This window comes from Dermacentor silvarum, chromosome 10, assembly GCF_013339745.2.
Source record: "Dermacentor silvarum isolate Dsil-2018 chromosome 10, BIME_Dsil_1.4, whole genome shotgun sequence".
NCBI classification, from domain to species: Eukaryota; Metazoa; Arthropoda; class Arachnida; order Ixodida; family Ixodidae; genus Dermacentor; species Dermacentor silvarum.
In genome coordinates this window covers 15760510-15826175 of record NC_051163.1, presented here as the reverse complement: position 1 = coordinate 15826175, position 65666 = coordinate 15760510, and the positions used below count along the sequence as shown (strand labels likewise).

General features: G+C 46.7%; 3 protein-coding genes and 1 long non-coding RNA gene across 5 annotated transcripts; 2 read left to right on the top strand and 2 right to left on the bottom strand.

Annotated features, from left to right (window-relative positions):
- Window positions 1–5082: 5082 nt before the first annotated feature.
- Window positions 5083–22070, bottom strand: LOC119431229 (chorion peroxidase). 2 transcript variants are annotated; one of them, XM_037698707.2, is made up of 12 exons: window positions 21734–22070; window positions 20948–21083; window positions 20093–20319; window positions 18059–18262; window positions 17074–17226; window positions 16261–16362; window positions 13734–13844; window positions 12667–12802; window positions 11501–11710; window positions 9708–9845; window positions 8583–8810; window positions 5083–5603 (listed from the first exon to the last, which is right to left on the bottom strand). In XM_037698707.2, the coding sequence occupies exons 1-12, from the start codon at window positions 21969–21971 to the stop codon at window positions 5405–5407; spliced, it is 2082 nt and encodes a 693-aa protein (XP_037554635.2). In that variant the 5' UTR covers window positions 21972–22070; the 3' UTR covers window positions 5083–5404. The 2 variants fall into 2 exon arrangements, with proteins under 2 accessions (XP_037554635.2, XP_049513136.1); XM_049657179.1 differs by lacking the exon at window positions 17074–17226.
- An 8369-nt stretch (window positions 22071–30439) lies between these two features.
- On the top strand, window positions 30440–35395 carry LOC125940558 (uncharacterized). The gene is made up of 3 exons (XR_007463751.1): window positions 30440–30562; window positions 32741–32869; window positions 34496–35395. It is a non-coding gene; the product is annotated as an uncharacterized LOC125940558 (long non-coding RNA).
- Window positions 35396–35994: 599 nt separating this feature from the next.
- Window positions 35995–39124, top strand: LOC125940857 (solute carrier family 22 member 7-like). Its single transcript, XM_049657470.1, has 2 exons — window positions 35995–36297; window positions 37715–39124. The coding sequence occupies exons 1-2, from the start codon at window positions 35995–35997 to the stop codon at window positions 39122–39124; spliced, it is 1713 nt and encodes a 570-aa protein (XP_049513427.1).
- A 3740-nt stretch (window positions 39125–42864) lies between these two features.
- On the bottom strand, window positions 42865–64063 carry LOC119466654 (chorion peroxidase). Its single transcript, XM_049657315.1, has 13 exons — window positions 63906–64063; window positions 62106–62332; window positions 61180–61374; window positions 58617–58739; window positions 57904–58005; window positions 56432–56542; window positions 53747–53882; window positions 51623–51832; window positions 51098–51232; window positions 46743–46967; window positions 45658–45827; window positions 43790–43895; window positions 42865–43094 (listed from the first exon to the last, which is right to left on the bottom strand). Exons 1-13 carry the CDS (start codon window positions 64055–64057, stop codon window positions 43013–43015), a joined length of 1974 nt encoding a protein of 657 aa, XP_049513272.1. The 5' UTR covers window positions 64058–64063; the 3' UTR covers window positions 42865–43012.
- Window positions 64064–65666: the final 1603 nt, after the last annotated feature.

Sequence of the window (65666 nt, the reverse complement as noted above, 5' to 3'; positions counted from 1 at the left end):
GCTGGCGCAGCGGGATTTGTCACTTTCCGCGTTTCTATAGAGCGGGTTTAGCGTTCGCAGAGCAGCTTGAGCCAGCAGAGTTATCAGCTCCGAGCACTCTCATCCTTCCTATATCTGCCACCTATCTGTCCCCCTTCTCCCTCTTACCCACGCTGCTGACCGAGGGCTCCGTTACGCGGGTCGCCGGCGTTGACAGTGAGTGGAAATTGTCTACCAATCACAGCGTGGCGCGCGCCGCGTTTCTACCAATCACAAAGCGGCCGCTCGGTTCCTTGCAGCACCATCAGATGGCGCTCGCCTCCACGCATACGCGACAGCGGCGGCGCCGGCCGTGCAGGGAAAGAAAAAAAATGAACCAGAAAGGTCGCCTTCGTGCGTAGCGTTCACCGCAAGCGTTTCTCGGTAAACATTACGGTTCCATAAGCTGCAGTTGCTGGGAAGCGTTAGAAGCACTCGGGGACCCTTTAATGCTATCGCGGTCTACTCTTAAAGGCGAAGCTTAACTCCAATTCTGATGGTGCGCGGCTCAAGCAAGCAGCGCTCACGCAACATTTCTTTTGGACACGCGCGCGCCTCGGGGAAACAGCAAACAATTAATAAAGTAATAAAAAAAGGTGCTAGGGTCTTGACATTTTTCTCTTTTTATTGAAGGGACCCGAGACGTGGCTAGACAGAAACTTATCGCGAAGTGTTTGTTATGAGGTAAATAATCTTTCGCATTAAAAGTAACTTGTCGACGCCCGAGGCGCCACATGATAGCTAGACATGAGTACTGTTTTTGACAGGGTCATTTATCACAAGCGGATTTGAGATATCTGCGTTTGCCGAGTCGACTTTAAGAATTCTGAAGCTGGTTGTTGCACTTTCAGAGGCGCTGGGGAAGGGCGGAAATGTAATGAATGTCTGCATTAGAGCCTTTCACATTCCAAAATAACTATAAATTGACATACACATTCTCTCACTTAGGAGTGCTTTCGTATGGCCAACTTTTCAGATCGCCTGGGCAGCCAGCGCTCGTATTTAGATGCCCTACACTCGTTATGCATAAACAGCATCAACAGCAGCAACAGCAGCAACAGCAAAAAAAAAAAAGAACCTTACCATTATCGTTAAGCGCAACACGACGTTGTATTAACGGTGACGACTGTTTAATGGTTTCTTTCTTTCTTTTCTTAACAAATCCAGTGACCTCCCAGGACGTGTATTAAAATATGTTGAGTAATGACTATTTTAATTCAAATGAACCGAATCCTGCGTAGGTTACTCATATGTTCTAATTTACGCGCTTGTTTCTGGCAACTTTTGAACGAACTGAAAAGAAGTGCGGAGAGAAATATAGAGAAGTGGTGGTATCGGGGAGGTCACGTGTTGCGTAGAATAGCTAACTCTTTGAGTAACAATAATGGTTACCAAGAAACAACAACAACAACAACAACAACAACAACAACACAACAACAACAACAACAACAAACAACAACAACAACAACAACAACACAACAACAACAACAACAACAACAACAACAACAACAACAACAACAACAACAACAACAACAACAACAACACAAGCAACCACAACAACAACGACAATACAAGCAACCACAACGAGACGGTAAGTTTGCCAGAGTCATGATTTGAGACCTCTGCATGCGATGTAGCGTTCAAGGAGAATTCAAAGACACCGGTGGCAATCCGCTTTTCGTCTCAGCGAAGCAGGCTATGGAAGCAAGGGTGAAGATATACGTGTCGTACGTATATTGTGTGCTAGTTTATTGTGGGCAAACTTAGGGCGGGGGCGGGGGGGATGCTCGGAAACTAATGGATAAACACTATTGCACAGTTGACAAGGGCAGTTCACTAGAACCGTCCACAAACAACGGCATCTCTTCACCGAAAACATTTCTCGCGTGGCCCCGATGATCGGAAGCAATGAGGTGTAAAATATTAAAAACAAAAGATCTTGATCAGGATGGTTGCAATGTGGGCTTGTTGGTAACGGACAAAAGAAGACACACAGGGGCACACACGGTGCCGTGTGTCCCTATGTGTCTTCTTTTGTCTCGTCTTTTAATCACGCTACCGTAAACCCTCCAAGATGTGTCACCAACAAGATCACATTGCAACCCTCCTGATCAAGATCTTGTTCTTTTAATATTTTACAACCTTATTGCTTCTGATCATCGGAGCCACGCGAGAAAGGTGTTCGGTGAGGAGATGCCGTTGTCTGTGGACGGTTCCGGTGAACTCATTGATCAGGAGACACGCCATCACTTTTCTGATTGGACGAGGTGCCAGAGTGTTGTCTCGTGCGCACGCGCGACAGAGACGCGCTGCGATGTCGCACAATGAGCGAGACTTTGCGGAAACTCTTTTTAAAAGCGGCGCGCGGAGGGGCTTGTAAAGAGTTTCTTTTCTTTTTTTCTTTCCGGCTGTAAACAATGGCTGTAAACAATGGCTATGCGACTCATTTTATTTCCTTCCACTGCAGAAAGTCGATATCGGTGAGCTTCGAGCAGGCGGTGACCTCGTTTCTGTGTTTCAGAAAAAAAAAGAAACAAGGACATATGAAAAATTGCGTTTTCTTTGGTAACATTCCCTTATGCTATTAATTCGTTGGTGCACCTGCATTTAGTAAACGTTTTCTCGCTTTTTACTTGAGGTTACATGCATTTATTATTTTTTTCTCAGCTTGCTCTAAATGTCCGTAAAGTACGTGCATTAGGAACAATTTTCAGCTTCAGCATGCATTTCTTTTTTTTTTTTTCAAAACAATTTTGAAGACTTGTGGAAAGTGGTGCAATATCAGGCAATCCAGTGAGCAAATTGAATTTTAACCAAATTTTTGATAGCCACTTTCTTTACATATCGGCTGCATCACTTTGCCAGAATAAATATTATATTTTGAAGAACGTTAAGCAGAGGTGGTTGATATGAATGTACAGCCTCCGGCATATTTAACAATATCGCGCGATCGTCAATCTCACGCTATTTCCGCGCCTTACAACGGCGATAATCAGCGGGACCGGCAGAAGTACGCGCAGCCGCACAATGCACTCTCCAGTGCAAGCGCCCTCTGCTATGCTGTTCCCTTCAGGACGACGCCCTCCCATTTGATAGTGTGCTCGCGCGATATGGTCAAAAATGTGGGAGGCTGTACTTGCTGAACAGCCATAATGATTTCGTATTAGTTTCGGTGTATTTAGGCGTGTTAAGAGCAACACTCAGTACAGAAGTACTCTGTTGCGAACTAGTTGATTCATACTGAACAAACAACGTACGTGCAGTCGTCAATATGAAAGGGAACAGCAATTTTTGTTTTCAACTACCATAACTCGTTATGCATGGGTTAAAATATGGGAACTTGATGCTTAACAATAAGCTTTCCTGGTGAACTTTTAGTATCACTGGACACTTTTATGGAGAGAATGAGTGTTTAGCCTCTACGAGCGTCTGAAAAAAAAAATTTGGTGTTCCCTTTGGTATTGATGACGACTATACAGCTTGTATCTTGCGCAGTGCGTTACTAGTTCGCTACGACAACAAATGCAGCGTGCACCAACTTCTGATTGGTTTAGATTATGTGCACAGTAAATAATATCTGTTTTGAATATTCGCGGTCACACCACACACGTAGTGCATCATCTACAGTATACCAATAAGTTAACTCTACATTTTTAAAGTCCATGTTGCAGCGCAGTGATCTGCTGCCTTACCCAGGTCCCTGAAGTACAAGTGCGCTCGGCTGAATTTCCTGAATGGTGTCGCTGTTGGCGCATATTACTTGGGCTAATGTCGTTTTCCGTAATGTCCTGAGCTGACCTGCGGATAAGCACACAAACACATGCATTAGACGATGAGTATTTAAAAAAGAAGAAGAAAGTTCAGCTGAGTAATTTATTTGTTGACCCCAAAGATATATATATATATATATATATATATATATATATAGCTTTGAAGTATTTAATTTAGGCCATGATGGGCGGGACACACTTGGACTATGAAGGACACCTTTTGCAACCATCGATGGAGTACTGCGCTTTAACTTCAAGAACATCATGGGTTACTTTGAATGCAATGATTTAATTAATTAGTTTTAAGCTGTTCAAACTCTTGTGTCCTTATTTTTTTGCATGTGGGGTGCGGATGTGCGGTCCGTGCACCCACACGCAGAAGAATAATGATATTGAAGAAAAGGCACGCGCACTATATAAGGTAACATGGTTATACCGAAGACAAATAAGTTAGTTGGTGCATTTTCTAAGGCCAAGGCAAACTTAACTGCAATAAAATTTTAAGAACTAGAAAAAAAATCAAAACAGAGCATTAACTTCAACTGGGATTTACTGTTTTCACAGTGCAATATTTATACAATGAAGACGTCACCAAGGCGCAAACTTCGTGTCGCAGAGACACAATCTTTAAACAGACGTGCTATCCATCAAGGAAGTCATATTGAATGTCGAGCTTGTGTGGAGACATCTAATCTCTCAACGGCTAGGTCCTCTCTGTTGCTTCGCATTCGTCGCCTTTTATTGCTCTTAGATTTGTCTTAGCTCAGCCCAGAGGAGACTATCATATAATACACTGGGTGCTCGCCACGAAAATTTTGCCAAAATGTTAAAATATGCAAGCAAGCGTAGCTGGGTAGAAACAAGGTAATGTTGTTTGCCGTCGCTTGGAACAACTCAGACTATTATTTTTTGTATTTTGCCTAATTACATAATCAGTTACTGTTAATTAATCGACTGCTGAAATATGACGTTCAAAGCAATAGTGTGAATGATAAAATTGTAGACCACCGTGAAAAATTCCCGATCCAGTTTTCTGTTACTCAACACGTGCTACATTGAGTGAGTGAGTGAGTGAAATAACTTTTATTACAGGTCCGGCGAGGACGCGAACTCGTCGCGCACCCGGCTAGTCCCACGTCGGGACCGGCAGGTCTAGCCCACCAGCCCGGTCGCGGGCACACCGGACCACGTGCTACATGAATGTCTTTCTTTTTTTCTAAGCCGGACAGAAAGCCCGCGACATTTAAAAAAATATTTTGGCACAAGTTGCGTGGGACACATGGTATATAGGTAAGAATGCAGGTAAGGCGATTAGCAGTTAGGATCTAACTAGTTAAACTAGTTAAATAGTTAGATGTACAGTCGAACCCGGATACATCGAACTCACATATAATGAATTATTGTGCATAACGAACAGCAGTAAAATCCCCCTGAAAATTTTTGTACAACATTTTAATTTTATATATCGAATTACGTATATTCTAACTTCCTTGTGATCCCCTTCAGGTTCGATATATCCGGGTTCGACTGTATAACTATAGATGTATAACGGACCAGCATTAGCTGAAATTTGTATCGGTCCTTTTGCGTGAGCGCAGCTGCGTGTATGCGGCGAATCACGTGCTTGCATGAGGTGATGACTCGCCTGGGGTGAAGGTACCGGCTTGTCCGCCATGTTCGTAGTAGAACCTGTCGCCGAACTTGAGCCGCCTGAACATGGGGCCGACCAGGCAGGCGAACGTGGGTCCGACAATGGACGAAGGAAGCGTGCGTTCCGCGAGGCCGGCCGAGAACAGGTCCACATCCCTGACGTCACTGTCCAGGCGTGAGACGACCGTTATATACACTTCATTATACAGCTTCGTAATGCAGACGCCTGCTAGGTGTTACATGGGATGGGAGGTATTTTGGGCCATTTGACAAACCTACCAGTGAAGACAAACATGCGTGCTCGGTCAAGAGGCAAACAATCTTCATCAGCACACGTCAAAAGAAGATATGCTAGTTATAGTGACGACGCAGGGAGGGGTTTTTGTGTGTCTGTAGGGGGGGAGGGGGGGGGGGGGCAGAGAGGAGATGGAACTTGAGCTGGTCGAACAACTGGACTGGACAAACTTTATTTGGGTCCTGCAGGACGCGCTTAGGGCGTAGTGGGCGTCTCCCACGTACGGACCGACAGGGAATACCTGGCGGCCGCTTCGTGGGCCTGCTGGACGGCCCATTGTTGGTCGGCGAGAAGCGAGCTTCTGAGGGACTTCTCCCACTTGTCGGAGGTAGAGTCGGGATGAGCGTTTCTACACTCCCAGAGCATGTGTGTGAGTGTCGCCGTGTATCCGCACAACACACGGTGTTATTCAAGGCTTCTGGATCACGTCCTCTCCTAACATAACCTAAGCTAACGCCGAAAGAAAAGCGCACTATCGCTGTGATCCTTGAATCGTGCTATAGTTCCAAAACTGCATTTCGGCACCGTATAGAATACTTGAGCACGCGTAAAAAAAAGAAAGAAAGAAGGAAAGAAAGAAAGCAAGAGAGAAAGAAAGAAAGAAAGAAAGAAAGAAAGAGAAGAAAATCGTGCTCTAATAAAATGCGAAAGGCCGTACCGCACTCATGATTGACAAATAGATACTCCTGCCCTTTATAGAGTCTAGGCAGGGAGGGAAAATAAATAAAGGCAGATATGTTAATGCATAACTTCGTGATCTGTGGCGTACATGGTTAAATACGTAAATCGTTCTGTTCATGGCGGCTGTCTCGAATAACTGAATAATCACGGCAGGTACTTCTGTCACTATTTCCTCTGCATTCATCTCTTGGCAGGGCATAAACAAATATCAACGAGTTTTGCAACAGAGCAGTGTAACAGTATAGATTGATTCAATGCTGCCATTTACTGTTGTTTAAAGTAAGCCTTTAAATGAAGGGGTGCTGCATTTGTCCTGGCGTGCTCACAACGTCAACGCGTAAGTGGCCCCCAGACATCTGTGTCCGCATTCTGAGAGGTACGCGTTCCACTCGGATTTTAGAGCTTCAGCTGCTGAGAGGTCATTCACCTTCGTTCGCTTCTCGTCTCTGGGTGCCGGCGAGTTTCAACGATCGCCTTAGGCAGACAAGAAGGCGTATTGAGTTGAGACGTTGCTGGAACATTGCATGAATACTGATTACTATAAGGAGCGTTTGAAAAAGTCATAAAGCCCTCTAATAAATTACCCAAGTTATAATTAACTTCGGTAGAATGAGCTGGCGCCGCGGCAGCTGCCAAGGAGTATTCCAAAAAGTTTCTAACGGTCGGCAGACAATCATTGACAAGTGCGGCAAGTTGGGCGTGCTTGTAAAGTTGCATATCGAATAGCACACAAAAGACGGCGACTAAGAAAAGAAAATACGAGTACATAATCTATGTGTGCTTCTGAATAAGCTTGGTTTGAAGTCAACGACTGTCACGCCCATTTATTTTCTTATTCCCCGTCTTTATCGCGCTGTTTATTATGCAGACAATCATTATATGATCATCATCATCATCACCATCATCATCAGCCTATATGTATGTCCACTGCAGGACGAAGGCATCTCCCTGTGATCTCCAATTACCCCTGTCTTGCGCTAGCTGATTCCAACTTGCGCCTGCAAATTTCCTGACTTCATCACCCCACCTAGCTTTCTGCCGTCCTCGACTGCGCTTCCCTTCTCTTGGTATCCATTCTGTAACCCTAATGGTCCACCGGTTATCCATCCTACGCATTACATGGTCTGCCCAGCTCCAATTTTTCCGCTTAATGTCAACTAAAATATCGGCTATCTCCGTTTGCTCTCTGATCCACATCCCTATATTCCTGTCTCTTAACGTTAAGCCTAACATTTTTCGTTCCATCGCTCTTTGCGGTCCTTAACTTGTTCTCGAGCTTCTTTGTTAACCTCCAAGTTTCTGCCCCATATGTTAGCACCGGTAGAATGCAATGATTGTACACTTTTCTTTTCAACAGCAGTGGTAAGCTCCCAGTCAGGATTTGGCAATGCTTGCCGTGTGCACTCCAGCCCAATTTCATTCTTCTGTAAATTTATTTTTCATGATAAGGGTCCCCTGTAAGTTTTTGACCTAGATAAACGTACTCCTTTACAGACTCTCGAGGCTGACTGGCGATCCTGAATTCTTGTTCTCTTGCCAGGCAATTTAACATTATCTTTGTCTTCTGCATATTAATCTTCAGCCCCACTCTTACACTTTGTCGGTTAAGGTCCTCAATCGTTTGCTGTAATTCGCCCCCATTGTTGCTAAACAGGACAATGTCATCTGTAAACCGAGGGTTGCTGAGATATTGGCCGTTGATCCTCACTCCTAAGCCTTCCCAGTCTAAGAGCTTGAATACTTCTTCTGAGCATGCAGTAAATAACATTGTAGAGATTGTGTCTCCTTGCCTGACCCCTTTCTTGATAGGTATCTTTCTACTTTTCTTGTGGAGAACCAAGTTTGCTGTGTAATCCTTGTAGGGATTTACCAAGATATTCTTGTATGCCTCCTGTACTCCTTGATTTCGCAATGCCTCTATGACTGCTGGTATCTCTACTGAATCAAATGCTTTTTTCATAATCTCTGAAAGCCATATCATAGCGAGGCGCAAATGCTGACGTATTACAGTCGCTGAAGTGCAGCATGAAGATCTGATAATTTTAATGTATCTTGTCATTGTTTTTTATTGTACTTGTTTAAATCAACCAAAGCACCAGGCAATCCAACTACGTTTAAACAATATTTCACTATAATAAATAATACGAGCAGTATAAACGCAGTCTTACTCGTAGAGGCTGGCGAAAAGTTCCACCACGTCCCTGGGCATGAACTTCTCAAGGTGTTCGAATGCCTCCAATCGGACGTCTGATGCGCAGTGCTGGACGTAGTCGGCGTAGGCTCGCAGTCCATGGTCGCGACCTCGCTGTATGTCAAAGGCGAAGAGGTCGACGCCAAACGGTCTGAGGCCGCCCGGCATCCGGAATGCGTGCCTGGTGACGTCGTGAGTGCCGTATCTGCGCGAGTAGGCTGATGATGATGATGATTTAATCACATCTCCTTTGAAACGGGGCGGTGACAAACAGTCACCTAGCCTGCTCAATTTATTCAGGTATGCTATAAATGTTTTTTTTTATCTAGCATTTTTGTATACATCTCATTATTCTTTTTTTAGGGCTGTCAGGTTTGACCTGATGGCCCCCGAGTGGGCCTAACCAGGTGACGTTTAGTTTACTCGCGTCTATTGTGGACCGAATAAAGTTGTTTCACTCACCTACTCAGTCACCCTCAAAATCTACCTTGTACCACTGCAAGACTGCGAGAGATCAGGTCGTATCAATCTCTTCCCTGCCTTTTTCCCCCTACCAATACTCTAAACGTCTCTTGCTTATCTCGCAACTCGCGATGCTAGCACCATCATACGGCAAAATAACGAGCATAATCTTCAGTAGGGTGAAATCTGGGACCCATTGATGCAGCATATCTAACATGTAGGATGATCAGCGCTTAGACGAAGCGCGAAGAAAAGAAGCAAACAGCGTTATGTTTGTATTTCCTCATAAATGGAGGAAGTAGAATAAAAGCAAATGCTAAATTAAGGTCGCTCTTTGCAATGCTCCTGAATTTGTGCGCTTTAAAAAGTGATCATGTGCACTGAGCTACTATATAGTTACACTGCTCAATTCCCTCTAAAGCCGGTCACCGCTTCACATCTTAGAGCAGAACAACTTTCTTTTATGTGGTTAATTAGGGGACATACGTTCGCAGTTCGCATAAAATTCTATTAAAATCTGCATTGAAAAAATCCGTCCACCTACTGGGTGCGCTGAATAAACAAATATACATTTTGTAAATGCGTTGATTTCACACAGGAACAAGAAATGTCGCGACAGCTGGTCGTGAAGCAGCCTTGCCTGTCAATCTTCTGTGGCGCCTTGCGCAACCTGTCGGTGGTGACAGCGTCGATGACGTCACTCTCGTAGAAAGCAAACGGGTTAAACCAGTTGTGGCGCAACGGTAAGCGTAACGTCTGCTTTCCGGACAAAGATATTCTGAAACGACAAAAAAAAAAAAAAAGAACCTGACCTCAGTGTTCCCCTCCGCCTAAACGCCTTCACTAGGCAGGATTCGTATTTTATAATGTTCTATTTAATAGATTACATTTACTTCCACCCTTCGAGCTCTTTTTCAAAACGCTATCCACCCGTTGTTAGTCCTCAATCATCTGATCACCCTGCAGCAAAATCATACCACGTAAGCACAACAGAGATATTTATTATGAGAGAAAATCTCAGAGGTTGGCCTGAATCAAGCTCACGTAAACATAAAATGGCGACTGTACTGTAGCGGAAATCATGTGTCAAGTTCAACCGTTAATCTTTACGCATTATTACAAGTCATCGTGACGATGTAACGTTTTAATGAAGTACACTGTGTACGATTTATTGCAGCTGCACAAAGGAGAGAGATGCAATAATTTTGTTTTCCACATTTCCTTCTATGGCATACCAGCAATTTCATCCTTTCTTTTATTGCTTTTCGGTTAACCTCGTTATTACTCACAGTCATGTCTTTCTTTTCTAACTCCAGTAGTGCTTCTTGTTTTTGTTAAGCACTATATTTTCGTTTATGAAGTGAAATTTCTGCAAGAAAAGTCGCTCAGTTTTGCTCAATGTCAGTTGAGGTGCTGCACCTTGCGCACGCTTGTTTTGGGTGATGCACGCTTTACAGGAACAAAAATTGATTTAAAAAGTAGGCAGCGGAAGAGTTACTCGCGTTTTGATCAAAACAAGATCGCGCACGCGCGCCACATAAACTCTTCACTTCGCTGCACTTCTAACGCAAGTACTTCCATTGCGAAATGAGGACCAAACATTGTCCATCTCTGCGTCCAACAACTTTCGCTTTGTTATTATTAGCGTTATGTAGTACGTGTTATGAACGTAACAGGAACGAACGGGAACGAACAACAAATTATTTTGCAATAAATTTTTAGAGGGATCTTTAGCCAGGGGCCACACCGATTACTTTACCCAAATGCATTTTGAGCACATAAGTGCACCAGGCAGCCGCTAAACCAATGTTAATGAAATTTGATGCATTTAATAGAGATAGCCAAATTCTGCCGACTGTTTGAATGAGAACTTCAATTTTGAACCTACAACGTTCTGAAAAAGTTGATAAAATCAGCAATTTAGAAGAAACTGAAGCTGTAGGAATACGACTCCGTGACTCTGCACTAATGTAGCCTTGAAGAGCAATGCAATATACGTAAACTTTGTACGGCTTTGACTTCCTATTAGTAGTCCTTTCGGAATTAGGCTTACTGCGTGAGGTTACGAAGTTGTAAACCTTACAATTCATTTTTAATGTCCTAATTTTTCGCAATTTTCGCAACAACATACAAGGCCTAAATAAAACATCGGCTCCGAACCGGCACTAAAATTTAACTCTTTTCATTTGTTCAAAACGCGACAAGCCTCACCAAGTACGTTCAGTGGTCACCGAGTAAAATGATTTCTCAGGTCTCGTGTATTTAGATTGGAGCTCTCGGGGTAAATATTTCTCTTAAGATATCTAAGCACAGTGCGTAACGAGAACTAACTAGGCAATACTTTTCAATTATTTCTTAAACGTGTGACAATCGCATTTCAACTAAGCAGAACCAAAACCATCAATCGGCATCGTGTCTGATGTGTTCACTCACGTCTCGTTGTCAGCGTCGATGAGCGAGTGGCCCAGTCGAAACGCCGCAGTGGTGAACTCGTTGGCAACAGTAGCGTCCACTCTGGCGTCGTAGGTGGTGTAACCCGCACGTAAGGGACTCAGTTGGTTCCGTTTCACACCTTCGGGACCCAAGACTTCCTTGAGAAGCTCGTTATAAACGATGTGCTGCAAACGTGCTTCCACGATTCGCCTGCGACATACACGTTTAGCATCAAGGTTTTCAACATCAAGAAACTCAGTTACGATACGCTGTTTTCTTTTTCTTCATTTCCTTATTCCTGTTGTCCATTTTATCCCGGTGTAATAATGTACACATGCAGTCCTGAGCAATATGGAAGGAATACCGGATTCGTATTCAGTTAACGATGACTCATGAGGTGTGCATTCAAACCTCACGTGTCTACATGTAACAAGTAGCTTTCGCCTTGAATATTTGGTCTCGCTGAACGCATCTATGCGGTAAACGTGTCTTTAGCCTTGACGACATCTTGAAAGCAAGATGAGATGTTACTTTTCGTACTGTTTGAAGTCGTACATCCGAAGCAATGCCTAAAGACATGTAGCTATGCGACAAACATATATCTAATGTGCCACATGCAATGGAAATAGTAGTGCTATATTTGGTTAGCTTATGTATTCACGTATACAGCTGGACTGTACAATGTATGAAATATATTTTTGTGTATTGGTTTACATCGTTGTATGCATTGTAAAGGGCGTAATATGCCGTTTATAAGACGTACAAGTCACTAAGCACCAATATACGACGCGTCAAAGGGGACGACATATATACAGACGCACTTTCAGAGCTATGTTTACTGGCACCGCACAAGCATATAACAACGGCCAATAAGCGCAAGCGCATGTTTATAGCATCTTTTTACTTATGAGAGCCACTATACGTACAAAAACAAGCATAAAAAATTACCCGGAAGGATAGAACAAATTGATCTAGGCGATATTATACGCCATGACACTAATCTCATAAAAGTTCAATAGGATGAGGGCCAACTATCCGTTTACCACTGACACATTTTGTCTGTTCTCGAGCAATCGATGAGTTGTGGACCACGAAGCAGCAGCGTGACATTGTAAGCCCCCTTCTTACTAGCAGATTTTTTTTTTTTACTTCGCATGCCATCTCACCTCGTGACTTGAAAGAGTCGCTCGTCATCCCAGTGAGGATTAACTCGTGCTATTTTTCTGGCCACGCGGTTGTGTTCCCTAAACCATATCGTATGCATGAGGAGAAGCCCGATGTTCTGGTTGACCCTACGGTCTCCTGTAGACAGACACATATAAGTAAGGAAAGGATTAGATGCCTAGTGAGGATAGGCCTCCGATCCACAAGTCCAACCCACCATGTGCGGTAGATGAAGTTCGCAAATTCTGCCCATATGAAGGAGTTCCTCCAGTTTATCATCTCTATACAGGTCAAAGGCAGCGGATTTAGTCAGACACACCGTATAGACTCGTGTAAGGGTCGCACCCCCGACTTGGCAGCCCGAAATTTAGGGGGGAAATTTACAACGGAGAAGCACTCTCGTTCGGTGCTCCGATACCGCGCGCTCGCATCGGCGAATTTTCGCGCGCTGCGTATACTTCGGCGTCCCGCTACTAGATGGCAAGAGCCGCGCGTTGGCCTCTGTTGCCATATTACATCCGGGGATCCGGGGTGCGCACAATTTTGACCGAAAGGTTTGGTCCCGTGTAAGGGCCGCACCTCATCAAAATTCTAAAAAAAAAACGTGCGGCCCTTACACGGGTCTATACAGTATTCTTTTTCTATTCCTTGACGTCGTGATTCTCCTCTACCTTTTCCCTTACACTGTTATACTAAAACGACTTCAACAACAACATCCTACCCATTTTTGATCTTCAAATACATACGTGAAACGCAGCACTGTTAGCATTACACAACCGCTGACGCAATAGGAATGCCATTTTTGCTATAGGAAAAGACAAATTCTAGTGGGCGTTAAAAGCAGAGCTTACTTTAGATCCTGAAATGTACTACAAATATTGCTGAAACTGACAAATAAGAACAATATAAGCACCAAGTTGACAAGTTCACATGTAGATGAATATGGAAGTCGGAGTTGGTCTCGACCTGTACACGTAAGGCTTTCTCTTAAGCAAGAATCATGAGCGTGACGTTTCAGCCAGTATCCCTATGCACCTGAACAGCAAACGTAGGCAGAGATTTCACTCACCGCCTTTGAAGCAGTGACGATTGTCTCTTTGTTTACTACACTGGTCAGTGTTCGGCCATGAACTTGCGGGCAGCAGTTTTGAACCGTTGATGAGCTGTTCCTTAAGGAGCCCTGAAAGCACGGAAAAGCTTTAAAGGCAATCTTCTCATTCATTCATTCATTCATTCATTCATTCATTCATTCATTCATTCATTCATTCATTCATTCTGTCGGAACACATTACCAAATTCACACAAAATGGTTGGATACATAGCAAGATGCTATTTAGCGCGAGGACATATCATGGCACCAGCTGCAGTCAACGCCTGGATTACGTGAAAAATTGGATAACGTGCCCGAGCGCCTGCTTTGAAAGCCGTCTAACGTGTTCGTTTCTTTTAACACGATAGCGCTAAGGGCCCCGTGTCGCAAAAAATCAGGTGTCGTAGTCGGCGTCAGGGGCGTTGCCCGACCAAGAATATCATCTCGAACCACCCCGATCGCGCAGGTCCTCCGCAGGGCACAGAGGCGTTAGTGAACTAATTTGATTTGTCAAAGTAAAATACGTCAGAAAAATCGTAAAGCTTGACTTAACCACAACCTGCATACATAATAGCGTCGGATTGTAATTTGAATGTAATTCTGTTACGAGGAGACTCAACACAAACCCCCTTTCAAGCATTTCTACCATAAAACAGCTGCGCGCCAGGGTAGGTTACTTGCTAAAACACCATCTGGATGGTGCTCGCGTCCTGGAGCTTATCCTGCTGGAGCTTATCCTGCCTAATGCGTTTTGGACACGCGCGCGCCTCGGGGCAACAGCGAACAATTAATAAAGTAATAAAGAAAGGTCCTAGGGCCTTCACATTTTGATATAAGACGGCTTATATATATTGCCCCTAGAAAAATGTCTTCCCAGCAATGCATTTGTGTTTAAAAGTGCAGCCGACTTTAAGGGGATCGGTGTAAGCTTGGTCTTTGTAAGCCGGCATTCCAACATTGTGTGTTGCAGTGAAGCCTACTCAAAGAAAAACGAGCTGCGAACGGGGCCCGATAACGCTATCACGTTCCACTCTTAAAGGCGAAGCTTAAGCGTCCTCCAGTTTTTTCTTTTCATTTCTTTTTTCTTCTTTAGCGGTATTTTCATCAGCTGCAGGAGTTTTACGCAAGAGCGCTTGTTTTTATTTTAAGGCTTTATATGATTCATCAAAATATTCTGTGTTTTTTCCTTGCCAGTTTATCCCAGATTTTGCTCTAAGTGCTATCGCTGAAATAGAAAAGCACGGTAGCTTCTACACAAGATGAACGGCTAGTAAATTCCGGTGGAAAGTGGTAAAGCATACATATAGCATACGTTCGAAATCACAAGTTCCATGCACTAACGTGAAGCAGTAGACTGCATGAAGCGAGATACTCAACGAACTCAACAAACGCCCACGTATTCATGCACTTGACAATGAGACATAACGCGAGGACGTTCGGTCTTTTGTTGGTTTAAGCCTTAAAAGAATCTTGCCGTAGATGTTCAGGATTTATTGGTACCTTTTTTTTTTTTTTTTACTTTCTCGCGGACAACTGGCGCATACGCCTGTATTGATCCATTCGGTTCAGCCAGATCATCGCTGAATGTCTACGTAACACAACATTCGTCTCTATTAACTGTATATTTTTATGGTGCAAGTGTTACTGTTACGTCATTTACCAAGTATATCATTGCTGGCTAGATGTTTGTAGCGGCTTTGTGTCTGTCGCCCGTACGTTGCACGACCTTTAGAATCAGCGCAATGTATTAGTTTCCTGTATAATTAGCGTACCATGCCGTAATCATGTCTCATTCTCATACAACCCAGCACAAGATAACACAAATGCAATATTTTTCTTGGATCTTAACGAAAGTCCCCCTCCCCCCTCCCCCCTCCCATCCAACATCGACAGCCAACATCAACACAATGCCGTATTGACTTCTTCACTACGGATCCCGGTTGCGACGGCAATTTCCTACGTCATTATGACCATCAGATTAAGCCAGAAAGCTACCGAAGATCAGTTCATATTGATTAAAACTGAATAATATACAGGTAGCAATTTCAGGTTCGAGCCTGAATTGATTACCGCTTGAGCTGCTAGGCAGCGTCACAGTCATTCCCTAAGCTGGATATATACTGCGTTATAGACTTTCCATGAAATGTTTTACAGAACGTCATGCCGAATTCAAACTATGTGTCTTTGCTGTTGACCACTGCCTTAGGCTGCAAACCACGGCAATTGCACTCAGCTGCGAAGCATGTGATTGCAGTTGTAACATCACACTCACGTCGCTGCAGTGCTTAAGCTGCAAAGGATGACTTTGGAACAGTTTTGGTTTGCCTGCAATGATTCGTGGAAATCAAGTTTGGCCAGCGCCTTTCGACGGAGTCATGCACACACTTCAGTAACCGCCCAAAAAAGTCGAAAAATATCCCCTTCCAAAAAGGCTATATTTCCGTCCTCACTTCCCGAGGGACCACAAATAAGAAAGACATACAATTGCGAACATCGATGATCTTACCGCTCTTTAGAAGACGGAGATCTCGTGTCTGATTTTCGCTAACTCCGTAAACTGGCGAGCCGTCAATGTACGACGTCACATAATTGATCTGGTCGCGGTGTCCTGCACAGCAAAGAGAACGCCAATGAGATTCAAAGGCGCGTCCATTGTTACACACCTGCGCCGTCCCATCGTACCAGCTCCGTCCACTATCGGAAGAACGCGCCGCCTGTACTCGCGCTTGCAGCGTGATGGGACTTTTCAGGGACACCAAAAGCAAATATTAAGAGGGAGAGAGGGGAATTAACAAGAGGTAGTTGTGGTGGGCTACTCGGCACGGGGATAAGGTACGAGGATAGAAGTAGAACGACACGAGAGGAGCGAAAACGCGTACACAATCGCTTACACAACTGAGCGGTAACAACAGTCGCAGGCAGCGTTCTCAAACTCTATTATACAAGCCCGTGAACCTCAGGAACTTAATAAACACAAATAAAATATTAATAGAGCTCTAAAAATGTCCAAACATGTCGTTTTATGAGAACCGAGCTTTCGAAAGCGAGGGAATTAGGAAGTTCAATCAACAGTGCCCTAAAAAATTATTTGAATTAAAAATTTTCTCTCAAATGCAACAAAATCGGTTCAGCAGCCGCTCAATGAGAGCATCTCAGCTTTTGACAAGCGCCGAAGTACCACGCCAGCAAGACTCAAGACTGATGGCCTCTCCAGTTGCGTTCGTGTGATTTTACATATTACATCTCTGCATTTCACTCCCGAAGCTTCGTACAGAGTAAGCGCCATCCAACTGTAGGTCTTGACTAATAGGTAACTCACCCAGTCTGCATGTGAGGCAAGGAGCCGAGCGCCTGAAGTTCATGCAGCGCACTGCGTGGCGACCGTAGAAAGGGTCGTCGGCGGGAACGTCGATCGAAAAGCACTCGGGGTCCGAACGAGACTTCGCGTTGCAGCAATTGTACGTGTCCCGTCCTGCGCATATGACACAACGCTATCGTTGCTCCGACAATGAATTCTCTTGTTCGGCATTGTCGCCAAACAGGATACGCTGTCCTGAAATAAATTTGCCTGCCGAGATCAGAGATCGCTGTCGTGAATGTTTTTCTGTACTGCGAGTGGCTTTCTTTTTTAACTTTTCGTGCGTGCTTGCACGGTTTCAAGCTCTGTTGTCGCTCGCCGACTCCGCGCTTAGTCCGGACGCCGCTTGTAAAACTGCTGTACACTGGCCTGTGGGGATACAGTACGACCCGGCGTTTTGTAACTGGCATGATTTTAATGTACATAACCGGCGGTCCATAAGAATAACATAATAGAAGGGAAACACATCAGCAGAGAGTGGCCTACAGTAAAACGTCGTTATAACGAAGTGGAAGGGGGAGCCAGAATTAATCCGTCATATCCATTGTTGCATATACTGCAACATGAATCTCTATGAGAATGTCTAGGAGCATTTCACTTCGCTATATCCATTATGTTGTTATGATATTTGCCTTATATGCTTAGATAAAGTGATGAGATAATAAAACGCACGTGTGATGGGTTTTGGATGACGCAGGGCAGGGCTGATTGGATATGTCAGAGATGCCTTCGTCCTCTGATATTAATGATGAAAACCAAGAACCAGAAGATAGTGATGATGATGATCATTCAATAACCACGGCGGCGATTCAGCATTTTTTTATAATTAATTTTTTTTATAATCGAGCAGATACACAGGATAGCTAGAGATTCAACGACCAATAACGCCTTATTCAGCGTTCACTTTAGGTTGCCGCCAAGGTCAACGGAGTGTTGTTCACTGTACCCAGATTCTGGGAGAACTCGGGACCTTCCGGGTCGATCACCAGGACTGCGCTGATATCGTGCGCGACGAACTGCGCGACGTGCACGATCATCTCGGACCAGCGGCCGTCGTAGACTGCTCGCTCGGGATGCGCAGTGTAAGACACCAGGCGAGCGCTGGGCAGTGCACGCCCGCTCTTCACTGAGACCCTCGGAGCGCTCACACCTGAAAGTGCGCCAGCGCAGGAACAGAATGACAGAAAAAAAAGAGGTTAACACTCTTGAAGCCAATGTGGGACAGAATGCGTTTGTAAGGTGATTCTGCCACCCGTTTCTTGATCAGTTTCTTTCTCTCTCTTTCTTTCTTTCTTTCTTTCTTTCTTTCTTTCTTTCTTTCTTTCTTTCTTTCTTTCTTTCTTTCTTTCTTTCTTTCTTTCTTTCTTTCTTCTTCTTTTGCCGCTTTTGCGTGCGTTACTCCTGGCTTACTAAGCTTCCATTCCCACTACACGCGACCTCTCTGGCACTTTACAGTAATGTAATCTACCAAAGCAACTCAATTTACATTGTAGGGAACCAGCGAACGGACGACACAGGCCGAGAGAAGAAAGACCAGACACTTCGCTGGGCTGCCCGAAGTTGATCTGTTTGTGATTTGTGAACTTCTCAACAGGATTCACGTGACATCACGTGTAAGTATTTATTGTTCCTTTTTTTTCTAATAAAACCAATTAGTTGCGAGTCCAGCGACGTGTCGTGTCTCTCTTCCCTTGGTCTGTGTTGTCCGCGCGCTGGTTCCCTACGATGCAATCATACCTATTTGCGCAGCTTACCATTTGCTACAACCCTATTTAGTATTTCTCTTTGGAGTTCCTTCTGGAGGCCGAAAAGAGCCTGGGTATGACGTCATATGCGAAGGAGAGGTAGCTGGTAGGCACTGGATTAACACGGTTTGGGTGCTAAGAGTTTTCTCCTCCAATCTAAGAGCGGGATACTCCGGAAGCGCCACGCTTCCAGGGCTAAGCGGCTAGAAGTGATGAAAGAAACAAGCTACATGGATCATAACGCGAATATCAAAACTACGCACCAACCACTACACAGTGATGCACGTTACGGACAGTATTCGCGGCACAAGCTCACGTAAACTATGCAAACCGAAGAATTCACTACGTGCAGTAGAATATAACAGTGTTTTGGGAATGTTGGTAAATGTACTCGAAAGCATTTCAGCGCCTGGCAGACAGGGACAAAACTAAAACGAATTAAGTTCTGGAGTTCCTCGTGGCTGTACCCCGATCTGATTACGAATCACGCCATAGTGGGTGACTCCGGATTAATTTTGACCACCTGGCGTTCTTTACCGTGCACCTAAATCTAAGTACACGAGTGTTTCTTGCATTTATAGCCCCATCGAAATGCGGTTGCCGCGGCCGGAATTGAACCCGCGACCTCGCACAGGGACAAAAGGACCAGAAACAACGGCACGCGCCGTGGTGTTGATGCCATCCTCTCTACCATGTCTGAAAATCTTTCCTAGTTATTAAAGCGAAAGCCTTATATGTGTCATTAGTCAGTCGACCTTGAGCGAAAACCCGCATACGACACGAAAGGTACAAAAAGGCTACGCACCCTCGACCTTCGGTGGGAGTCGAACCCACGACCGTTGGTAAGAGTCGAACCCTACACCTTTGGCGGGAGTCAACCCCCACCTTTGGTGGTAATTAATGCGAAGTTAATTAAGGCACAGGTAATTAAGATATAGTTAATTAAGGCGCTCGAGCCCCAGACCTCTGGAATTAAGAGGGATGACTAAGCGAAGTACACTAAGCGAATTAAGGAGGATGAATAGGCGAATTAAGGATGACTAAGCGAAGTAGACTATGCGAATTAAGGGGGATGTGTACGTCATGTGTCCGTCTTTAATGCATCGGCACTTGCGCTTTCGCGTTCAAGTCGTCTTAGGGATAACATAAGAGACCCTGTGAATTTTTACATACAGTTTTACTGATACTGGTGGCATAGCCAACCAGTAGTCAGAGGAGCCCGAACGAAGACGTACCGTCCGCGTAGGCCGGTGCCAGCAGCCGCCTCATGCAGGCTCCCGCCGCTCCCCACTCGGGATGCTCGAGGTTGTTGCACCTGCCGTCGGCCTCACGGTACGGCTTGGAGGCGTCGCATCGCTGATCTTCGCGACGCCGGCAAAGCGGAGACGCCGTGCATTCCATCTCCGACGCCGTCTCGGCATTCGCGTCAAGCCCATCTGTGCCGTTGGCCGTGTTCCGAACGCTGAAACGCCGTCGGAATGCGCTTGAACTTTGAACTCCGCATGTAACTAGCGCGGAAACTGAACGCAAAATGTTTTGTTAGTATAAAGCAAGTATTATATGCCTAGAGTAGCACGCCAGGCCCTTAGGCACGGAAACGTCTCCAGCTTTTCGTTGAAGTCAGCACCTCTAGCTATCACAAGCTATCAGTAGTTTTTGCTTGGCTATATACTTATTCACGGAAAACAAGTATGAAGCCAGGACAGGAATTAGGAACGTCTTTCCTGTCTTTTTACTCTTTTCTTCGTCTACCTACCTTCTTCCCTGTCCTGGTCTTCACTTAATTTCGCGTCCCATTACGCCGTAATAAGCACCTCTATCACCTCTCTCAACAAGCATAATCCGCCCGACAAGCCGGCTCAAGCCCATTAGGTCCGCTGTGCACAAATCGTGGCTAGTGCCACGTCAGATGTTTCTTTTCTCCTGCAGGTTAATTAATGCGTCCCCATGCGCAAGCAGTAATTGCAAACATCACTGACTTCTTTTCACCTTCAAACTTTCACAAACTACAAATTTTACCTTTCACAATTTCTGCAGTAAATAACACCCTCGCGTTCTACGGCAGATAAAGGTCACGTTGCCTGTTTCACCTCGTCATGATCGTTCGGCTGGCTTTTTCAAAGCACAGTGCGAGCTGGGCCTTCAACTTGTCCTCCCTGGGCGGGTCGCCGAGTGCCACGTGTTTCATGGCGAAAGGGCAGCCACCGTTCTGAATGCGAGGCACGCCTACAAAGAACGTAATGAGATGTCAGGTTTAGGGTTACGTGAACTTTCATCGTGTTTGCAGAGAAAAATAAAGCGCACAAAAATTCGCGTCATCTAGTCTCAATACTGGATGTCAAACTAAACGCACTCCAGAATGTACGAAAGCTAAGCCAGTACGCATGACTGAAAAAAAAAGAAACAAAAAGAAAATAACTGCTGGGGCACACATACGACGAAGACAAATTTGGAGGACGCTTAAGCTTCCCCTTTGAGTGGAACTCGATAGCATTCGAAGATTCCTGGCTGCTTATCGGGCTTTTTTCTCGTGTATTCAAAGTACAATTTTACGCTTCAATTCAACAATAAATTAATTTTTGTTCACTAACGCCTTGCGTCACGCGAATGGCCTGCCCGGTCGGTGTGGTTCGGGATGATGTGGTTCGGCATGATTATTTCCGCCAACGACGCCGGCGCTTACACCGACACCGACACCGGATTTTCTGCGACACGGGGCCCTTAACGCTATCGCGTTAAAAGTGAAGGGAACATCCTAACTGCTCACCGCCGAATAGGGAATTTCTTTTCTGCCTATATGTTCAGTTATTACATTCCACACAACTATGGCCCTCTATATTATGAATAAAGATAACAAGGATGTTATTCTCGCGTACCCGGTCTTTGGTTTTGCATCTTCGCCGTAGCAGCAGTCCCGAAATTCTCCCAGCTCGTCGGCTGGCCATCGACAGACGAAGACGTTGAGTCTGTGTTATCGCCGCCCTCCTGTTGGTGAACCGATGCCACGACCAAGACGACGCAGCAAAGAAGCATCGACATAGATCTGTCAACAAATGTCACCTGTCGCTCATTTGCGCAAACATAGCCAGAAAAAACAGCCAGGAAAGTGAACATTAAGGAGGTCCATAGCTTGAACACATTTCATTTCACAGAGTACACACGTGTATGGCTAGAAGTACTTGTTTGAACGTTGGTAAAGCATATATAGCTACATGCAATATGCAGACGCGAACGTGCATACGAAATCTATTCATCCTTATTTTGCCATCTTGTCGGGCCATCTTCTTACAGAACACGTATTTAAGCTTACCACTCGAGACAATTTTGCGCTTGTTTCTAATAAAGATAATGTAAAGACCAAAGTTTTTCGAAAATTATACAAGAAAACGAACTCCTATTACTTACTGAAGTTCCTGTATGCTTTTCAAAAGTTGGCTTAAACAAAGTGCAAATTCTTGTCTTGTGAATTAATCAGTAAATTTCTATTCGGCTAAATTCAGGCGGACAGCGCTGTATGCTCGTCACTATTCATTTTTCGTAACTAATTCAGCTTTCCATTCTCCTTACTAGCCTTTATGGTTTCACCTTAATTGTAATATCTGCGCTCTATCGAAGCTACCTGAAGTAACACGGGAAAGTTAGAGCATTACAGAAACTATCCAACTTTTCATAGGACAATTTTTATTATTCGCACTCAGAGGATTTGTAGCTTGATAGCAAAGCTCCAAAAGCAGCACTCACTCGACTACTCTCGGCACCAGGGCCCCCCGAGGCAAGTACACATTCGCTACAGGAAGCTCACACGTGAGTGCACTTATCTTTCTAAGATATGCGAGTGCTTACCGTTCTCGAAGCATGGTAGCGGTTGTTCAATCAGCCGAGCTCTTATTTCGGTAAAACGTGGTCACGGGCGTAGATGTATCAGTATACGCCACAAAAAGCACATGCATTAAAAATGTGGACAAAACTTTCACGTATACCACAGTCAGCCTCCACGCATATGGCACCACCTGCGGCAAATGCTCATCCGCACCAGCCAGCACCATTATTCTTTATATATATATATATATATATATTATAGTTCGATCATATATATATATATATATATGATCGAACTCTTCCATGCAGAGCTGGATGCATTGGCGAACTTGTTCACACAACAAAGAAAACTAATCCAAACGTTGTTTTTTTTAAATATTTTATTTCCTGTCTATTATTGTTTATACGCTGTTTGATGCGTGAATTTCGGGAGCCACTCTCTCCCACGATTTATTCGCACATGTGTGGACGCGGAAACGAAGAACACGCGCTGGCGGCGGTTTTCAACGTGTTTTCTTTCCCTCTCTGCTTTGATATATAGATGAGCCGTAACTCTCTCGTTTCACCGCAATGCACGCAACTACTGAGGCTGAGAAAAACATCTGTCGGGCAAAATGGTAATGAGGTCGATGGCCTCCGGTTTCGAGCTCACACAGACTGCGGCTTCGGACTTGGCTTGAACTCGCCGTAGTGGCTCAGTGGCCACGGCTCTCTCTTCCTGAACACGACATCACGGATTCCATTCGCAGTCATACTTCGTGGAAGGCAGAAGGAACAAAAAAAAAATTACTAGGGGCCCCTTATGCTAAAGCTAAGACGACTTGAAGGTGAAAGCCCGAGCGCCGCTAACTCAATGACAAGACGATTACTTTTTTCTTTTGCTGAGTCATCATCACTCTGAAACCACAATTTAAGTAATTTTTGCAATTCATCAAGCTTTTTGCAAGTCACCCTTCCTATATGATTCACCATACTCGAAGCGTGACTCGGAACTTTTTTTTTTTTGCTGAGTCACTTGAACCCTCAAGTCTCACATATATACATATTTGCAAATCACTCACCCACTCCATAACCCTTTGATTCACTCTTGATTCACCCTGTATACCCGCCGGGGTGGCTCAGTCAGCTAAGGCGTTGCGCTGCTGAGCACGAGGTCGCGGGATCGAATCCCGGCCCCGGCGGCCGCATTTCGATGGAGGCGAAATGCAAAAACGCCCGTGTGCTTGCGTTGTAGTGCACGTTAAAGAACCCCAGGTGGTCAAAATTAATCCGGAGCCCTCCACTACGGCGTGCCTCATAATCAGAACTGGTTTTGGCACGTAAAACCCCAGAAAGAAGATGATTCACCCTGTCACTGCTTGGTTCACCTTCATTCAATCTATCATCTCGATTTTGCTTCCACCACGCTTGGTTTTCTCTATTACTCCAAATCTCCAATTTTCATCACACTTGATTCACCCTATCACCACTTGATTCACCTTCATTCACCCTTAATTCACTCTCATTTACTCTTCATTATCTTAGCTCACTCTATCTCATCCTTACTTTTTGTTTGACCCCTATAACCCAACTAAACGCGTTTAATTCGCCGTTAATTCACTCTTAATTTCCCATTGATTCGCTCTTAATTCACCTCATTCACCTCTCTGTATACCCATTACCACTTAAGTTCACTTTCTTAATCATTCTTCACACCTTAATTGCGATTTTGTGCGCATTTTCGCCTATTATCCTAGGAGGACCATTTCGTGTCGACGACGGGGTTTTGAAACGGCCTTGAAACGGAGACTTCACCAAGAGACATATAAGGCTTTCGCCTTAAAAAAAAACAAAGAAAAAACAAACAAAAACGAGAAAGAAACTGTACTTTCACCCAAAGAGCGCAACACTGACACCGATAGCAAAGCATTAGACTGTTACACGAACTAAGGCTCGTAGTTGGACGGGCAGTATAAATTGCAGTAGACATTCATTTACTGAAAAAAAAAAAAAAAAAAAAAAAAAACACGCGTGGTGTTCAGGCGCCCGAAGGCACACGTGAACAGTGTTCACGGTATAGCCGCGGGCTCTCGCGATCGCAACGCCGGCGTGATGAACGCCGGCCGCGGGGAGCGCACGTGTTTGTCGCAAAGAGAATGTTCCGCGCTACCGCTCCCTTCACCATTTCAACTGTGCCGCGGCTGGTAAACTCAGCCGATCATGTGAGCTCCAACAGTCAGTTCTTTCTGCTTAGTTCAAATCGAAATTCTCTTTTATTACGACCATTTTCTTTGATACAATACATAGGCATCACTGTCTGGATCCTGGTTAGCTTGATGTGGCCTTAGAGATATTCATGTTAGATAGAAGGTGCCCCAGCTAACATTAACCAAGCTCTTAGAAATAAAATATAGAATATCTTCGCACGCGGACGCGTATACAAGCGGCTATTTTTATATTTTGCGCGTTTTATTTACAAGGCGGAAAAAATAATTACGCGAGAGATAGCACAGTGAAGACAACTGAATCGGGTGTATTACAACATAATTATTACTTTTCTATGAAAATTGGTGCCCTCATTTCAGTAATGAAAAAGTTCGCCTTATTTTTCTCATCTAATTATCGATACTTCAATCACGAAAAAAAAAAAAACACCCCCCAAGCACTCCGTACAGATGGCTAACCAGTGAAGCTGAAACGTGCGGCCCCGGTTTTTGGCAGTGGGTTAATCCCGACGCTGTATTGAAGCGTTTTTCAATTATTAGTTACCTGTTTGTGTTTCTAGTGGAACGCAAGCGCCAATGGCGGGCGGATGCTGCTAACCACGACGCCGAGCTAATTCCAGATATCAAACGCATGCGACAACGGCGAGCCGAGGAGACCGTCTTTGTGGTCAAACAGTCTCCTGGCAGCAGCGAACCCTGGCATGCTTTTGTAGCGTTAGCTACACTGGCCTAGCCAAGCCCGTTTCGCGCGGCACATCAAGAGCCGTGCTGCGCATGCGCAAGGATCAGTGATGTCACACGGCTTGCGCACCGGAGCCACCGGAGCCGGCACCTCTCGCGCACTTCGCCGCCGCCGCGCGCGACTCACCGCCGCCGGTCTGCGCATTCCAGAGGAGTGACGTCGTAGCCGTGGTAGACGCACTGGCGCCGGCGCGCGCTCGCTGTGCAGTCGCCGTCTGAAACTGCGCTGGAGCCGCTGCGCTTCTGACTAGCGTTTGCCTGTGTTGTATAGCCATGGAGAAGGAGAGCGCAAATGCTGCTCCACAGCGCAGAAGAACGGAGAAGCTTGATTCATCGGATCCCGAAGTAGTTGCCTGGCAATTAGCGGTTGAGCGTAGGAGGAATGAACAGAAGAAGGCTATAAACATGTGCCACATAATACGTATACCGCGTGTGTGTCATTGGAGCCGCAGTAAGCATGACAATCAAGCTAATCCTTGACAATCTAGACAACCAGGAAAGCTAAGAATAATCAGCTGAACCTTTGCTAACGCTACGTATATCCTGGCATAGCCGAGCTAAGCCACTGCAACTTTTTTGTTAATATGTTTTCATAATGCCACTGTATGTATGCGCAACTTTGTACCCCTTTATAGCACCACTGTATATGCCCGTCGTTTTAGTTGACTTTGACATGAGTCAATGTACGTGTTGACATTCATGACGCCACTAAATCTACGCGTGCTTATATATATATATATATATATATATATATATATATATATTCTAGCACTAACACTACTACTCGTGGTGCGATTTTACACAGTTATGTGATTGGACACTAACACATCTAAAGAAAAAAGACACCCCACAAGAACACATAATGCAAGAGTTCCGAGCTAAGAAAAATACAAAATTACATGGAATTTTACACTGATGGCTCTAAAACATGTGGGTGTGGGAATCGCAACGAAAAATTGGGAAACTAGTATTCGGATACACCATTCTGCTTCAATCTTTACCGCCGAAGTTTATGCAATATGGATGGCAGTAAAAAAAAAAAAATTAACACCGAGAAGCTGAAAAATGCTACAATTTATACTGATTCCTTAAGTGCACTGAGAGCTTTAAATTTAAACTCCGCCTGCGAACCCCTACTTGGTGACATCTTAAACATGGTCTTTTGTAACAAATATGGAAGAACCATACGATTCTGCTGGGTCCCAAGCCATGTTGGGATACCAGGAAATGAAGCAGCAGATAGATGTGCATCCATGGCAGCGCACAAAAACATAACTCACACAACACTTCCATACAGTGTCCAAGCGATTCGTAAGACCCTTGCATCAAAATGGCAACAGGAATGGAACTCGTGCATAAATAACAAGTTACATGTGACTAAACCCCTTCTTGGCGAGTGGAAATCATGCAGTCACCAAGAGCTGTTCTATGAGGTAATCTTGTGTCGACTTCGAATTGGGCACACACATCTAACACACAATTTTCTACTTCGAAAAGAAAACCCACCAACTTGCGAGAAGTGCCATGAACCACTTACAGTAATGCACATTATTATGACAAGTCCACATACAGAAACACAGAGACGGAAACTTATACGCAATCTAGGTAACTTGCATATACCTTTACACCCCACCTTACTAGACAGTTTTAGTTTAGCGTTAGCGTAATAGCGGGGTTACGGGAAATAGCGTTACCGTTCCGCAAACAAACTTTGCAGAAAGAGAGTTTTAGTATAGCGTGATAGCGTAGTTTACGTGCGGGACGCTATTCCATTACGCTTTGAATTTCGCATACACAGGGCACCTAATTCTATGTGTGTGTGCGTCCGGAGAGTGCGATAGGCAGCGCAATGGAAGCCAGGAGCGCGTTGTATTTTTACTTCACATGTCCGTCGATCTGCAACGAAACAGACAAGCAGTACAAGCTGTCTACCATAGCCTCCGATATCCTCCAATCTCAGAGGCTATATGCCGTCGTCGCGCCTATCTCCCGACTTTAGCGACAGATGGCGCTCGGATCTCAGAAAAAAATTTCTCTCGTTAGGCTTAGGCGCGTTCGAAACGAGAAGCGATCTCGAAAATTCCTCAAGATTAGCCATAACACTCTCTCGGCGAAGCGACATGAGACTAAGCAAAAGCCGTTTACGCAGTCATTTGCTACGAACGAAGTGAATTCTACAAAAACAACGCCAAATTCAGTTCGAAGCGGGCGGCCGGGACCGCCGCCATGTTTTACGTACACTACGTAAACACGCTAATACGGTAACGTTAACTCTGAGAAATAGCGTGCGCACGGTAAACGGTATGGGTCGGTTAGCGTTCTGCGCATGCGCACTTCGATCCCGCTATTCCGGTACGCCCGCTATTCCGGTAACCACGCTAAACTAAAACTGGAGACGACCCGTTAGTGCCATTCACCGAGTTCAACTTTTTAGATGAAACTGGTTATTTACATCAACTAGGTAACACAGCGTTTACTACCCTAACATTGTTTTTTTATTGTCTTGTGACTGGCGCAGCATGGCCTTTGTCGCTTTTGCGCCATTAAACCAGAATTAACTAACTACTTCTACTACTACCATTGATCTGTACTCTTTTGCCCCCTAAAGTAGAGATCGCTGACTACTACTACTACTGCCAATAATTGGCATCATCATCGTCAGGAACGTCGCGCCAAAGAAGAAGCGAAGGATGCTGCCGCGTGAAGAACGTGAATTGACCACGTGACGTGTACGCACCAAGCAGCACGGTCGCACCTCTGTCGCTCGCGTATCCCTCGTCCTCAGAAGGATCATCGATCAGGGTGCAGCCCCGGGACCGAGGCCTCTACGTTGCAGAACATGGAGCAGCAGCAGCAAGGTCATCGACCGGAGAACCAGCAGCGAGGAGCGGCTGCTTCCCCTCTGAACGAGCACTGCGTCCACAACGGCAAGCGCCACTGCCTCCGCCACTGCCGCCAGCACGGACCCGACTATGGACATCCATTGGCCGACTTCTCGAGCGCCCGCACAACTGAAAGGCAAGGCTCGCGTTGGTATCGGCGAAGCCGACCGGGCTAGGCGTAACGACTTTGTGCCCCGGGACGGGCGCGATGCAGCAGTACGAAGTTGGAGGAGATATATAAAGGGGCGTGCGGTTTATTGCGGTAGCAATTATATGGACACTTCAGGTGATTTTCCGCCGTCGGCGTTGCCGTGGTGTTCCGTAAAACATCCTTGTACGATAACATCGTTGACGCGCGCCGTATGCTGTAGGTGCGAGCGAATGCTTGCGACGGTGAGCCCGGAAGGATGGTGGCTTAATACGGCGATGTCTACTCACGCTCGCCAGGGAGGAGGGAAGGGAGAGTGTGCGCCGTCTTCTCACACGCGCAAGGGGGAGAGAGGGGGATTGGAGAGATGTGCACGTGCTAGGATGGAGGGGGGAAAGGGGGCAGGCTAGTGCGCATCTCCTCTCTGCTCAAGCTGCGGCGGCTGGACGCGGCTGCGCGCGTCCTATCTTGGAGGCAACCTGCGCTGGGTTCGAAGGCTAGCAGACTAGCTGATGGCTTCGCGTGAAGTGATAGGCGGCACGAAGGGGAATTCGCTCGCCGCTCTTCATCACACCAGCGGAAGAGTTCCAAGACAGCTTTTGTTATTAAGCGAACGCAGTTTATGCAGCTGATAAAACGATTAATTTTACTTCGCATAACTGTCTAATGATTTCATATCGCAATCAATGCTTCGGCTGTCGGGCGAAAGTGACTTTTTTCTCTCATAAATTCGTAGAAAGAGATTGCGCTTACCGCTGCTATGTTCTTGCTCAAGTTTCTCAGCAAGATCGCATTTTACAGTACGGACCGTTCAATGGTGCAATTTGCAATGTTACTTGCCTGATCTTTAAAAAATATGCCAAGTGGCCTCCATCTACCTCTCTTAGATGCACCCTCGAGCGATTAATGAAAAGTAATCTCGAAGGCCATGCTTTGCCACATTGTGAGCAACAAGAGTGACATAGCCATTTTTCTTGGCAAAATAGGTAAAGAACAGTGCGAAGTGTTATATTGAACGATCCGGATCATAAAATGCGATCTGTCAGGCAAATTTGGGCTTATTTTTCTACAACTTTAAAAAAGAAACGCCCGCCTCTGCATAGGAGACCATAGACTGCTCTAACTGCAGACAAAAAAAAAAAAGCATGGCCACCGTTACTTATATGGTAGCTTTTTGCGTGTACAGTATGCAACAAAGCCACCCCTTCGAGATCGTTTTTTTTTTTATAATTTGTGGCAAGCGTCACTGTTGGTGTGGGGGTTGCGATGTTGATAGGCAAGCCAATGTTTATGTATATACCTGAGGGTGGTCAAAGATTTATCAGATACAATAAAACCATCAACTCCACAGCGTTGAAACTTTCAATAAAAAGTGCATATCGCAGTACTATGAACATCCTGCTAATTTCTTTGATGTTTCATTGCTAAGTTTCTTTGATGGTTAGGACTACAATAGGATTCTACTGACACTTCAGAACCTGCAAACTTTCTTTCTTTCTTTCTTTCTTTCTTTCTTTTTTCTTCCTTCTGTTTTTTTTTTTTTTTTTATGAAGTGACTGCGCTGGGGTTGATTAAACATCAAATCACAGTAGAAGCGTTTAAGCGGCTTTCGAAGAAGTATATATACGCGTTGCAGTGACAGCCCACTCATTCATTCGAATGTCCCTGTGATCGAGCAGGACAATGTCGCCAGACGCCGGCTTCGACGAAAAGAGATCACCAGAGGCTTCGCCCGAACCCGACCGGATGCCGATGAGCTCGGCATTCAGTGCCGACAGCCGGCGGCTCTCGCCTATACTGGACTTTCCCGACATCAACGGATCTCCCAATGCGGATGAAGGAGCGAGCAAACCACACTTCTGCCGGCGATGCCGTGTGTGCCGCAAGTTGGCGCTAAGGTTGCCGAAAAAGGTATAGGCGAATTTCAATGAAGCGCGGTGGCGATCAGTAGTTTATAAGCGTGTGCGAGTATTAGAAACTCACGAATAACGAATCGAATAGTGTCCTATTCGATTCGGTCTTCGAATCGAATAGCCACTATTCGTGAATGAGAATATTTTTCGAATGCTTCTCGAATGTTTCGAAACGTCAACTGCACCCAATTAAACATAAAACTGGAGCAAAAGTACGGCCGATTTTCACCCCCGCGGACATAGTATGGGCATAAAACATGAGGACATGCGTAGTGGAACACGCTACATAACTTACGTAGCCATACTTTACAGGCTGCACAGCGTTCATTCGCACTCTCTGAGGAGTCCTGTGCATGCGAAGAAACTAATAGTTCGCTCCTAATGCTCCATTTGTACTTTTAATAAACAACGCTTCATAACGTACTATGTAATGACAGAACCTGCTAACCTTAAGAATACCAAGATGTGAACATCGATTTATATTACCACCGCGTTCATCTGCGGTTCTTTTGATTTTCTCTTTCCCCCATAAAAATATTATGAATCGGTTCATTATTTGAAAACTATCCAACTATTCAACTATCCAACTATTCGATTCGGTTCGCTTCTCGCACTACTCGATTCGTATTCGATTCGGTCTCAAAAATCGCGGTTCGCGCATCGCTAATAGTTTACTATTGGCCAAAAAGGGGGTGCTATTCTATACGCTTGCCAAATTACGCCATATTTTAAATTGCAGTTTAGCCACATTTAAAACGGTTGCGCCCTTTCTGATTGGCTGGAAATACAAACATGGAGGAATTCGACAACCTGGCCGAATTTTTAACATGCCCGTCAAATTTAAGTTATGAGGTTTTACGTGCCAAAACCGCGCTCTGATTACGAGTCACGCCGCAGTCGGGCACTCCCGCATATCTTGGACCACTAGGGGTTCCTAACGTTGTTGTCCTAAGCAGGTCTCGTAATAACACGTTGGTCCTTGAAGACCAAAGCAGCTCTTCTTAAGAGTCGCAAGAGAAAACACCTGCTCACTTGCAATGTAGGAGGCGCTTGTGAGTAATGTGAGCCGACATTATATATTCAAGATTTATGTAGGAATTTTTTTAAAAGCAATATAGAGGTGGACATATTTAGTCAGTATACAATAGTTATGTATGCCTGTTCACTGGTAATTTCATTCGGTGCCTGGTAGCACCTAGCGACCCCCAGTGACCCTAGTTGGCCTTTAAAAGATGTCATTCCCATTTCAGTGCTTCAGGATGATACAGATATCAAACGTTGCGAATTAACAGATAAAATGGACGAGAAATGGTTCTGTCTGCATCCTCTTACCGATAGAAGTTGGGCTAGCGTCATGTCAAGGAATCGTCCGGTCAAGTCTTGGGTTACTTAATTCCTCCAATGCAGCAAACGCGTTATCCCGATGCGGCGCAACGTGAGCACACATTTGTCAAAGTTAAAAAGTAAGGCGAACACACCAAACAAAAACATCTGTTCAAAGGCTCCACACTATCCGCGATTATTCAACGGCGAGATATTGGGTAAGCGCACGTTCTATTCAATTTCGGACGCTGAGCCAATAATGCTGTCTTGGCGTAGGTAAATTGGCGAATAGGTTCATGTCGTGCATTTTGTTTGACGCCGAAATTGTCAATTTTGTCACTGTGTCGTTTAGTGTCATGTCACGAGTTTCAAATTATTTTCCCGTATTTAACTGGGCCGTCACGGCGCAGGAAAGTTCATCTAAGTTTGCTATAGTTCTATTAGAATGGATTGTATTTATTTAATACCAAAAATACGGCTAATTAGACCACTACAGGAACTTTCAAAATCCACATCGTCATGGCGGTATAGTGCAGAAATTTCCCAGGCGGCGTCGCAACGGCATTTCGCATTTGCGTCTTTTCTCGTTACCGAACCTCCTCTTACGGTTTCACTACTACAGAAGTTTAATTTACTATAATTTACTAACAAATCTTGATATTTCTCTGCAGTGCCACCTTAAACGCAGCCAATTTCGTTCAATTTGGCTCAGGGAGGCTAGCCACGAAAAGCGTTTCTATGCTTCACGTGAACTTGAGTACGTGGTCTCGAGCTAAAAGATAACTTGAAATTAAGTTTTCCCAAGTCCGAAACCTCAGTGTGTGTGTCTGAAAGGAATGGAACTAACGTGCAGCGTCACGCCCGAGAAAGACACCATCGACGCCACCATGGCCACGAGCAACAGGCGGCGAGAGATGACGCAGTTCCTGCGACACTGGATGCCGGAAAAGCCACGGACGGCGTTCAGCCCGTATCGCCCGATGTAAGTGCGCCAGATAATGTGGTCGTTCGTTGTGGCTGGCGCTAGTATCGAGACGCGCTAGTTGTTACGTAGTAGATGCAATGGCGAGAAAAAGACGAGGACATGAAGACACACAACGGGAACTATTCTGGACAGAGTCCAATTCCGCCATAGTGCCCCCTTCTATAATGGCGGCATTTTGAGCCAATCAGAGGGGTCGTAGCAGCACTTTGGGCCAATCAGAGCTGTAAAGATGGGGAATTTTACAATGTCCAGGATAGTACCAAAATGTACACCACAATAGCCACGTGGTGGCGCTTGGGGTGTACATGTTGTGTTTTGTGTGTTCATGCCCTCGTCTTTATCGCACCCTTACATTTATTATGGCTGGAACATTAGTGTTTTCTCGATGAGAGCTAACGTTAACGGCAAGATTCCAAACATTCCCGCACCTCGTATTCAGGAACCCTGCTTCACTTGACACTCGACTTCCTCTAATTGATGATGATGACGATGTGTATACAAATCCTTTGTAGCGGGCGAACGGGCAAACGGGGTCCTAGCCATATGGCCACAAATGAGACTGTCTGTCCAGGGGAAAGAAAGGATAAAAGCGACAGCGAGAAAAGGACATGAAGACTACGCAAACGAATGCAGGAATATTCGTGTATTCACGTAAATTTTAACTTCCGCTTTAGTAATCCTATTCAAATTACTACTATATACTATTTTCTCCATTCTTCTCCGTCTACGGCTTTAACACCGTTGTGGGTAGTGCCAAGCATCATCATCATCATCAGCACACGCCCTGAAACGGAAGGAGGTCGGAGGTACCGAATAGTCGCCATTGCCGATCAATTGCCGTCTAATCGGCTTCCGGGATTCCACGCTCACTGCACTTTATCGCCCTCGCTACCCTGTTAGCAGCGGTGACACTGCAGTCAATGTCACCCGCACTGCCGCGGTTCGCAAAGCGAAGCGCTTCGCTCTGTGCCACATCCTGCGCAGGCAAACGACTGAGAGGGCACCGTGCTTCAGTAACGCTTATCGATGGTGGGGTTCTTCAGGTAACGATTTCGTATATATACAAGTGTCCTCAGCTTATTCTCAAAGAAACTGCAAATGTGTGTTCCTGAAAAAACCTTACACCGCAGGAACTTCTGAGGAGCATAACTAACCTGTCGACGGGCGGTGTTCTTCAAAAAACCCGTATTCAGCAACGTGAATACGAGTTAACCAACCTGGGCTGATATTCTGGACATTTTCAAACTCCACGTTATCGACCAATTCAGAAAGGCAGTGTACTAGGCCCTGTGGCCTAGCACAAACTGATAAAATAGCGAATTCGGCAAAATGGCGGAATTTGACAATGTCCAGGATAAACGTGTACTGCGGGACTTGTGTAGCCCCGGAGGCTCAGATGAACAGCGAACCTCGTTCTTTTGAACCTCAACGCGCAAGGCGCACAGTATGAAAGCCGTAAGAAACCTCGTAGACAGCTTGTTTCTTGCAATATGGTTTCGGCACTTCCGACAAAGACTATATACACGGACCTTTTCGTCGTCACAGTGGGTTGTTTACGGTCGGGTCCGGTTTGCCATCGTTTACTGCTCTATACAAAATTTCTTTCATTTATCTATCCATGAGGCGCTCTCGGAACATCCGCATCGCGTTGAATCCGACCTCGGTGAAACGGTCCTTTCTCCCGGAGAGCGCGACAAGCCGTCTATATCATCGTCGATGTCGCCGACCTCACCCTGTGCTGCCAGAGGGTTCTGCCATGCATATGGCATCGCCCGCACAGGACGGACAGGCTGCGAGTTCTGACGAGACGAAGGCGGCGGCGACGACTGCGGAACCGCAGGTTCATCGCGGGAACCAGGGCACCTCGACCCGAGCCGTGGCGAAAACGCGTTTGAAGGCGTGCTTCGCTGGCGAAAGCGATGGATTTGACAGCGACGAGGGTCGCAAGCAAGCCAGACCAGCCAGCAGAAAGTAAGAGCACATTGAGATTATAACTGATCGGATCCGGTCTCTTGCAACGTCTCGCCCTTTAAAACACGGGGTTTCAAACACGATGACTGCAGGCCACATACGGCCTGCGAAGCCATCGTATGTAGCCCGCTTCGAAGTGTTAAGTCTTCGATACACTTGTCCCTCCCTAATGTTAAAAAAAGGGCAGCCGCAATTTTTAAACTCATCATTCATGCTTTGTTTCAACGTCACCGCCATGCAGATAGAGGTAAAAGTCTTAAGGGTCGCAAGGTGACGAAGCGGCTTGACGGTGACTGCGGTCCCTTTCACATGGTGCCGCAACGTAACAGCCGTCAGTAAAACGATACTTACTCTAACCTTTACACCTATATACAACTTTACAACAAAATTAGTTAGCCCGTATACTGGCCTTTTGTCGCCATTTCGAGTCACTACCGAATCGGAGCTCCTGGATGCGATGAAAGACGATGCCGCTCCACTGCTGCTGTGAAGGTAGATTACCAGCGAAGCAGTTTAGCACACGACCTAGAGGTGACACATAATTTAGATCAAATATATATGAGCAATTTTATTTTTCTTGAGCTGCGACGGCGGTTTTCCCGAATAAAGACACGCACACGCACTTCTATTTTGATCGGCGGCCTTGATCGGCGGCATACATTCGCGTGGAAGACTACCCTCTGGGAGCCGGAGGAAGCTAGACACGCGCGACAGGACCGCCACGCCGCGAGAGCGGAAGGAAACTAGCCACGCAATCGCTTGGAACGACGACAAAGGGCGGGCGGTGCGAGCGTACACATGGCCGACGCGGGTCGCACAGCGGCAAATCTTTGAGAAACCCTTATTATGTACCTGAGAGTGTACTGATTTTGTAAATGGTGCCTATTGATAACTAATCTACTGAAAATGCATATCCAGGTGATGAGACGTATAAGATTTTGCATAGAATGAAGCGATATTGCATCAAATTCGCGAGCTGAGTTCTTGCGCATGCAGATCTGTTCACGGACACGAAAAATACATAGAGCCCTAGCCATGGACAGCTTCGCTTTTAAAAACGGGCTCGCCGCTTTCGCAGAAAGCAAGGCCAAAGCAAAGCCCAGCGCCAAGTGAGCATCGAGAACATCTCGGCCGACTCGCCGCCCCCGATGATGTCGCCGGGCACGGCCACCGCGCGGAATGTGGACGCGGCGCTGTCGCCCAAGGGTCCTCGGACGCGGCTGCCCGACGACCTGCCGATGGGCCGCTTCCAGCTCATGATCCTCGCCTGCGCCCAGCTGTCGGCGGCCGTGGACGCGTACCAGATCCTGAGCGCGCGCCTGCTGGCCCCGCCCGTGGACCACTGGTGCCGGCCGTCGGCGGAGTTCTCGCACATGTCGGCCGACATCTGGAGGAACGTCAGCGTGCCGCTGGGCAGCGACGGTCGCTTCAACCAGTGCGCCGTCTACGAGCAGGCACGGACCTTTCTAAGCGAGCTCTCTATGTTGCTGGCAATCTGAACTGTACTATATGGGAGTACAGTCATCAGCATGAAAGGGAACAGCGAATGTTTTTTTTTTAACTACGATAATTAATTCGTTATGCATGGGTTAAAACCTATGAACTCCATATTTAACAATAAGATTTCCTGACGAACATTTAGTATCATTGAACACTTTTATGGAGGGCATGTGTGTTTAAAAAAAATCGTGTTCTCTTTCATACCGACGACGACTGTACTCTTGCCTATGGGTGTTGTAAAAAAATTGCTTTAATGCTCTTTCGGAAGCAAATTTCGCAGAAAGATTGAGACTTGAACGGTGATCGAACAAGGGATGCCTCAGCCTGGAGCCAGTGTTCGAACAAAAAGGGGCTTATCTTCATCAGGGCCCCTGACGAAGTCCCCTTGTCGAAACGCTGCAGGCTCTAGGCTGAGGCTTTCCTTGTTAGACGGCTATTGGTTACATGTTTTCGAAGCAGAGCGACCTCAAATAGCGGATCAAAAGACGTGCCCAAACAGACAGCGTGGTTCTTGACTTGTAAGGAGTTGTGGAGCTGTAAACGGGGCACTTCAATTTTCTTGAAAGTTAACCGTTATCTGCAACTTAAATGTAACCGTAGCTTTCATCTTACACAACACCTTCCTAGTGGCGTTGAGTAACCCATTGGCCTATTTTAATGAAAAATCTTGCATTTGAGAAATAAATTAAAATTCTAGTGACTGTGGGAAGCGGAATAATTTAGGACCTGAATTGCTAAAATAAAAAGTGCGTAAAATTGACAAGCTTGATAAAAATTTGGAAACGCGAAGTTTACAGATTCGTAGCTCTACTCCCAAAACAGGTATTGCAGTTCTGTAAGCTGCATCCGTTGGAGCATCTAAAGCGGACAAATTTAGTGTAATACTTTACAGCTTACGGGGATTTGTTGCAATGTATACTTCACATCGGTGTATATAATACATCAACATTGTCCGCTTTAGATTTATTATTAGGTGCAGTTTACATAATTATCATTTTTCATTGCGAAACTACAGAGCTGTAAACTTTCCATAGTTTCGCTTTCCAAGTTTTACGATTTTCAGTAATTCTTAAAACATTGAAGGCCTAATTGAAAAATTTGTTATCGACAGTCACTACATTTCGCCGTTTTCCTTTAAATCAGACAAACCTAATCCAATTCGGAGCATTGGTTGCCGAGAAAAACTATTGCTTTTTTCCATGAATTTAGAAAGGAAGCACCGAGCTAAAGACCCCTCTTAAACGAAATAACCTTCTTTCAATTCGGCTGAATGCGCAAACGAGTGCATTTCTTCGATCATTCCAATGTATTAGGACAGAGAAATCGGAGCAGGGCATCAGGCTTCCTCTTTATCGTTGTCTGCGCTTGCAGCCCTCCGGTTCCCAGCATTCCGGGCTCTCGCTAGACTCGGCGCGGCCGGCGGTAGCGTGTCACGACTGGGACTACGACCTGGCACCCGGAGTGCAGACCATGGTGAGCCGTTGGAATCTCGTCTGCGACTACGCCTGGCAGGTGACGCTTACCAGAGTCTACCACATCGTGGGTAGCTTCGTCATGCTACCGCTGGCGGGTCAGCTGAGCGACAAGGTGGGCCGACGCGTCATCATCAACTTGTGCGTCATCCTCGCCATGTGCGCCGGCCTGGCGGTCGCGTACGCCGAGTCCTTCGTCGTATTCGTCGTGTCGCGCATGTTTGTCGGCGCCTCCGTAAGCACGCTGCGTATCAACACGCTCATCCTGCTCTTCGAAGTGGTCACGCCGTCGTACCGCGACCTGTACTGCTGCCTCGCGCAGTTAGGACTGATCGCGGGCAGCGTTGTGGCCACCTCGCTCGAGGGCGGAGTCGTCGACGTGCGCGTAGTCGAGGTAGTGGGTATCATGCCGACGTCGCTGCTCGTCTTCTGCTTCTACGCGGCGGAAGAGTCGCCCATGTGGCTGCTGGCCACCTGGAACTTCATCAGGGCCAAGAAGGTCCTGCTCTGGATGTCTCGCGTCAACGGCGTGGCTGTCGCCATCGACATGCCCGGTGTGAACAACGAGTACAGCATGAAGCGCGCCGAAGGACTGCGGTCCCTGTATCGCGTCAGCGTCCTCGACTTGCTCACCAACGACGCCCTGCGAAGGCGAGTCGGCGGCATGATGTGCATCTGGTTCTGCCTGCTCTTCGCGATGCACGGTGTGTTGCGACACACGCCGAGGCACACTGACATCTGGCTCGTGCTCACTGCCGTGGTACCCCGCGCGGCGGCGCTACCGGCGGCTTACAAGCTGCTGCGCGGCTCCAGCCGCAAGGCGGCGCTGGGGATGTGCGTCGCGCTGTCCTGCTGCCTTTCGTTCGGCCTGGCGCTCCTCACGCTGTTGGCTCCGCCCAAGAACAAAGGTGTGACGACGCTGTTCTGCGAGCTGACCTTGTCCGCACTGGGGATGGCCTACACGGTGGTGATCATGCACAGCCTCGAGATGTTCCCTGCCGTGATTCGAACCATGGCCGTGTGCACCGTGATGTCGTCTGGTCGTGTCGGAGCTGCCCTGTCCACCGGCATCGACGCCACGCTCCAGCGCTTCCACCGCAGTGCGCCGCTCTTTCTGGGCGCGCTGTCGCTGGTCGCCGCGCAGGTTGCCGTGGTCAGCCTTCCCGAGACCAAGTACAGCCGGCTGCCGAACACGATGTACGACCTCGAAGCCAACGTGGTCAAGCAGGTGGTACTCGACATACTGCAGAACAATACCCCGCACAACACGAGGCAGCAAACCGAAACCAGCACTCCAGATAGAAAGTGAGCACGGGGCGCTGAAAGTTTAGTGCGTGCGCTTTGAATTAACAGAGCTATTTTTCAATTGCATGTACGTGAACATTTATCGTATGTTTACCGAACCATGAACGTAACATCGTTATTTATCGTTTCAATTGCATGTGTTTCTCTAAATTTTAGTGCGCCATTTGTGACTCGAATGGTGACGGACAAGTACCCTGTGTCTGCACAGACTGTTCTTCTCAGAAGGGCAACGTTTGCCAGGCTTTATCTCGCGCTTTCGTTTGACCTATATAGCTCCTACGGCAACGAATGCGTCGCCATCTTGCGTCGTTTTCTGAGGTCGCGCGTCTCATGCGCGACTATCATTAAGACCGGGTTTTGGAGCGTAGCCTCGATGCGCCACACAGACGCCTGTGAATGTGTGAGCGAACGTGAATTCGCTTAGCGTGTTCGACAGTGAATATACTGTACACCAAGAATAAGGATTTTCGGAAAAGGTTCACTGCTTAAAAGAATTAACGGCTTTTTTTCAGTTCCGGGTTTTCATGGCACTACCTATCACTACTGGGAAAACGTTGCTTACTGAACGTTGTGCGTATCAAGGCGACAAGAGATTTTTGGTCCCGAAGCTCTGACATTTTGCCTGCTGTTGTCGTGCTGCAGCGCTAACACTGAGCTTACTTCATCAGGATTACACGCATGTCAGCATCAAATTCTAGGGTCTTGCATCACTGCAGTCAAAAGCCGTGAAATATTTCCTTCCATTCCATAAATGGACATGAATTCACACCGACTAATCCTCAAGCTTATAAACAACCTGCGCCCCAGCAGTTAACCAATTGACCATGCTAAGATGGATAGTACGTAATTTTTTTATCTTCGCGGTTGTGCCTTCAAACCTCCTTGTATTATTACGCTCTCTCTCTCTCTATCTCGCTTGGGATTAACATGAATACATGTTGCAAGGTATCTAACCGTGTTCCCTTGCTTCTGAGAATGAATAATGGTGCGGACCCACTCAATAAATGCGACTAAATGTGTAGTTGTCTGCAATGTTGATAAATTTGTCATAGGCAGAACAACAAAAGTAACAGGCCTGCGCGGACACACGCAGCACAGTCACAGCGTAAGCTGGTTGAGCCGCGCAGGAGTAGCTACAATTTCGGCACCACGCACAACAAGGTCTTCGCGGCAAAGTGTCTTCGCCTCGATTTTGACGAGAACGATTTGAACTGTCCGGCCGGCGTCGACGGCGAACTGCAGCTTGTAATGCTCTCTGCACAGCAGTCTACCGAGCCCGATGATGCCTGGTTCTAGCCGCGCACGCAGCTGTACGATTCGCTTCTTCAGCAGCGGTTCGTACCTTACGAGGAGACGCCATAACGTGTACCGAAGAGGTACCCAAAATACGTGGTGCACATTTAACATCGGGATAGCACTGATTGCGCGCCTCGTCTGAATCGCATCTCGTCGCACTCGGTTGCAGGCACGTTAACTAGATGGCGCCACCATACTGGCGGTGGCTCGGGTCGTCTGCGCCTGCGCGCCTGCCTAGGGCGCGTTCATCCAGCCTTTTTCTGACGCTTGCTTGGCTCAGTGGTCAAGTATCCGACTCCCACGCTGCTGGCCTGGGTTCGATCCCGGCGGTGAGCGGGTACTTTTTTTCGCATTTCCGGCGATAGCGGTTACGGGGCGGCGGCGGCATCATCGCGACCAGAAACGGCTATTGGAATGAGCCCATAACAGCTTACGCTGTAAAGAAAATGGCGGTGTGTGCTACGTGGTGGTTAGCAACTTCGACAGTGGTGCTGGCCGTCTACTATGTAGCCCAACAAATTAATGTGGCAATGGCAACGGAGATTGATAGTCGTACGCAGATCGCTATAATGCTATGGTCCAAACCAGAGTAAAAAAATAAATTATGGGGTTTTACGTGCCAAAACCACGATCTGATTATGAGGCACGCCGTAGTGGGAGACTCCGGAGATTTGGACCACCTGGGGTTCTTTAACGTGCACCTAAATGCTCTAAACTAAGCGACGCGTAGCGCTAACTTAACTCTCTCCAAGAAATTCAAACGAAAGACAGGACAGGTTAAACATGATTTTAGGGCGCTAGAAAGACACACGCAAGGGAGAAACGCACACGCACTAAGGTCGTCGATGCGTCTCCCTTGCGTCTCTTTTTTTAGCGCCCTAAAATAATGTTTTCCAAGTCGCACCAACTTCCCAAAAAGTAGAGTTAAGGACAGGTTAAACTTCGGGAAAGACAAGGATGCGGGAGAGATTGTAAAAGGTGACTGCTTTGTTTTTCCGCGGTCAAGTCGCTGCGGGGTTGTCTACAAAACTCCAGGGCCGAAATGAAGCGTTGCCTTCTCAAAAGATTCATTAACACGCTTGGCGTCGGCTCGGTTTTAGGATTTCCTTTTCTCCAGACACAGCTAAGCCGTGCCCGTACGTTAACCCGGGGGCGGGTCAACCAGTTTCCAACAAAAATCGCTAGAGGGAACACTGGCGCTAGCGTCCACGGCATCTGCGAGTATGGCGATCAAAACAGTATGGTAATGATGGACAGTGTACGTGGATTTGCCTAAACTTCGTCCCTCTGACTTCAAGCGACTCTGTGACTTTACAAATTTATTATATTCAATAAAATGTTGCATTATGAATTCCACCATTCGCAGTGTTTATTCAAGTGCATAGAACATTGCTGCCGCCTTCGTTTGTTTACGAAAGTATGATTGATTGATTAAACAACTGTATTGGGAGTCCTGCGAAGTTAATTCGGGGCAGGCCTCAGGCCCCGGCCTAGGCTTCGGCCGCGAGCCCTTGGGCTCGGGCGGCTTCCTCGGCTCGCTGGACGCCCCAGAGTTGGTTTTCTAATGCGGAGCTGAGCAGAGCCGCCTCCCAACGCGCCCTGCAGTTCGAGACTGCTTCTTCGTGGTGAGTGAGTGAGTGAAATAACTTTATTGAGGTCCAGAGAAGACGCAGGGGACACCCCGCGCACCCGGCTAGTCCCACGTAGGGACCGGCAAGCCGAGCTTGACGGCCCGATCGCGGGCACTCTGGACGGCCAGAGTTTGGTCGTTGAGTTCGGGGCTGCCCAAAAGCGCAGCACACCTATCCTCGCTGAAGGCGGAGCCGATGGCTTCACACTCCCACAACACAAGGTTAAATGTTGCCGTTAGTCCACAGGCAGGGCAGTCCGCACTAGGATACCTTTCAGGGCATATAGCGTGAAGAACCGCAAGGTTAGGATACGCACGAGCTTGTAAAAGTCGAAGGGTCATCGCCCGCGCCCTGCATAAGGCAGGGTGCGGGAGGGAGAATACCCGTCTTGACAGATAGTAATGCTTAGTGATCTCATTATACGTCATCAATGGTTTCATTATACGTCGTGGTTTCTGTGTATTTCGTCGTCTAAACTCGAGTATTCCAATAGCATGTGTCCCACGGTTGTCCTGGCATCGCACATCCTACATTTATCCGTCGAATAAAGATCTGGGTAACTGAGACTAAAAATCACTGGATTTGGGTACGCGTGTGTTTGCAGTTGTATAATTGCTTGGAAATTTAGGCGAATAAAGGCAATCAGATAAAGCGTAATAATACAAGGACGTCTGATAGCACAAACGCGAAGATTTAAAGAAATACGTACTACCCATCATTAGCATGGTATCTGAGCGATCGCAACGCCAGATATCCCCCTAGTAATTTTAGTAGCAAGCTCTGCGGGTCCAACCCACAAGTGCTCGGGTCCATGGTGTCGCAACACACCAAACGCCTGCATACCGCAGACGCCCCTGCGGGGATTTCTTTAATTGTTTGAAAGGGCACAACTGCTGTGGAGTAGAAAAGAGGAAAACATGGGTTTCTGATTTATTTTCTTTTTCTTTTGTCAATGTTAACATAGCTTACTGGTCGACTTCGGTGTTGTATTCGGCCCACTGGTTCACATCGATGTCTGGTAAGTCGGAGCAGTGAACCATGCTGTTCCTAGGGTGTTGAAAAAACACGGAGTACACGTTAGACATTCTTGAAAAGCAAGGAAGTGGCTATAGAAACAAAGTGTCCGTTGCAATGTATCACACCTTCCCCTCACCCACAACTTACTATCAATACAATAAACTGGTAAAGTTTAATCTTGCAGTTTTTTTTCTTCTTCAGAACCGTAAATGTTCTAATTCCATCTAGCACCTTAGGCAAAATCGTCCAGTAAACACAAGCCCGACTAGATTGTTTTGTAATAAACTTTCTTATTGCAAAAAGTACACACTAATCATCGAAGGCTGCCGTTACTGCACTGACAATTTGGTATAACCTACCATCACACTAAAAACCTGTTTTCATTACCCAGTTCAAAAAAGAACTACCATCTTTTGTTTTCAGCATCTAGTACTCCGCATTTCACCATGCATTCGATGATCTGCTTTATATTTGATTTTCTTCGTTGGTGCTATGTTTCTTCTGTTGCTATTTCGTGTGATAATTATTAAAAATGTGCTCCTTTTTTATTTTTTCTGTTGAACGGCTGTCTTATTTCACTTATTTTCGGTATAGCTACCTAACAGGAGGTCCCCATACAGCCCTGTGCCATGGGACCTCCTTCTGTAACGTTAAGAATGTGTTTTTTATGTATGCACAAAATAAATAAATGAACTTGAAACCTGAAAACTATATGGCAAACATACTGTGTGTCGGGAAGAATGAAGGCATGGCGCTGAATGGTGTCCGTCCCTTCGGTGTTCTCGCAGACGATTTTGGCCAGCGTTGTCTCCCGAATCGTGCGTAACTGACCTGCCAGGAAAAGGGGGAACGATATTTCGACTTTGCTGGAATAGACTGTTCGCTTTGATACAAACTGCGCGACAAAACAGCACACGAGATAGGAAGGGGAAAGTTTGTATCACAGAATCCGTACCAACACGCTATGCATTGACCTACACAATTACAGAATGCCCCAGAAGATTCACTTAAAAAACAGCAAATTCACTGCATCATTGCGAGAAGAGATATTGCCTGATAAACAGCGCGCAACAAACGACCGCCGAGAGATTCCTTTCTTGTTTTCTTTTGTTTTCAAACAATATTTTTACCGCGATTTTACTAAGCTTCTATCTTGTATGTTTAAATTACGCACTATACAAGCTGCATATGCAACAGAGATATGATGCTCAGAAGTTTCACCAATATGCTGCAGTTATATGTTGAATTGTTGCAATGTTGCAAACTGATGTGTTGTTTTTGTTATTGCGTGCATTTGTGTGTGTGTGCGTGAGTGTGTGCTACTGCGAGAGAAGGACATGAAGATTTGATTGCACGAAGTCATACAATAAACGTTTATAAGTAACTCTATAGAAAAAATGCAGCAGATCCAACGAATTGTAATCTATAAACAACAAAGCTTTCTGTGAGGGCATGCACAAGCGGGTGAGGGCAAGCACAAGCGCGCGCACACACAAATTATATCAAACCTTTTGTCAAGCGGAGTTTTTGACTGCCAGCGAGCACGACGGACGCCTTGAACGCATAATGGACACAGAGGCAACTTCTGCATAGGTACGTAGCACAGTTTGAATCCATTCTATCCGCAAGATGCGTTTACTTTCGCATTACTGTGCAGCCGCGGAAGTGCGAACGCGAGCTTTCTGGTTCTTATTCTTTCCTTCCCCCAGCGGCCGGCGCCGCCACTGTTGCAGATGCGCAGAGGCGAGTGCCATCTGGTGGGGCTGCAAGGAACCCAGCGGCGCGCGTGCTCCCCTGTGATTGGTTGGCCAATCACAGATGAGCAAGGGAACGACCAGGCCACAGCCCCCACGGTCACGAAACCCGGAGAGGCTCGCAGAGAAAAGCTTCGCTTTTTAATAGTATGCACCGGAAGGAATGTAATCGATCTCGTTCAATGTGGAACGTAGCAGCAGCAGTTTTGCGCCTGGAGCTTACATTTCAAGAAAATGCCATTAATAGAGCGCTGTATCAGAGCGAAGCCGCATACTGGAAGGCATCATAAACCGCAACAGCGGTGCTTGTGGAGAAATCTTACCACGCGGTGCCCAACCATAATGCACTAAAAACTTTCGTTTGTTTGCGGGCCGCCCCTCCAAGAAAGAGAGAACTCGATGCCGCAGCCGACACGTTCATGCCAGCAGATAAGCAGAACATAATCTCATTGTAAATTAAGGATTCTGCGCGCTTTAGTTGAACACACCGTCACAAGTTGTTGCAATTGGAGCTGATGTTCATAACTCTCTTATGCTAATTGCTCTATCGTTGTCAGATGATAATCACAAGGAACGCATCTTCAATGTACCTTCGAGCGGCGTTTCGGGGCGTCGGTGCATCAATGTTAGATTGTGCGATTGCGGTGCTGTTTGAACCTTGAGGAAGCGTAAGCTCCGCGGTCCATGTTTCGTCCGCGATAACAGCATTGCCAGAGCGGAATTGACGCGCTAATGCGGGCAACGTCACGCCGAAAATAAGTTGAAAGTACTCTCCATTGGGTACGTCTTGCTTAGAGGTGATAAGTGTAGGCCGCGTTTAAACTGTACAAAACGTGTACCAGAGGTGAACGATCCGGCTTGTCCACCGTGCTCGTAGTAGAACCGGTCGCCCCACTTGAGCCTGCTCAGAGAATCCACGACGATGCACGCCATGGTCGGTCCCATGCTGGCATCCTGCAATGGGTGTTCGCTAACGGCAGCCGAGAACAGGTCCACGTCTCGAACGTCCCTGCGGGAGCAGACACCGCCGGCTGCGAACCAATGCACATGCATTCGACAGACCTGCTAGCAGCAGACGGAAGTGCGTGCTCGCCTTGGCATCTGCATAACTCTCACTTGGCCGTATCTGTACTTTGGAAGTACAGACTCGAGGACTGTCACCTCAGGCAAACCTGTCTGCGTTTTCTCGATAAATTCTCATCTCTCTCTCTCTCTCTCTCCACGTGCTCTCTCTCTATGCCATTCTCTGTGAATCAGCCAGTGCTGACGTCACATGAGAGGTACCATAGTCCGTAATAGGTTGCGCCACTTCGATTTTACACTTTTTGTAATTTTCTTGCATACAAAGCTCCGTTTCTCACTATGAATTACGAATTTGTTGTTGCAGAAGCCTAATCTTTCAATCTAACTCCACTTCATATTTTCCTTTATTATCACTAACTTGCGACACTGACTCACTGTAGAGTAGTAAAGAATTTTGTGAAAACTCTGTTACATTTATTTGCGGCAGAAAGGCTGGCTGCTATAGTGATGACTGAAATTTGAGCGTCGGGGCATCATCTGGCGTCACAGGTTTTGATTTATTTGTCGTATTTGAGCCGTTTCAACGCAGAAAATTTTCTCAAAATTTCCTAAGTTGAGTCTTTGGTTCCTTTAGAATTCAAGCTAGTCCTATTTTATCTATAAACAATCAATTCGGGCAAGCTGTCAAAAATTTGTGACGTCACAATAAAATGGTGCGTGAACCATATGTCGGCGGCGCCAGCCCGTCTCGTTCCCGCGTTTTTTTCTGGCTTGCCAAGCCTCCTCTCCTGGTAGGAGTAGCTCTCTTGCTATTGGAGAAACGTAGTCTACTAATACATCTTGACCAAATGTTACTCTGTTACTGCACCTTTAAGGCTACTACGAATTCATTGCCTCTCACTCGTAAATTTTCGCGAATAGTCTGGCTACGTGCTCGGGCATGAGTCCTTTGAGGTGAAGGTCGTCGAAGGTGGTGAGCTCCAGGCCGTGACAGAGTCGCACGTAGTCGGCGTAAGGCCTGACGCCATTGTCGCGCCCGCGCTGGATGTCGGTGGCAAACAAGTCGACGCCAAACAGATCGGCCGGCCTAGACAACGCCCTCCTGGTCAGCTCGCGGTCGCCGTGTCTGCGTAACCAGGCGAGAACCAGCAGCTAAGGCCGATGGCCTACCTGGAAAATTGCTATCTAAATATACGGAGGGAAGTCATTTCGCTCCGTCTTCAATTCCATTTCTGCCAAAAATCGCTAAAAATAAAAAAAGAGGCACCTAGATTTGCAATCTAGGTGCTACGAAAACACACTTCAATACTGCGTGCTTCATCATTCGTGATTTCCAAAGCGGACACAATTCGTATATTGGGCTGTTATGTTTAAGTAAAGTGTTAAAAACTCGCTCTGCGTTGAGTCGTTAGTCCACCAAGAATGCAAAGTAAACTTTGTTCATCCATAAACTATTAGCTAGACATAAGAGTAATGGTGTCCAAATCTTTTGATGTCACGGTGCTAGTACAGGAACCACAACCCGGTCTTCCTCTTTTTGCGTCTTTTCGAGCTTATCAAGATTCGCTGACTGAAATACTAAAATTTCTGTCATTCGAGGAATGTAATTTACAAATCCAACTTAACATTCCTCTTTTGCGTCCCTTCAGTTAAGCGACGTCGATTTTCACTTTGGACGCATTTAATAAAATTAATTTAGATGAAATCGGAAATGTTGGCAGCTAGTGTGTCGCCAGCTTCTCCAAAAGCAATTAATTGCTCCATGAAAAAAAATTACAACATCAGGTGATAGAAAAAAATGTGGTTGATCCCTCTTATATAGGAATCGGTATAGAACACGAAAGTGAAACGTGTCTTTACAGAAGTAGTGTAATGTTTATTGCACATTGATATATAATGTCTATTGGTGTTTTGTGGCTAAAGCGCCCTTAGGCGCTGATGCACCCACGCTGACGCCTGGTGGCACGTCTCCTCCATCACGACTACCAACGTCGATGACCATGAGCAACCGTCGTGCATATGGAAGCTGTACTACGCTGCACACGCTAGCACAACGCGAAAGACGAAGCACGTAACTGACACACTAATACAACGCGCAAGACAAAGCACGTAACTGAATCGTCACCGAGTCAAATCAGCGCGTACAGCGCGTCGTAATTGCAGCCTCCGCGATCAACTTCAGAAACATTTTCAGAGCTAATTGCGGAGGCCACGCTCCGCTGTGCTGAGTACGGTGAACGCCACCTAGGTTGCGAGAACGCGTTGGTAGTGCTTCTTGATGCCAGCGTCCCTTCGAATGCTGGCATCGAGGCGTCGTAGTGCTGAGACCACCGAAGCGTTCACTGTCGGTGCGCGTTAGTGTCATAATGCAGTACTTCTCTTTTCTGCTCGTAGGCGGCGGCACCGCCCCGAGCAAGAGCGCGGGTACACGGAGGAGTGTTAGATATATAAGGCGCGTCTGTGTAGCTCTCTGCAAATGCGTTTGTGGCGCAATGGGTTAAACGCTCGGCGATCTATCGTCGCGGACCGAGAGGTCGTGGGTTCGATTTCCAAATTTTGCATGTTTGTGGAACTTTTTCTTCTGGTTTCTTTCTTTGTATTATGTTCGTGTACATTGTAAGCTGACGTATTTCCGTGACGGAAATACGTCAGTGAAGTCTTGGTGGACCCCGGCATAAAACACTTTCGTGTTAAAAAAAATGTCACAGTTTCGCCCTAAGGGCGGAGCAATGAATGCGATAGCAACACAGCAATGTCATACGAAGTAAGGTGAGCGGCTTTGGTAGCAATATGAATTGTAATAAACATGAGCTGATTAAGTAAGGAGGTGTGCTGCGGCGTAAGTAGACCGACATGACGAGACACTCGATGACCACGAGAAGGCGCGTGTGAAACGGTGGTGTTGATGAGAAGCGCTTCCCGTGGGCAGCGCGTGCGAAGGGACACATCTGTAGCGCTGCACTGGCGATCCGGGCAGCATTGCATGTGTAGCGTGCGTTGGAAAATGTGGCCCGACTATTACTAACTGAATGAACAAGCGTGGTGTGAGCGCGCACAAACAAACATGAATAGATCACACTGAATGACTGCAGACAACGACCGTCAAAACTCTGGCAGCAAGCGGATACGCCGCAGCGGCGAACGTACGTGCGGTCTATCGCTTCACGGAACTGAGCGCATAAAGGTCAAGCCGTGTGGAGAAAGAGACGGTGCAGAGCGGCGACGATCGCGTTGTTGGCAGCGTAGAAGTGCGCACCCCACGCTCCCTCCGGCGCTGGCTTACCGCTTCCTTGCTTGCGCGAGGAGCCGTCCGGCCCGGCGGAAGCGTGCGGCCGCAGCGCGGCCCCTCCACCTGCCAACCCTCCCGTCCGGCGGGAGCGCGCGGCCGCCATAAAGCGCCGCGCCTCCCCCTCCCTACCCTCTCTACCGAGCGTTGTGCGCGACTGGGAGACTGCGCGCTTCCTTCCCGCTTCCCGCCCTTGCGTGCGCGAGCCGCGATTGCCGGCTCACCGCCGCATGCTTTCACTCGCACATACAGCTTACGGCGCGCGGCGACAATTTTATCGCCCGTGGACTTCATACGGAACCCCACGGCGACGACAACGGCGACGACGACGGCAGAAATGCGCCTGGAGTGTCCATTTAATTACTATTGCAATAAAATAGTCGCAGTTTCGCCCGACAGGCGAAGCACCGATTGCGATAGCAAATCATTATACATCTATACGAAGTAATAGTGATAGTAGTTTTATCGGCTGTGTACACTTGTAAACATTCGCTTGCTAACTAAATTACAAGCATGGTTTCACGTGCATAGGCAAACATGAACCCGCCTCACTCGATGACCGCGGACACGCTGTCAAAACGCTGACGCGAATAGCGGCAGCAGCAGCGAGCGAATTGACCTACATACTGCCTCTTGCTTCAACGCGAAGCAGCGAGAACACAGAGCACATGAAGTCACCAGCCCTCCGGAGGCGCGCCTAGACTCTGTACCAATCGCAGATCGCTTTCAAGATAGCGACCGCGTGACCGCGTCATACGCAGCCGCCGCCAGAGTAGAACAGCCCCAGTACCTTGCGCGTGATGGAACACGGCACGCTTCCTCCCCGACTTCCTTCCTTGCTTGCACGAGTTCGAGCCGCTATTCTCCGATCACCCTCGCACGCTTTCACTCGCCCCGACAGCCTACGGCACGCGGTCATGATGTTATCGCGCTTGAACTTTATAAGAAACATCACGGCGATGTCGACGGCGGGAATGCGCCTGGAGTGTCCGTATAATTGCTATCGCAATAAAGCGTTCCGGCGATAAAGCACTTTTCGCAAACAGTCAATATAAAAATACAGTAAGGTCTTGATGAGGGCTAGTTGGTTCATATTTATAACTGAGGTTTGAACAGCACGAATAAAACAAGGACGCATCACATTCGAACAGAAGGCGACAAATGTGCAAGTTTTCCCTCTCTCACTTTGTCGGAGAAAGAAATATCTTTTTTTTTTTGCATGAAAGATTATGATGCTGCTGATTTTGCTGATGTTTATGTGACTGGTGTACGCATGTCTATATGCTGGTAAAAGTATAAATGGCTGAACAATTTCAAATAAACATTCAGTTGGCAGTCAGTGCTTGTATGTGGTATTTGTTTCTTCGTGTCCTTGTTTTATTCGCGCTGTTCAAACCTCAGTTCTAAAAGATACAGCAACAAAATAGAACTTTCTGCAGATTCTTCGACTAGATGCATGTAAACCAGTCAAGTAAATCTAACCAACAGAAGGTAAAATAAACACACACACTAGAAATGCCACGTTGCCACGTGTTAGCACATAAATACAACAGCACTTTCATTAAAGAAGGCCCATCCCGGCTTTTCAAATAGATCTCTCTAATGACACATTACAAAATGCTGTAGTCAAGGCGATTCATTGCTGACCTCAAAGTACATATTTCTTGCTCAAACTTGGCACAGCTTGTGCGAACGTGTTCAACATTCTCTCATGAAAGGCCGCACGCGCAGCTATAGGCTTAGCTGAACGACATATACCACATAAATAGCTAGATATATACGCCACTTCCAACCCGAGACGATCTGCCAGAGAGTCATATGTCGTGATGAGCACCAGCAGAAATCGGAGACCGCAGACGGAAGTCAACTTTATGCAAAAGGCTGTTCATAGAATCGGACATCATAGAATTGAACGCTTCGTACATGCCGCTTCGGTTCTTCTATAGCAACACGCGCGTGGGCTACGTCACCTGCTGAAGGCGTTCATTGGTTGTCGCATTAGCCCCCTGGCGAGGTTGTCCCAGAGAGATTTCTCAACGGGGAATGGAGCGAAGAAGCGCCCCGCCAACTTCTCGTGGCCTGCGTCTGTCCAGTTTGGGTGCAGTCTGGTAAGCAAACAGAAGAATGAGTGGCCGTGAGTGGCACTGGCTGACGCTCCCACGTACGGCTTGTCTATAAGGAATACCTCTACGAAAACATTATGCAGATCCAACGCACATCTTAGAATCTATGTGAAGTGGTTAATTAAGTGTTACAACACTGAGCAGCACACAGAGGTTTGGTGAAGAGTACAATACAACACGGTAACATACACAAGGCACCACAACAACCTTTCTTTCAGCAAGTTCTTGAAATCAAACATGCTTAATAAAAGACACGCTCAAATTAGATATGCTATTGTAACAAAGATCCATAAAACTCGATCATATAGGCCAATGGGTACAGGACAAATGGGGTAAACGGGTTTGACCAATAGAGGAACACAGCAGCCTCACAACTCAAATCGTCTGTTGACAGTCATGTGGGCGAATCGCAGCGCGGCGGCGGCGAACTCGTTGAGCAGTGTCGCGTCCACGCTGGGATCGTAGCGGGTGTAGCCTTGGCGCCTCGGGCGGAGCCGATACTTGTCGGCCAATCCTTCGCCCAGAACGGTCTGCGCCCACCCCCCGAATACGAGGTGCTGCAGGCGGGCCTGCACAATCCTCCTGCGAGTGGAAGGCGTTTAAGCAACAACGAGACGAGATAGAGAACTCGTCCGGGGTTACAGAGTGCAAGTGTCACGTGAACATGCCGGGAGCAGGAATTTAAAAAAAAAAAGGGGGGGGGGGGGGGGGGGGTTATTCAGTAAAAATGGGGACGCATTCCGCCAAAGCCCGTCGCTGCATGCGTGCGATTTTGTCCGTGCACTGATGAATCGACAAAATGTTGGCTTCTTATGATATATATATATATATATATATCCTGGTAATTTATTTCAAGTGGATGCGTCTTGCAAGCTCACCGGCTACAATTCGTAAATTGCAATATGTGTCGTCAAGTACTTAATGAAGCAGTTCAGTAGTCAATTTTTGTTGAATATGTGTTTCGATTTCTCGTGCTACTAATGTCCGCCTCTTCGAATAACCCAGCTGAACGAAACAAACTATGCTACCTGCCACAGGCGATGTTGAAAAATTCCGTAAAGCTTAAGTTTGAACACCTGGTATATATACAGGGTGTTTCAGCGAACACTTTCAAAAATTCTGAAAGGTTGCCTGTGGTAGATAGCACAATTCTAGTTCATGAGCTGGTCTACTCGACGAGGCGGACAAGAAATTGTCACGTGAACATGCCGGGAGCAGAAAGTAAAAAAAAAAAAAAGTGTGTGTGGGGGGGGGGGGGGGTTATTCAGTAAAAATGGGGACGCATTCCGCCAAAGCCCGTCGCTGCATGCTTGCACAAGAAATTGAAGTGCATAATCGAATAATTAAGAAAAATTCACTAATTAAGTTTTTAACTAATTACCTGATGGCCCATATTGCAATTTACAAATTGTAGCCATGGAGTTCGCAAGGCGAATCCACTTGGAACGAATTCTCGGGCGGACACCAGTTTCGAGATAATAATTCCCGCACTTTGCGGAGAAATGCATTGGCGTTCCAGTTAGTTTCTTAACAAAACGTCGCTTTATGCATTGAAGCACAAAATTAACTTGAACGCCAATGCATTTCTCCGTGAAGTTCGGGAATTAATATTTCGAAACTGGTGTCATCCTGCGAATTATTTCCAAGTGGATCCGCCTTGCGAATTCCACGGCTGTAATTTGTAAATTGCAAGATGGGCCCTCAGGTAATTAGTTAGAAACTTAGTGAATTTTTGGTAATTAGTCGATCATCAATTTCAATTTTTTGGGCAAGTAATGTCCGCCTCTTCGAGTAGACCAGCTTATTAACCAGAATCGGGCTATCTACCACAGGCAACCTTAAATAAATTTTGAAAGTGTTCGCTGAAACACCCTGTATATATATATATATATATATATATATATATATATATATATATATATGCGTGCGTGCGTGCGTGCGTGCGTGTGTGTGTGTGTGTGTGTGTGTGTGTGTGTGTGTGTGTGTGTGTGTGTGTGTGTGTGTGTGTGTGTGTGTGTGTGTGTGTGTGTGTGTGTGTGTGTGTGTGTGTGTGTGTGTGTGTGTGTGTGTGTGTGTGTGTGTGTGTGTGTGTGTGTGTGTGTGTGTGTGTGTGTGTGTGTGTGTGTGATCTTCATGGTGTTCACAACACCGCGCAAATATGCTTAGGGAAAAGCGCGTGTGCGCTGTGTACGCCATCCACATATACTCGCATGTACGCATACAGTTGATTTTGATCATGCCGCTGCTATCAGATTATTAGAATTTGTATGACAAATTCAATACAGCGCGATCTGTGGACGAGCATTGCGACATACGGAGCCGCGATCGGAGAGCATCGCGCAGCGCCGAGCAGCCCCCTGCCGGCACAGCAAAACAAGCCAGAAAGACCACAAGAGCAAAGTGTCCGGTTGGGGCAATGAATGCTTCGTATTAAAGACCCGCGGATGAAGTTTTACGGTTTTGAGGGGCCATCGACAAGTGAAAAGTGCGGCTTGCCTCGTGACCTGGAAGAGCCGTTCGTCGTTCCAGTGGGGATTGACGGCGTGCAGCTTCCGGGCGATCCTGTTGTGATCGCGCATCCAGATTGTGTGCATGGTCACCTGGCCGACATTCTGGTTCGTTCTGACGTCACCTGCGTGACATGCCAATGGAAGCCGGCTAATCCGAAGCGGTTGCGCACTCAGGTTATAGGTCTTGCGATGAAAGCAGTAAGTATAGCATGGAAAGAGCCAATGTAAACGTAAAGAAGTTCACGCAGAAACTCCTCTATAGGAATTGTCCAAGTATGCGTAAGCATTGTGCCACTTGCTCATCTCCACGCAGCCCGGTGTCCTTATCAATGTTATGAAACTTGATCCGACCACTATAAACGACACCGCTGCGGTGACACGCACTGCTGCGGACGGCGGCGCAAGTTAATTGATGACACAAGTAAACTATACTGCAGGGAGGAGTGCCAGGTGCGCTGATGACATTTCGATCATTATAAGCCGTTATCGCTCTTCCGCGCCTTATCCATCCGCGTCGAACCATGATCAACCGTACTCCGGCGGCGGCTGGGTGTGGCGCGGCCGCGCGGGCCCTATCTTGAAAGCAATCTGCGGTGGGGGCAGAGTGCGCCGAATGTTGATAGCTTATGTGCGCTGTGTTCTCGCCGCTTAGTTCGCGTTGAAGCAAGAGGCAGTACGAAGGTCAACTCGCTCTCTGCTGTGAGCCCTATCTTGAAATCGATCATCTTTTGTGACGGACGGACGGGTTTCCTCTTGGGTACGCATAGAAATGCTTACGCATTTAAAACAACACGGTGCCTACTTAACAGCCCCTGTACACTGAGTAGCATACGTACAAGATCTGTGCGCAGTACTTGTAACACAATATTGATTTATTGATTGACTGATTGATCGATTGAGTGACCAGTGTGCAATAAGTAATACAACAGGATTAGCACGCGATGTAGCCTGCGTACATTCTCATCAGCCATTATTTATGCGATATGCTTCATAATTATGTGCGTCACTCGACGGCGACTAAACTTTCACAGTTACTCTTACCGTCAGCTGATGTATCGCTTCTTGACGAGATGCATCAATAAATATAACACATGCGTGATTCTGACTGTCACGTGACGCACGTACAAACACTTTTGTAGAAGGGTATAACCGGTATAACATATACACGTACCCGTCGGGGTAGCTCAGTCAGCTAAGGCACACGGTGTGCTGCTGAGCACGAGATCGCGGGATCGAATCCCGGCCGCGGCGGCGGCATTTCGATGGAGGCGAAATGCAAAAACGCCCGTGTGCTTGCGTTGTAGTGCACGTTAAAGAACCCCAGGTGGTCAAAATTAATCCGCAGCCCTCCACTACGGCGTGCCTCATAATCAGAACTGGTTTTGGCACGTAAAACCGCAGAATGAAGAAGTAACATATACACGTGTTCCATGCATGCCACTGGGCGGAACTCTTGGATGCAGTGCAGCCATTACCAAGCACATTGTAAAAGACGGCAAACTGTTGGCAGGATCGAGATCTGCAACCTTTCACACCCAGTCGAACGCTGTCGCAATGACGAATTATACAATTTTTGGCTGCCGAACGAGAAGCAACTGCAAGTGTATATAAGAAGCCACCAAGCAAAGGATTTTACTGTTTGCTGAAGGCGATAACACAACAGTGCGACCGCACAAAAGTCGATTATTTTTCTGGCGTATTACGTGCCAGAACCGCGATCTGATTATGAGGCACGCCGTAGAGGGGGACTCCAGATTAAAGTGAACCACCTGGAAGGAAGGAAAGAGTGGAGAAGGAAAGGCAGGGAGGTTAACCAGTTCAGCACAACCGGTTTGCTACCCTACACATGGGAGCGGGATGAGGGGGAATGAAAGATGGGGAGGAGAGAGAGAGAGCACACAGCACAGCACCCATCACCTGGAGTTTCTTAACGTGCGCCCAATGCAGGGTATAGTCACAAACGTGTTGCCTACATCTACACACCATGCACGTGCCCCCCCCCCCCCCCTTTTCCTGAAATTTATGTGTACCAAGATACCTGGCATAAAACGACAAGCGACAATAGCCGCCTGCCTCCCCACCCCCTTCACTGGTTAAATGCGTACCCCCCCCCCCCCCCCCCTCCGAAAATAATTCCTGGCTACGCCACCGCGGCTAGGGCTATGACTCTGTCGGTATTGTCTTGTGAGTTGTAACACAGAGATTCCCTAGCGAGACTTCACAATACCAGCACCGAGGTCACAGGATGTGATCACGCCGTCGCGGGAGGGCGAGCACGCTTCTGCACGGGGTCCTTTTTGCACTAGCGCCTACGTAACCTTTCAAAAGTGCCCTGTATTTCCCCCCCTTTGACACCCTATAGTGTCATCTGGCATGTGCTTCGGATGTGTCCAGCATTTGCTAAAGCATGTACTGCCCTCCTGGAGTTCGTTAGATAACCTCGGGCTCCCCGAAATGCGCATTCCCCCCATCCTCTCATCCTTGTATCTGGCGAACTGCTCACCCTGGCTCCTGTGGACAGCTTTAAATCATGCCTGACCTGTAGTCCTGCTCCGTGGACGCATATAGGCGAGCTACGCACTGGCATTGATCGCTAGTAATGAGCAAACCCGTTGAGGAACGCTGTAATTCCGTCGATGGGCAAAACTGGTAGTAGGGACACATCTCGTACCGGCGTGGAAGCACATGCCATTGTCCCCGTGCTGACTGCAGTTGTCCATTGCTGGCTCCATGCTCGCAGGCAGAAGAGTGTCGCCGTTCACTGACTGCGACCTCAGGAGACCTGCGTTGAAAAGTGATTGCAGCTTTATTGATTGCGTCTTAAAATTGGATTATCTGTATCTTCTATAGTTCACACTGACATAGTGAATACTTTACTGACAGCTCTAACGATTGACTGACCTAGGCCGGTATTTTGTAGCGATGCCTTTAAAGTAATAATGCCTTTTCGCGCTTATCGCGCTTTGTCAGTGGTCAGAGCGACGGTCCGCTCGCGTTATCAACGTTGATATCTTGAGCGGACCGTCGCTCTGACCACTGACAAAGCGCGATAAGCTCGAAAAGGCATTATTACTTTAAGGGCATCGCTACAAAATACCGGCCCTAGTGAATCCACTATGATCGATCGACCAATTGGTGACTGACCAATATGATGCCGCATTGATTGACCGACCGACCGAGCGACCGACCGAATAAATACCTGATTCATCGATCTACCGATCCGCTGATCAAATGAATGTCCAATTAATTGATTATTGACTATTTTGGTGTCCTAGTTGGTTGGATGTCAGGTAGATTTAAATCAGCTGATCGATTACGCATCCGGTGAGTCTCAGTACGTCTGTAAAGCGACAGGCTTCCCACCTTCGTCCCATCTCTAGCTCCGTTGTCACAGCCACATTAAGTGCACTCGTAAAATCGAGGCCCTGTGCTTACAAATCAGCTCATAAGCTATAGAGCAGTTTGCAACGACACTTTTCTTGTGAACGAAAGGCATTGTAAACTAGGCGCGAACGTGTCTTAATTTCCTTTCTTCCGCTGCCTATAAACGCGGTGTTTTCTATTTATTTATTAAATTCTGGGGTACTAAGCGCCAAACACAAGGTATGATTATGAGGCACACTGTAGTGGGGGACTCCGGAATAATTTTAGCCACCTGGGGTGGCTAAAATTGGGGTGGCTAAACGTGCGCCGATTGTACGGTACACGGGCGTTCTTACATTTCGCCCCTGTTGGCGAAATCTAAGATCCGAAATGTAAGATCCGAAATGTCGCGATCCCGCGACCTCGATCTTATCAGCGCAACGCACGTACACTACACCACCACGGTGGGTACTGTGCTTGTTACGTAAACAAGTTAAGATATAGCCTTCTGCAATGACCATTCCTGATTTATAAGGAATAGGAGCACAACAAAATCGTGGGAACCGGAAGCAAAAAGAAGTTTATCTGCCACCACTGCATGTAGTTTCAATATTTATTCTTGTGAGTTGCCTCCACCGCGTAAGAAATCCATGTTGCAGAACCTATACATTGCAAGCTTCCTAACACTGACTTAGCGAACCTCTCATCTGCAATAATAACAATACTGGTGACAATTGTTATCCCCCAGTTACTGTAATGATGTCAGAAAAATATACGCACCATCTTCGTGCGCCCGGAGCACGCGGACCGCGTCTTCGTTCACGCCGTAGATTTGCGATCCATCGATGTAAGACGTCCTGGAGTTGTGCTGCTCCCTGTAGCCTGCGTGCAATGCGATCCAGAGAGAGACATCCCACACATGAGCTACGAGAGCATTGTTTTGTGATCGTGAGTTTGACAGTTGCGTCGTTCAAAATTTCACGCGCAGTAAACAAAAAATAAAAAAGAAAAAGAAAAGAAGAAAAATGTGGGGGTCGGTGGTTAGTTGTGGTAGAGAGGGTACAGTTAGTAGTACTGCACGCTGTTGGTTCTTTCAAGCAGTACAGGTGACAAAAAAAAAAAAAAGCGGATAACAAGAGGAATACTAGTGCACACGAGAAATGGCTTCTCACACAGAGAACTGAAACTATTGCCGGCGCCACAATGGCTCCTTAATTACAGACTGCACAGGAGAAGGCAACCATGCCACCGTATGGCACGGTGTCATGTCATATGTCATGGCATGATACCGTGATTGGCACGAAGACGATTAGTACGTGATATGTGATTATATCTACATGCAGTTATTTTTGTGTGCGTGTGTGTGACATATCGTATTCAGTTGCAGCTAACATTTCGTTTTCATACCTTTTTTATTTCTCATTCTTCAAGCGCCCGCACTTCGGCCGATGCAATGGCACGTTTGTGCCAAACCGATGGGCGTATACACTTACCGGAACGGCACCACGTGCACCACAGGGAACGCTGGAAGGGCATCTGGGTGTGGTTGAATTGCCCGTAGAAAGGGTCGTCGGCGGGAATCTCGATGGGCAGTACATCCGTCGTCGTGTCCAGTCCTTGAAGAGTACATGTGGAGCGCACGTTTACAAAATTATTAAATTGGAGGTTCAGGTACCAAACCCACGATCTGATTATGAGGCACGCCGTAGTGTGAAACTCCGCAACAATTTTGACCACCTCTCTTTTTTTGTTTTAATCGTGCACCTAAATCTAAGTACACGAGCGTCTTTACATTTCGCCCCTCTAAATGAGGTAACCACGGCAGGTGTCGGACCCACGACCTCGAGTTCAGCAGCGCAACGCCTTAGCCACTAAGCTACCCGGGGCGGGCAGCGTACGTAAGGACTTCACTGTTAACATGCAGTTTGCGCACAGCCATAGCAACACTTCCAACTCTTTGATTAAATAAAGGCACCTGTTCGTTTCACAACACAAAGTAGACGAAGTTTTATGTGTGCTACCCACAACGATCATCATCGTCAAATTATTTGAGGTCCGCTAGAAAAATGCAAAAACACTGGTGTACTGTGCCTTGGGTGCATCGGAAAAATTAATCCGACGCCCTCCACCACGGCGTGCCTTAAAGCCCACCATGTACGTTCGGGACGGACGCTAAACAGAAGCACTTAATCAGTTTAAACTAGTAAACTATTCTTTCATATCTTTTTAAGCGATAGCCTGTCCTCCCTGTCTTTCCCTCCCTTCCCGCCGTTTTGCGGCCAACTTGGGACACTGGATGTAGCTATGTGTTACTAGGCGCCGACTGAAAATACCAGAGAACGGGCCCATATAATCCTTGCATGGTGACGCAAATGTGCCCATTTCAGTCCTTCGTAACAAAAAATTAACTTCCTGCATAAAACCTGAACTTATAATGTCGGTTCACAGGCATCTCTAAAGCACACCGAGCTGTTAATGGAATGGTGTATATTAATATTTCATGTATTTTCTTTTACGTTATTTCTTTAGTTTTATTTTTTCATATAGCAACTCAGTATGTGCCATAGGCTGAATGGGCATGCGCCACTACCATTATTACATAAAACACATTAAACCAAGTCAAACCAAGCCAAACCAAGCCAAGCCAAACCAGTCTTTGTATAGCATCCCATCGGCGTCACCAATAGGCGGAGCTTCGCTTCACCTTGATTCCAACATGTGATGTTCGTTTTATCAGTAAGAGCTATCAACAGCGCCGTATCACAAGGAAATCACATGGAAGAAAGAATTCATGGACATTCAATAAAAACTAATGTGAAAAACATAAGTACAGCCTCCCGCATATTTAGCTATATCGCGCGAGAACACTATGACATGGTCGTACGTCGTCCTGAAGGGAACATCGCATTAAGCCCGTTGCACATGGTGCGATGTTGCAGTGCGTTTTTCGCAGCTACGATTTCCGCAGATGCGAAATTCGCAATTCCGTTTCACATGGATCTACGGCAGCTGCGTTTTTCGCATACTCGTTAAGCATTTTGACTGGCGATAACATATGAGCGAGCCGCCTCCTATTGGTCGTCTGTTTCCACCGCTACAGTGGCCACCAACGCATCTGCGTTTTTCGCAGAGAAGTTCAGCACGCCGCACATCGAAAAAACGCACGCACGAAGGGTCCGGCAGCCTATTTTCCGCAGCTGCGAATTCGCACGTGCGAATTCGCAGACAAAATCGCACCATGTGAAACGGGCTTAAGACGACTCTTGCACAGGAGAGTGCTTAGTGCACTTCAGAGTACTTCTGCGAGTCTCGCTGACTGTCGCCACTTAAAGGCGCTAAAATGACGCGTGATGGAAGCACGCGCGATATAGCTATAAATGCGGGAGGTTGTACATTGTATATATGCAACAGGCATATATATATATATATATATATATATATATATATATATATATATATTATGTGTGCGTGTATATTGTGTGTGTGTGTGTGTGCGCGCGCGGCGTGTGCTGTCAATCGCCCACCAAAGACATCAATCCAACGTTGCTACTACATAATTAAAAAATACATTTCTTAAGTTGTTGATTACGAAGAGGAAATTGTTTGTTTTTGCACTTCACGTAGAAAACTTCAGCGCAGGTACATCAGTGTGACCACATGGATTTCAAATTATTTTCCTGTGTTTAAGCCTGACGTTGTGCCGCAGTAAATGTTCTCGAAACTAGACGAGTTCACCTGTTGGCTCTTTTAGAACACAACGCGTAGTCCATCTATACCGATATAAATTTATCGGTCCCTAGCAGATGCTGACCTCCAAATCTATTACGTCGTGGCTGACTGCTGCGGGAACTTCACGGTAGGCGTCACCACCCATCTGTCGTTATTGCGCCTTTTGGAGCGTAGCAATGTGCCTCTAACGGGTATACGAGTGACTTTATTTGACAAAGTATAGATGCGCAACTTTTAAATATAACTGAACATAATTATATCTTTAGTGTCCCTTTAAACCCCACAACTTAAAGCGTCCTCTAGTACAGAATTCTTTACGAAGGGCACCTTGATTCAACTCGAGGCGGCTGAGCGGCCTGGTGGGTGTCAGGGAGACGTCGTGGGCGAAGAACTGGCCGAACGCCATCAGCATGTGCGACCGCCGCCGGTCGGGTGTCTCTTTCTCCGTGTGAATCGTAGTCGAGACAATCCTGGGCGAAGGCAGCGCAGCGCCGCTGCGAGCCGTGCGAATGTGACCCGCTCCTGCGCCATGAGACGAATGCCAACAAATGCGGTTACCTCAATGTTCCCCTAATGAACTTAGTCTATGACAGAGTGGCCGGACGGAAGAACAGGACTTCTGCTATATCGGAACTACTGCAGGAAGCGTCTGAATTGCGCATTAAACCTGTTAATATAGTCAAACTTCGTTATGACGAAACTGGATATAACGAAGTAAGCGAAACTCCCCTTGAAATATCCCCATAGAAATTGATATTGCAGAGCATGCGATAATGGATATAACGAAGTATTGTATATAACGAAGTAATTTTGACTACCCTATTCAACTTCGCAAGTTTTACTGTACTTGCCGTCTCAAAAGTAACTGTGCAGTATCAAAAACGAGAAAAATATAACTATTGTTAATGACGTGGTAGTTTCACGGTGATATGATATCGCAATTTTTGATCCCACTGCTCTGTTGTCAATTAAGTCGATTGATATTAATTACCTCTTTTTTTCCTTTTCAGGAGGGACCAGGACTAAATGCCGTAGTGGCTTGACTAATGGACTGACTTCCTTTTACGTGGCGACACACGGCATTACAGAAAACAAAACAAAATTAAAGCATAGCTAGAATTACGTTGTACATGGCAATTAAAAAAAACGCAGGTAAAATACAAGTTACAGATTTATTCCGAGTAATCGTAATCACCAACGTGATCATCGTCGTCGTAATAATTAACAATGCCAATGCATGTGTTCCCCCATACCGTCTCTGTAAGCCGGCTCAAGCAGCCTCCTGAGGCAGGCGTAGCTCTCTCCCCAATCAGGGTGCGCGATGTTGTTACAGCTGCCGTCGAACTCCGAGTACGGCTTCTTCGGGTCGCACTTCTTTCTCTCTGAAGGTGCGCAGCGGGTCGCCACGTCCGTCGTTTCTCGGAAGCTCACGTTCGCGCGAGACAGTGGCTCTGTGGTGACCTTGCCATCAGAAGCGGTGCTGCGACACGAAGCGAGCATGAACTGATGAGAAGATCTTGTACTAAGTCTTCGCTATCTATTCTCTCTCTTATCAACACTCCCTGTCCTTTATCCTATTCCCCCGCTCCCTCTGATGGCCCGTCGTCCCGAGGTGTCAGTCGTAATGATAAACAATTACAGTGCGGCTAAAATGACTCTTTCTCTCCCTTCCTCCTTTTCATTATTACTATAATAAAACAACAAATTACTACTACTACTACTACTACTACTACTACTACTACTACTACTACTACTACTACTACTACTACCACCACAACCACCACCACCACTATTACTACTACTACTACTACTACTACTACTACTACTACTACTACTACTACTACTACTACTTGCTTGCTTGCTTGCTTGATCCTCATCCGTGGCGCTTACCCACTACGGGGGATTGGCCAAGAAGCCGGCGGTTAAAGGTTAAACGGAAGGGGGAGATGGAGAAAAAAAAAAAAAAACTAGAGACATAACAGAAATGTAATGTATTTACGGCCGAGATTTAATGTACAAAATTATTCCAATGCTATTCTTTTTCGCTCGTTGTCATAGTGGTTACTTGGATTGGCCGGTCGTGAACGGCGCGTGATAAGAAAGAAATCGAATGGGGCGAAATGAATAGCTTATGCGTCATCTCACCTTAGCACTTCGCCGTAAAATTTCTCGCTTATCACTTTTCCATAAGCTTTATCACCATCCATCACTTCATGATTTCTTTCAGTCACCACCAGTTATCTTTCCACGTCGTGACCATCCATACAAAGTCAAACGCATTAACTGCCAGTCATCCCATTATGCATATTCATTCTTACCGCGCACAATAACTGAGTGGAACTAGGCCTTCCCATGACAGACATTGGTCCATCAAGAGAATCCTGACTTGACAAGTGTGTCAGCCATTTCAAGATTTAGGAATATACGCTCACGACTGGCCTGGAACCCATACCATCTTTAAGTTAGGAGGGGTTAACAATTTAAATGTATTGGGACTTTTACAGTGTTTTCGGTGTAGATGAAGTGAGCGATGTTTTGCTTTTCATTGCAGTTGCCTACTATGTTCTCTACTACTATATGTACTACTATTGCTTCTTCTTTTCTGCTAATTGTGACTTATTTTGTATATTACCTATGTTTCACTCTATGACAAACATATTACAGAAATTTTGTTATATTGTTTTACGTTTTTAGATCTATGATGTATAATAATCTATGACCAATGCCTGTGCGCCTGTTATCCCCCCCCCCCCCCCATAGTGGTTACCCTCATAATGAGGGCCTTTGGGGCGTATTTTGAAGAAATAAATAAATGGGGCGAAATAAATAATATACCCCCCCCCCCCCCCAAACTACTGCCACCGACCGAGCACTATAAGGGCACAGTGTTCTCACCATGTGACGCATTTTGTTTGTTTTAATACACAAGACACAAGGTAACCAGAGATTGCGTGATTAGACTTCTTCTTTTATTTGTACCTATACTGATACCAAGCATGAGAAAAAACTTGTAAACAATGGGTGTGTAATCATACGTGACCATGTGTGCATACCCATCACGAGGAGGGTTTTGACCGGCTTGTTTCTCGTAGGCGTCCGGCCTGTCTTCCCCATTTTCGTCACGAGGGCCCTGTCGCTGCTTCCAACCACTGAAGTATGGACAGCCCATTCGTAATATCTCTTTTCCACCAAGCTCTGCGTTCATGTGAGAAAAAAAAAGGTGGTTATGTAACATGAATTTCTTAAGATATGGCGCAGATATGAACCCATATTTATAAAAGGAACATAGTCTGAAGACCATCCAGATAATACTGCAGTTATGAAATCCTATACTGCGATAACAGCCGGCTCTCACAACGGACGCCGTCATCTTCTCAAGAACTATGCTTTTCTGCGACAGGGGCGTCGCCACGACTTTTCCTCTAAGGGGGCAGCCACGATCAGCGAGGTCCTTCAGGGGGAGTGCCCCAGAAGGACCTAGCTATAAATTAGCAAGCTTTCTGGTGCTCCAATGGAGAGACGAGAGCGCAGGTAGTCCCTTCCTCCTCCCTCCTCCTCGTGCCATCCCTGTTCTGCGATGCGCACAAATTTGTCTTACTCCGCTACAGTATTTGTCTGCTGTGACCTCCGAGATACATACGCAGACATCACCACTGTCTAAACGACGCCTGGCGTGAACGTGGCCAAGACACTCATGACGTTTCCTTAGGCGCGTTCACTACAGGCGTCATATCGATCAACCCGAGCATGGGCTTCAAGGTGCATTTTTGAATACGGAGGTTGGAGTCTGCGTTGCGCACAAAACTGCACAAACTGTCAATACACCCGCCAGAAACGCGTTAAGCGGGCTTTCCCATGCGAAACTGGCCAAAATATGACAACAGGCCAACTGTTAAAATGAGGCAGTGTTTTTTTCTCCCGGCAGCAGGGAGAATTTATGAAATGAATTTCTCCCGGCCCTCACCTCCTATTGGCTCAGAAGGTTAGGTTCGGTTAGGTTAGGTTAGTTTGGTAAGGTTAGGTTAGGGCACACCTGCAGACAGATTTTTTTTCCCGGCAGTTTGTCACGTGACTTTCAAGTGCCAATAGGAGGTGAGTGCCGGGACAAACTCGTTTGAGAAATTCTCCCGGCTGCCGGGAGAATAGACGCTGCCTTAAAATGACGATTACTAGGCAGCTGGGGTCCACTGCTTTTGATTTTATGCGTCGAGTATGGTGGGGAAGAAACGCAAGAAAGCAAGGACAATGCTCTAGCCGCACATTAATCAGCATTTAGGCAGCGCGTGGGCCGCCATAAGTTGGGCAAAGTGCATTGCAGGAAAGCCAGCTTGGCACTTTTCTAAACGGTCCGTTCATGTGAATGTGGCGCGATAGCGCGGCGGTTGGCGCGTCGAGCTCGCCACTGCACATAGCCGGAGGGATGTAGCTTCACGTCTTCTGAGCAAAGTTCTGTTTCATTGCGATAGCAATTATATGGACACTTCAACCGGATTTCTGCCGTCGGCGTCGCCGTCGCCGTGAGGTTCCGTATAGATAAAATCTTCGCCGCGCGCCGTATGCCCGAGAGGAAGCGTGCGGGGACGCGCGCTATCACGGAGAGCGAACACACTCAATCTCCCACGCGCAAGCAAGGAAGCGGGAAGGCGCCGGGGGGAGCGGGGGGGGGGGGGGGGGGGGGCGCACTTCTACTCTGCCAACAACCGCGCTCGTCGCTCGCCCGCACCGTCTCTTATCTCCACACGGCTCTGACCTTTATGCACTGTGCATTCGCCGCCCAGTTTCTGTTGAAGCGATAGACCGCACGTACCTTCGCC

Bases quoted from the DNA above. Each gene is read 5' to 3' on its own strand.
- LOC119431229 (XM_037698707.2), bottom strand. From the start codon at position 21,971: ATGTTCACTTTCCTGGCTGTTTTTTCTGGCTATGTTTGCGCAAATGAG. The intron at 12,803-13,733 runs GTGAGTGAAATC...GTCTGTCTACAG, and splicing joins TCGTCACTGCTTCAAAGGCG to GAGACCGTAGGGTCAACCAG. The intron at 8,811-9,707 runs GCAAGGCTGCTT...CTACTCGCGCAG, and splicing joins GCGCCACAGAAGATTGACAG to ATACGGCACTCACGACGTCA.
- LOC125940857 (XM_049657470.1), top strand. From the start codon at position 35,995: ATGTCGCCGGGCACGGCCACCGCGCGGAATGTGGACGCGGCGCTGTCG. The intron at 36,298-37,714 runs GCACGGACCTTT...CTGCGCTTGCAG, and splicing joins AGTGCGCCGTCTACGAGCAG to CCCTCCGGTTCCCAGCATTC.
- LOC119466654 (XM_049657315.1), bottom strand. From the start codon at position 64,057: ATGAACGCAGAGCTTGGTGGAAAAGAGATATTACGAATGGGCTGTCCA. The intron at 53,883-56,431 runs GTACGAGATGTG...CATGTCACGCAG, and splicing joins TGGCATGTGCTTCCACGCCG to GTGACGTCAGAACGAACCAG. The intron at 43,896-45,657 runs GTACACGTTTTG...TTTTCCTGGCAG, and splicing joins AGCCGGATCGTTCACCTCTG to GTCAGTTACGCACGATTCGG.